This window comes from Geotrypetes seraphini, chromosome 8 (assembly GCF_902459505.1).
Source record: "Geotrypetes seraphini chromosome 8, aGeoSer1.1, whole genome shotgun sequence".
NCBI classification, from domain to species: domain Eukaryota; kingdom Metazoa; phylum Chordata; class Amphibia; order Gymnophiona; family Dermophiidae; genus Geotrypetes; species Geotrypetes seraphini.
Window position 1 is genome coordinate 43,160,064 of NC_047091.1, and position 60,948 is coordinate 43,221,011.

The 60,948-nt window shown below is 44.8% G+C and overlaps 1 protein-coding gene across 2 annotated transcripts; it reads right to left on the minus strand.

Annotated features, from left to right (window-relative positions):
- Positions 1-25,863: 25,863 nt before the first annotated feature.
- On the minus strand, positions 25,864-60,088 carry DACT3 (dishevelled binding antagonist of beta catenin 3). 2 transcript variants are annotated; one of them, XM_033956299.1, is made up of 4 exons: positions 59,645-60,088; positions 35,076-35,187; positions 33,613-33,771; positions 25,864-32,291 (listed from the first exon to the last, which is right to left on the minus strand). In XM_033956299.1, exons 2-4 carry the CDS (start codon positions 35,167-35,169, stop codon positions 30,427-30,429), a joined length of 2,118 nt encoding a protein of 705 aa, XP_033812190.1. In that variant the 5' UTR covers positions 35,170-35,187; positions 59,645-60,088; the 3' UTR covers positions 25,864-30,426. The 2 variants fall into 2 exon arrangements, with proteins under 2 accessions (XP_033812190.1, XP_033812189.1); XM_033956298.1 differs by lacking the exon at positions 59,645-60,088 and adding an exon at positions 59,170-59,490.
- Positions 60,089-60,948: the final 860 nt, after the last annotated feature.

Consider the following 60,948-nt stretch of genomic DNA (forward strand, 5'->3'; position numbering starts at 1 on the left):
GTTTATTAGATAATCCAGTGGCATTGTCATATGATACTGTGCTGTTTGGTATGGCAATGAGAGCAAAAAGTCAGATTTCTTCAAATAATAAATTATTACTTATAATGACTGGGGTTGCCATTCAACAAATTACTTATAATTGGAAGAATTGGAGTAGACTAAATTATAATTTTTGGTGGAATTCTCTATGTCATATATATAAAATGGAAAGATTTATTGCAATACAGAAAGGGTGTTTTAAGAAATTTCAAGATGTGTGGGAGCCATTAACAAAATATTGTACTGATTAGAGGACATTTTTTCCTTTGAATTTACAAGTTCAATTGTGAGGTGGGGAGGGAGGGTAATTTATTATTACAAATCGTACAAGGTATTTGATTATATGATAAGGAAGGGTGGGAGATAAGAGCATATCATTTGTACCATTGATGATTATTAAGTGATATATTTATTGTTAATTTGTTTGAATATATTGTCACACTTATTGTAAGTTTGAAAATGAATAAAGATTTAAATATCTAAGAATCAAACTTCGTGCTCTAGGTGAAAGTTTTTGAATATAAGGATACCAAGTTTTCATAAAAAGACAAGTTCGTCTGGGAGAACGACGAACCTCCCAAACTTCGAATAAAAGCACACGATGTAATTGGTTCTTCCAATACCAAAAACTAGGAGGTTCTATTTGCAACCAATATTGCATAATACATTTATGACCCACCATACATGCTGTCTGAAATAAAAGGCATCTTTCTTGACCAAATACCCCACAGGCTTTACCAAATAGCACCCCCCTTGGAGATCCCACCACAGGACTAATGATCCCAAATAAGATAGAATGGCAGACCAGAAAGACTTACTAAAAGGACATTGCCAAAAAGCATGAGATAAAGTATTGAGATCTTTATGACATTTAATACATTTTGGAGAATTTACCAATCCCAAAAAATAGGCCCTATGTATCAATCTATATGTATATTCCTTCCAAATCCATACCCGTAATTATTTTGGGTAAATGAAGAATTGCTTGACTAAAATCAATAAGTGATATCTGAATCCCTAAGATTCCACCACCATTTATGAGAGGCTCATATTTATGTATAGAACAGGTGCTGATAGATGCTTTCACTTTCAGTTTTGTTTGGACAAGCCACATGTTTCTTATTTCCCATCTGTTTTTAAAACTTGTGTAGGTTTCCTTCCATTTGTATAACAAGACAAAATTAGCACTTTAATGTGAAAGAAAAAAATCCTCTCTGCAAAACCCTCACAGAACAATTCTCACATTCTGCATGCATTAACTGGTCAGCATGCTCTCTGTATAGCATGGAATACTTAAATTACCTCATCAGTAGCTCCAGAAAAAGGAGGATGGATGGAGACATATAGGTTTTACTTCTACTGAAAGCAATGGAAGTACGGAGGACAGATAGAGGAGACATCTGAGCTTTACTTCTATTGAAACAAATGGAAGTAAACCCTGGATGTCTCAATCCGTCCTCCTTTTTCTGGAGTCATATTCATCAGCATACATTTTAATACAATTTGTGGCTATGTCTTCCCTGAAACTTAACACCTGAACTCAAGTCCTCTCTGAATTCCTCCACACATACAACCAGCATTCAACAGCTAAGCTAGCAATTGCTTTCTGCTTTGGCCTCCAAGTATTCCTTTTTACTCCCTGATCATCTTTCACAACAAGCCTTTTGTATTTGATGTAGTTGGGGAAAAAAATGTATTTTTTGCCTCTGTGGTAAGTTTCTTCTCAAATTCTCTGATCTGCTTCATTAATGGTTTTCACCTAGATTGGGGCAAGCGAGATGTCTTAAACCAGCCAAACGCTGAGTTTATTAGTCCATAAAACAGTTCAATGGAGAGAAAAGCATCTCTTCTATATGTGTCCCAACTAGGATCCCAGTTTCTGCAAAAAGCCTTCCTCAGGGACTAGTAAGATACTATCACCTGGGCAGCAGCTCGCATGCTCTCATCAAGTACTAAATCAAGGGGTGTGAAGACTTATGCAATCAAGTCTTTTTAGTTTCTTTTTTAATTACTGTTTGAATATTTCTATAATCTTTTACATTGAGTATGGTGTGCAGATCAGTGAAGTAAATTCCTATTTTAATGCAATCTGAATTGTATCTTTTAGACAGCAAAAGGTGAAAAATGTACAAGGCTGTGAAGACTTTTATAGGTACTGCATGTAGAAACCTTTCTCTCCCTTTATCTAGCTGCATCATGGACCCATGGACAGAGTTGCCCTCAACATTTGTGTTTTTAGACTAGGAAAGTATGTGCTTGCTCAGTCAGCTTCCTTCATCTCATGGTTCAGCTTCTTTCCTGCAGGTTTCAAATTCCATCCTGAAAAGGGTTTTCTTTCTCACATCTGGAAGGAATTATTCGGGGCTGCACTGATCCTATTGAATGTCAAATGAGTTTAGATCACTTTACCTATGCTAGTGCAGGGGCCAGGGATTCATAACCTAAGAAAAGAGGCCACTCCAAAACTGTGTCAGAGCAGGACTCCCTGTCGTTTTATTCACTCATTTCAGGAAACAAAACCCATTCCAATCATAGAACCAACTTCTGCATACAGAGACAATTCTATATCTCCAACATAGGCAACGCCCTCCCCCTCCCCCCCCCCCCCACACCAGACACCACAAAGCAGGACCACAGATCCACCAGACACACCAATCCTTCAACAGAGACAACTTCAAGCACACCCACAACTCTAATTCATCACCACTCCAACCCAAAAAATTGCATGCTAAGATATATCTCAACCCCAACAGCAGAGACATTACCCATAATCAGACAGCTGCATGCAGATTCACAGACATCACTCCTGCCACACAAAAAAAAACTCCATCCAGAAGCAAAACACCAGATCTATTTCAAGAGACAACTCCCAACTGAGCCTCACCTTCAGTCCCTCTTCCCAGTTCTTACGGGACCTCAGCAAGGCAATCACTACAATGGAAGGTAGGAAGGGAAAAGAAACATTGTCTGTACATTGCCCTGGATAAAGCTCATGATCTTGGGTTAAAGATGATGGTAATGACATCACAGAACCTTGATGAGAAGATAACATAAGGGCTCGTTTTACTAAGGCGTGCTAGCCGATTTAGCACACGCTAAATGCTAACGCGTCCATTATATTCTATGGACGCGTTAGCACTTAGCACGCGCTAAATCGGCAAGCGCGCCTTAGTAAAAGAGGGGGATAGTGAACTTGTACATGGACCCACTGCAGCAGCATGTAAACCACAAAAACTGATTAAAAGGTTAAAAGGAGAGTGAGAGAGACTGCAAACGAGTGGCGTACTTCTAATGTATGTGAGAAGGAGCGCAGATTGTGCAAGTGAGAGGGCTTACAAATAAGTGTGACACCAAACAGCAGCAACCCCCAGCCAGAAGTCGTCAGGATATCCAAAATAAATATGCATGAGAAAAATCTGTATGCACTAGAGGCCCAGCATATGCAAATTTATCTCATACATATTCATTATGGATGTTCTGAAAACCTAAATGGCTGTGGGGACCACAGGACTACCAGAGATCACACTTCTCCAGGAAAAAGCACTGGTAAAGTTCCATTATCTGCTTCAACACTGTGCCAAAAAGCTCGCATCACTGAACAAGGTGCATTGCCTGTGGTATGTGACAGCAGATAGGAAGCCCTTGGTTAAACACAGTTGCCTTTCCTATACCATATCACTGCACGGAGGAACCCCATTGCGGAGAATTAGCTGCATTACATCAGCTGTGTCACTACATCGGAGAACACTCACCACTGGGATAGAGCTTTCTTGCCTCAGTTATATCACTGTATCCAGGCAGGCTCATCATAGAAATACAGCTATATTAGTTAATTTATATAACGGCAACCAGAGATGCCCACCACTGAGACATAGGTTCATTATCTCAGCTATAGCACTGCATTCAGAAGTGCCCACCACTATAGGAAAGCTACATTACCTCAGCTGTATCACTGCATCCAGGAAAACCCATCACCGAAACGGGCGTAGCCAGACACCCAATTTTGAGTGGGTCTAGACCCAAGTTGGGTAAGCCAATCCGGTGGTATTGTAAAGGAGGGCAGTGGACGGTCTGCCCTGAGTGCCATCTTGGTGGGAGCACTGGCACCTCTCCTCCTCTCCTTTCCCCGCTCCTTCCCACTCCTCTCCCTGCCACGTGCATGCCTTCACTTACTCCCACCTTACCTGTAGCTCTACGCTAGCGCGAGCAGCAACTCCAACCTGCTGCTCACACCGGCGTCGACGCTCCTTTGGATGTCACTTCTGGGTCCCACGACTAGGAAATGACGGCAGAGGGAGAGCCTGCGCTGGTGCAGGCAACAAGATGGTGACACTGCTCACACTGGGGTGACTACAAGACCCTGAAGGGACCAGAGGGGGCTAAGCCCAGCACTACCACCCCCTCATGTGCCCCATGGTACATGGATGCTCCTCAGCCGGCCATCCAGCACAAAACTGGTACGATACAGGAGTAGAAAGGTTTTGGAGTCCATAAAAATTATTAGTAAAACTGAAGTGTTTTGAGGCAGATAGAGGCTTTTAAAATAAAATCGGGAAATCCAAAATGGCCACCACATCAGCATTTTGGCGCCATAAAATGGCATGGGAGAGTATGGCATAGTGGTTAGAGCTACAGCCTCAGTATCCTGTGGTTGTGGGTTCAAACTCTGTGCTGCTCCTTGTGACCTTAGGCAAGTCACTTAATCCTCTACTGCCCCAGGTAGATAGACTGTGAGCCTGCCAGAACAGACAGAGAAAATTTTTGAGTACCTGATTAGTAACCCGTTCCAAGCTCCTTTGGGAGGATGGGTTTAAAAAATTGAATAAATAAACTAAATAAAAGATTCAGAAAAGGGATTTTTGAAGGTGGGGAAGCCTAAAAATTCAGCTCTTAAACCACCCTCATCTCCCTTAGACTGTACTCACAGACCTGCCTGGTGCTATGCCTGCATCAGCTCACACTGCAGCTGGATGACAGAGATTTCTGCCTCAAACATGCATATAACATCCTCCAGCTGCTTTTCTCTTTGGGCTGCCTTTTAGACAGGCTCAGAGAGTTTGAAACCCTCAACCCCACTAGCTACTCATGCATCTTTGGAGGGGGGATGCAACTGACACACGCTAAAGTCCTCTGGACCAGTGTTTCTCAACTCAGTCATGGAGTACCCCCTTGCCAGTCAGGTTTTCAGGATATCCACAATGAATATGCATGAAATAAATTTACATATGATGGAGGCAGTGTATGCAAATTAAGTTTATGCATATTCATTGTGGATATCCTGAAAACCTGACTGGCAAGGAGGTACTCCAGGACTGAGTTGATAAACACTGCTCTGGACCAATGCAGGGCCACTCAACTTGTGTTTAAGCACCTGATAAATCAGGGACAAGCCAAGCTTCCAGAGGAACGCGCCCCAAGCTATCCTCAATCTTAGTGCAAGCCAGCTAGGTAGGTGTCTTGCAAAAGGGTTGCCCCCTCTCCCCCCTCCCCCCCCCAGCTACAGTCCTCTGAACCAGAACTGTCCAGGCAGAACTGTCCCAAAACTCCTGGGAACCTCTGAAGCATAGTGAAGCCATGAACTTTGGATTAAAATACGAAAATAATAAATACATTGCAGAGCAGAAGAAAAGACACCTTCTCAACTCGCTCTCAGATAGGAAAACTGAGGAAAAGGGGCACTGCCTACTGACACAAGGAGGCGGAGCTGAAAAGCTGTTGATGATTCCTTCTGCAAAATTCACAGGTAAAGGTGAATAACCACTGATCAAGACTCATGTTCCTTTTGCACTGGAAGTGCAGTTAATGTAGCTGGTTTTAAACAAAGGTTTAGAGAAGTTCCTGGAGGAAAAGTCCATAGTCTGCTATTAAGACAGAAGTGGGGGAAGCCACTGTTTGCACTGTGATCTGTAGGATGTAATGTTTCTACTATTTGGGTTTTTGCCAGGTACTTGTGACCTGGATTGGCCACTATGTAAACAGGATACAGGGCTAGATGGATCATTTGTCTGACCCAGTATGAATATTCTTATGTTCTAATGCCTTGGAAAATTCTCAAAGAGGCAGGGGTGGGGAAACAGAGGTTCTCATATAAGACTAAACAAGGTCTGGATGGATGGAAAGGAAATAGTTAATAACACACATGACTAGTAGTGGTCGGGAGCTGAAACAGATCTTAGAAGAGAGAGGGAACATTATCTGACTACTTTCAGCCATCTGGTTTTTATAAGTTCTTTCTGCGTGGAACATAAACAGATGAGTTCCTTTGCTTAATGCAACAGAGCCAGAATGGAGCCAAGGGCTGTGACAAGAAAAAGAAACCTAAAAAGGAGAGCGATGGAATGGGCATGTAAAGAATAGGGGTTTCCTATTAATAGTTGGAACCCATTTTATAATGAGTGGGCTTCTAGTTATTCCAATAATAGAACAATTAATTATGACTGAGAAAAAAAAAGAGGAATGAGGAATTTAAGCAGGAAGCAGCCGGGATAAGAAAGGCAGACAGCTCCATGTCCAAAGCAGAGGGTGAGCCTAGCCTAGCCTGGCTGTATCCCCAGTGTAAGCACAGAAATTTCGCAGGAGGAAAAAGAGATTGCAGTGGGATAAACCAGAATTGAGTCAAGTCAGCATTCACCTTTTGACCTGGAATTGCATAGCCACTTTAAACCAGAAAGGAGAGGCAGTAGTACAGGGCTGGCCAAACCTGCCCTGGGGACCCACAGCCAGTCAGGTTTTCAGAACAACTGTAATGAATATGCATGAGAAAATTTGCATAGACTGAATCTCCAGGCTCTGCAAATTGAGTCATACATATCCATTAGGACAGTAATTCCCAACCCTGTCCTGGAGGAACACCAGGCCAATCGGGTTTTCAGGCTAGCCCTAATGAATATGCATGAGAGAGATTTGCATATAATGGAAGTGACAGGCATGCAAATCTGCTCCGTGCAGGTTCATTAGGGCTAGCCTGAAAACCCGATTGGCCTGGTGGTCCTCCAGGGCAGGGTTGGGGACCACTGGTCTAGGGCAGGGGTAGGCAATTCCAGTCCTTGAAAGCTACAGGCAGGTCAGGTTTTCAGGATATCCACAATGAATACGTATGTATGAGATGGATTTGCAGGCACTGCCTCATTGAGTTGCAAATATATCTCATGCATATTTATTGTGGATATCCTGAAAACCTGGTCTGCCTGTGGCTCTCGAGGACTGGAATTGCCTACCCCTGGTCTAGGGTTACCATATGTCTAGGAAAACCTAGACATGTCCCCTTTAGAGGACTGTCTGGATGTCCAGAAGGATTTTTAAAATGGGGGAGTCAGTCCAGGTTAAGCCGGCTCTCCTGACTTCCCAACCTACCTCCTGCATCTGTCCTGCAACTTCCCTGCATTTACCAAACAAGGCAGACAGCACAGGGGAACTGTGTCACATGGCTAGCCATACTCATTATCATCCTTGGCATATAATGCAACCCTGACGCTAACTGTGACAATGATAGCTGGCTGGGTCAGTGCAACAAGTTCAAGTCTACCTCCCGCACAAACTACACACACCCTCAAATCAGTCTCAACCCCTAATCCAGGTCCTAACTCCCCCCCATGAGATAAAGTCCCAACACCCCCATCTAGACCCTAACCCCCTCAATCACATACCCAACTCCCATGATCCCCAACTCTCCCAGATTCAACAACCCTGCTCCTGTCAAAAGCCCCAAAACAAATAGCACCCTCCTTCCCCCAAATTTGGGGACAGAGAAACCCAGATGCATGGCCCTGCCTCGTACCCCCCCAGCCCCTCCCTTTTCCACCTCCAACCTTCCTCATTCCAGCTCCAGCTCCATCCCATTCCACCTCCAGCCCCGCCCCCAAAAGCAGCAACTCTTTTTTTCCGACCTCCGGCCATGTCTGGAGGATGTGATGTCATCTATGGGACCTTGGGGTAATAGTGTCCGAAGATCTAAAGGCGAAAAAACAGTGTGATAAGGCAGTGGCTGCTGCCAGAAGGATTCTGGGCTGTATAAAGAGAGGCGTAGTCAGTAGAAGGAAGAAGGTGTTGATGCCCCTGTACAGGTCATTGGTGAGGCCCCACTTGGAGTATTGTGTTCAGTTTTGGAGACCGTATCTGGCGAAAGACGTAAGAAGACTTGAGGCGGTCCAGAGGAGGGCGACGAAAATGATAGGAGGCTTGCGCCAGAAGACGTATGAGGAGAGACTGGAAGCCCTGAATATGTATACCCTAGAGGAAAGGAGAGACAGGGGAGATATGATTCAGACGTTCAAATACTTAAAGGGTATTAACGTAGAACAAAATCTTTTCCAGAGAAAGGAAAATGGTAAAACCAGAGGACATAATTTGAGGTTGAGGGGTGGTAGATTCAGGGGCAATGTTAGGAAATTCTACTTTACGGAGAGGGTGGTGGATGCCTGGAATGCGCTCCCGAGAGAGGTGGTGGAGAGTAAAACTGTGACTGAGTTCAAAGAAGCGTGGGATGAACACAGAAGATTTAGAATCAGAAAATAATATTAAAGATTGAACTAGGCCAGTTACTGGGCAGACTTGTACGGTCTGTGTCTGTGCATGGCCGTTTGGAGGAGGATGGGCAGGGGAGGACTTCAATGGCTGGGAGGGTGTAGATGGGCTGGAGTAAGTCTTAACAGAGATTTCGGCAGTTGGAACCCAAGCACAGTACCGGGTAAAGCTTTGGATTCTCGCCCAGAAATAGCTAAGAAGAAAAAAAAAAAATAATAATAATTTAAATTGAATCAGGTTGGGCAGACTGGATGGACCATTCGGGTCTTTATCTGCCGTCATCTACTATGTTACTATGTTACTATGCATGCTTGTTGAAGGCTCTTCAGATGCAGCCGGATCATGGGGCTTTCCAAAACCCAGGCAAACTGCCTGGATTTGGAAAGTCCGTCTGAAAACCTGGACAGTCCTCTAAAAACAGGACATGTCCTGGTTTTCCCAGATGTCTGGCAACCCTACTCAAACTCCCCAACACCACCCCCTATCCTTGGCTGCTGCATTGAATCTTAGGGCAGCTGGCAGTGGCAAAGAGAAGAGCCTGCCCTGGAAGCCGCATTTCTGCAGGTCCCGGCTACATGGGAATAGAAAGTCGCTGCAGAGAGGCAGCTTCTGGGGCAGGCCGGTAGCAGCAGGCTCTCCTTGCAGCTGCCAGAAGATTCAATGCAGCGGCCAGGGAGGAGGTAAGCAATGGAGTCGTGGAGTTTGGGGGAAGGGGGGGTGCTGTTCGGGGTTGGGACTTTTGAAGGGAGCAGGATTGTTGATTCTGGCCAATATTCAGAGCAATTTAAGTGGGCAGGAGAGACTCCAGACCCCAAAATCACAGAGAGCCATCCAACCATCAATTTTCAACAGCACTAATTCAACTAATGCCACTGAATATTGGCTGACTGCGCATGTTACAAATGGGCACTAGATAGGGTTACCAGATATCCGGATTTACTCGGACATTGACCTCTTTTTAGAGGACATGTCCAAGTGTCCAGACAGCTTTTCAAAACCCGGCAGTTTGTCCGAGTATTGAAAAACTTCCAACTCAGGACCATGTCAGGAGGGCATCGATGCATGTGCGGATGCAATGGGGTGGTCACACCCCTGCACATGTGCAAATGCCCTCCTGACATGGCTCTGAGCAAAACAGGGGGTGGGGCTGGAGGGGTGAGGCTGGGGCAGAACGGGACGTGATATTGGTGGACTGGGGCGGGGCTAGGTAGAATTGAGCATGCCTGGGGGTGGGGCCATGGGTCCAGATTTTGCAGAAGTAAAATCTGGTAACCCTAGACCTGCATAATAGTTTTTATTTTCAAAGACTCTGATTTCCCTTCCAGCCCCCCCCCATAAGCCCCCCCCCCTTCCTTCACCCTCCCCCAAATCTTGTGAGACACAACTCTCTTCATTCCCCTGAACCAGACAGAATACTCGCTCAGGCCTACCTGATATCTCTGGTGGTCCAAGTGAGGACCTTCACTCCTGCCCTCTTGTAGAAAATGTTTGCTATGACTTCATGCCCCCATTTTGTCCACTAGGGATATCATATAGGCCCGGAAAAGGGGTTGGGGGCCATTCTGGAGGGAAGGGGGATTGGGTCTTGCATGGGCTGGCAGGATGTGGAAGGAAGGAGAGGCTTTTTCAGGGGATGGGAGGGGGGTCTCAGAAAGGAAAAAAATGGTTATCATATCATCCAGGGCCCTTTCAATTAGGTCCAGATTTTCATTACCAGTGCCTAGACATGGCCTAGCACTGAATATCCAAGGCTAATCAAACTGGCAGAGTTCAGCATTTAAAAAACATAAGAAATGCCATATTGGGACAGATCAAAGATTCATCAAGTCCAATATTCAGTTTCCAACAGTGGCCAGGCCAGGTCAGAAGTACTGGCAAGATTCTAAAGGTAATATACATTTTTTAAATAAATAAAATGCTGACCAGTGATGGCAGAATATGAACTGGATGGTGTTTATTTTTCACTTCTTTCATTTTATAAGCACCTTCCAGAGCATTTTCAAAATTCTCAGTTGAATATCCCCCCGACCCCCAATAAATAAATAAACCAGAATAGGATGTCCAAGTTTTACAATGTGTATGCTTAGGTGTATCCTAGGGAGAGGGAATTTTAAGATTTGAAGTCAGGCGAGGAAAACAGCACTTGTGCTTGTAGTAAGGGTATCATTTGTACACTGGAAACCAAAATGAAAATCTGCACTTAAATGTGAAACAATAGTCCACAGAAAGTAGAAATATCAAAAAATCAAACATTCAATGGAAGGAAAAAACCTCAGAACCCTGTCTATAGAAACATAGAAACATAGAAAATGACAGCCCATCTAGTCTGCCCACGCTAATGGCTCACCCCCTAATTACCTCCATGCCAATCCCATCTTTTCTTAAAATCTGGCACACTGCTGGCCTCAATTACATGTTGTGGAAGATTATTCCAGCGGTCAACCACTCTTTCGGTGAAGAAATATTTTCTGGTGTCGCCATGAAAATTCCCACCCCTGATTTTCAACGGATGTTCTCTTGTTGCCGTGGGTCCTTTAAGGAAAAAGAGATCCTCTTCCACCTCGATACAGCCTGTGACATATTTGAACGTCTTGATCATGTCTCCCCTCTCTCTGCGTTCCTCGAGTGAGTACAGCTGCAACTTACCCAGTCGTTCCTCATACGGGAAATCCTTGAGTCCTGAGACCATCCTGGTGGCCATTTGCTGAACCGACTCAACTCTCCGCACATTTTTTTGATAATGCGGCCTCCAGAATTGTACACAGTATTCTAGATGGGGTCTCACCATGGATCTGTAAAACAGCATTATGACCTCGGGCTTACGGCTGACGAAACTTCAACGGATACAGCCCATGATTTGTCTAGCCCTGGATGAAGCTTTCTCCACTTGATTGGCAGTCTTCATGTCTTCGCTAATAATCACCCCCAAGTCACGTTCTGCTACAGTCCTTGCTAGGATCTCACCATTTAGGGTATAAGTCCTGCATGGATTTTTGCCGCCAAGGTGCATGACCTTGCATTTTTTGGCACTGAAACTTAGTTGCCAAGTCTTTGACCAATGCTCCAGCAGGAGTAGGTCCTGCTTCATAGAAACATAGAAATAGACGGCAGATAAGGGCCACGGCCCATCTAGTCTGCCCACCCCAATGACCCTCCCCTACCTTTCTCTGTGAATAGATCCCATGTGACTATCCCATTTGGCCTTAAAATCAGGCATGCTGCTGGCCTCAATCACCTGAAGTGGAAGACTATTCCAGCGATCAACCACCCTTTCAGTGAAAAAGAATTTCCTGGTGTCCCCGTGCAGTTTCCCGCCCCTGATTTTCCACGGATGCCCCCTTGTTGCCGCGGGACCCTTGAAAAAGAAAATATCTTCTTCCACCTCGATGCGGCCCGTGAGATACTTGAATGTCTCGATCATGTCACCCCTCTCTCTGCATTCCTCGAGTGAGTACAGCTGCAACTTATCCAGCCGTTCCTCGTACGGGAGATCCTTGAGTCCCGAGACCATCCGGGTGGCCATTCTCTGGACCGACTCCAGTCTCAGCACATCCTTACGGTAATGCGGCCTCCAGAATTGCACACAGTATTCCAGGTGGGGCCTCACCATTTTTCTATACAATGGCATAATGACTTCAGGCTTACGGCTGACGAAACTCCTGCGTATGCAACCTATGATTTGCCTTGCCTTAGATGAAGCATGCTCCACTTGATTGGCAGTCTTCATGTTCTCACTGACGATCACCCCTAAGTTTTGTTCTGCTTCAGTTCTTGTTAGGATCTCGCCATTAAGGGTGTAAGTCTTGCATGGATTTTGGCTGCCCAGGTGCATGACTTTGCATTTTTTGGCATTGAAGCTGAGTTGCCAGGACCTAGATCAGCGCTCCAGTAGGAGTAGGTCGTGCATCATGTTGTCGGACATTGAATTTATGTCTGTTGTAGCATTGAGCTTTTGTCGGGCACTGAGCTTTCAACTGTTGTGCGGTTGCCTACTATGTTGCATAGTTTGGCATCATCGGCTAATAATGTAATTTTACCTCAAAGCCCCTCAGCCAAGTCTCTTATGAAGATGTTAAATAGGATCGGGCCCATGACCGAGCCCTGCGGCACTCCGCTGATCACCTCCGTCATATCGGAGAGGGTACCGTTTATCACTACCCTCTGAAGTCTACCTCTAAGCCAGTCCCTAACCCATGCGGTTAATGTTTCACCCAGTCCCATCGAACCCATCTTGCTCAATAACCTGCGGTGTGGGACGCTATCAAATGCTTTGCTGAAGTCCAAGTACACAACGTCCAAGGACTCCCCTATATCCAGCTTTCTTGTTACCCAGTCAAAGAAGCTGATCAGATTTGATTGGCAGGACCTTCCCTTCATAAAACCATGTTGATGGGGATCTCGTAGATTCTCCTCGTTCAGGATCATATCCAATTGGCGTTTGATTAGTGTTTCCATAAGTTTATTCACTATCGATGTGAGACTCACCGGTCTATTATTTTCAGCCTCCGTCCTGCATACCTTTTTGTGGAGTGGAATGACGTTAGCCATTTTCCAATCCAACGGAACTCTTCCTCTACTTAGGGAAAGATTGAAGAGCGTGGATAACAGTTCCGCCAGGACGTCACTCAACTCCCTGAGCACCCTGGGGTGTAGTTTGTCCGGTCCCATAGCTTTGTTCACCTTGAGTCTTGATAGCTCCTTGTAGACACTGCTGGCGGCAGACTTTTGCACACAGACTTGAGAAGGTAAATACTTCATTTGTACATTCCCAGAGATTTCCCTTTGGAAGATTAGGTACAAGAATGGCATCTAAATGTGCCCGTGTACCTTGCAACTGAAAGGATTGTGTAACCCATGTATAAAATGTCATGCCAATAAAATGTACTATTCTGAATAGAGAAAAAGAGATCATCTATGACTTTTTTTTTATTCTCAACCAGGCATGCACGCCCTTCTGATGCATTCATTTGGGAAGTAGGACCAGTGGAGAGATAGAGATTAACGTATACCAGTGTTTCATTATTAAGAAATGGAACCTGTGTAAAGTACCAGATTCAACTCTGGTCACTTTGCTGGGCAGGCTGGATGGACTATGCAGGTCTTTTTCTGCCAACATTTAGTAAGTCAGCACTTTGACATCCTGATAGACAGGACGTCCAAGTGGCGATAATCAAACCAACTTTCTGGACGTGTAGCGGGACTTCTTATGCCTCTGAATGCCACTGTGCGCCCAGAGCTGAAAGGGGCGTAACTGGAGGAGTGATCAGGGCAGTATTTGGGCAGGTTGTGGGCTGACTTAGACATCCTGCAGGGATAATTTAATATTTTACTAGACATCTTGGACGAAACAGATGTTGTGAGTTAGACAATGTGAAAACAGTTATCATGTCACTTCTGACATGGCAGAGAGAAGGCCTTGCCAGGGCTGGTAACGAGCAGTCCCTTCTGACCAGCTGCCACAGCTGCTTCGGGTGGGGAGGCCAGACATGTGCAGCGGGAGGGAGAGCAGACATGGGGGGATGTGGACCAGAAGTGTGGGGAGGTGGGGGTCCAGCAAGGTGGAGAGCAGAGGAGGGGAGATGGATGGAAGGGCAGGAGAGTGGAGATGTAGGGATGCTGGACCCAGAAGTGGTGGTGGTGGGGAGAGAAAGTGACCCAGACCAGAAAGGAGGGTAGGGAGGAACAGATGCTGGACCTACAAGAAGGGGTGGGGGATAATAGAAAGAGGAGAAGAGTGAAATGGGAAGGGAAACTAGTTATCCAGCATCTACCAATTCCCATGGGTACTGGATAACTGAGAGTTTACTGTAGTATGTTTGGGGAAGTTTTGGAGGTTATGATGATATGTACTTCTGGCACCCTTTATGAGAAGTTCACAGCAGTGTACTGTAAGGTCTCCTACTGGTCTCTTGGTATGTCTATATGGCCAGTCCATTACAATGCTGACCCCCCCCCTCACATGTCCACATGGTCTGGATTAGGATGTTTTGAACTTGGACAGTTTTGTGGTCAAAAATTACAAACAAAGTTGGACATCCTAAGCTTGGACGTCCTGACAGCCAAGACATTTGAGAGGCGATTAAAAAAAAAGTGGATGTTTTGCAGTGCTGCCAATTTCAAAAATGGCCATTTCTCCACTTCCAACTGTGGACATCTTGTGGGAAGCATCCAAAGTCAGACTTAGACATTCTATCAAAAATGCCCCTCCTTTTAGTTCTGCTTATCAGATATCCAAGGGGAACATATTCAAGGACTTGATGCCCTTTTCACAGGTAAGAATCAAGTTTCAAGTTTATTAGGATTTTATATACCGCCTATCTAAGCGGTTTTTTACAATCAGGTACTCAAGCATTTTCCCTCTCTGTCAAGGTGGGCTCACAATCTATCTAACATACCTGGGGCTATGGAGGATTAAGTGACTTGCCCAGGGTCACAAGGAGCAGTTCAGGGTTTGAACCCCCAACCCCAGGGTGCTGAGGCTGTAGCTCCAACCACTGTGCCACACACTCCTCCTTTCTTCACACACTCCTCAGTCATTTCCAGCTAAGTATATTTTTAGCTGGAAGCAAGTACGTATGTTCGGCTGCAAGGTGCTTATGAATGCTCAGAAGAAAGACATTTCAGGGGTGGAGGCTGCTCGAAGGTGTAGTATGAATCATTTAAATTAAAAAAATGTACATATGTGACAGGAAAATCAATAACACGCAGACTTTACACCACATTTAATAACATGTAAGTGTGTACACATGCTTGTAGACAAATGAGCCAATTTTCAAATGTGAAGTATAGGTTACCTGGTGCTTTAAAATCCACAGCATTGAAACAGACTGTAAAGCAGACAGTGTTTTGCCAGTTAGGTGTCCCACAAATTCAATATTGATGCTTCCTAGAACTTTGTGATGACACATCAAAATGCAGGGAGATGCTTATTTCAAAGCTTTTAATATTTTGGGAAAGCACATTTTTGCAGCAGTTTCCTAATGTCCACTATAAAAATATGTTCTTTTGGTAGCTTTTTTGAACTTGCAGGCTGCTGCAGGATGAGATATCAGTCAAAGAAAATACAACCCCTAAAATGTAAGGGGTATAATGTAACCCCAGTAAACTTCTGGAACCGGCATGCTAAAAATGTTATTATGTAAGGCTATTGGAAGAAACAAGGAGGGAATCGAACACGAGGAAGATAAATGACTAGAGAGACAGAAAGGGAGCTAGAAAGAGTTAAGAGAGAATAGAGACACAGAAAGGGAAAGGAAGACAGAACCAGAGAGAAAAGAAAGGGATAAAGAGAATACAGACAGAGGGAAAGGAAACTAGAAAGGGTGGAGAGAATAAAGACCGAAAAGAAGTTAGAAAGAGCTAGAGAGAATAGAGAGGGAAAGGGAAATAAAATTGGTAGAGAGAATAGTGACAGAGAGGGAAAGAAAAAGAGAAATATACACTTATACATAAAGATACATAGTTCTGTACATAAACAGATGAATTTCTCCTTAACAAATATGTACCAAATGAACAAGGCAAAATGGTTTCTGTTTCACTAATTTAGAAACAACTATAACCAGGACCATACCCAAAGCCAGATAGGGATGGTTTATGATGTGCAATGAAAGGAAATGTCTCAGAAATACTGTTGAAACTGAGATCTGGAGAGTTATGTACTTCCATTCTTCCTAAATGTTTTTTGGCCACATCACTTTTGGTACGAGGCAGGGGATGCTGTAGGAATTCCACATTGTTTTAGACTTAAGCAAGCATGTTTGCAGATGATGGAAGGTCCCCATGGATGGGAGTTTGGTACTGGGAAGTCGCCATCAAGTCTACCATTTTTTGTCAGCAAATGACTTGATCTTTCCAAAACTAGATCATTCAAGTAAAAGAAAACTGAATGACCTATGAAGTCCTGGACACAGTATTTATTAGGGAAGACTGAGATTAGTCATTAGGAGGAACTTTGTAGTTTGTACCTGTAAGGGTGGCTAAGTGCTGGAATGAGTTACGGGTGGGGGGGGGGGGGAATCTTCATCAGCAGAATTTCCTAAGGACTTGTCAATCACCCAGTAGTTTGCATACAGAAAACTTTGCCCAGAGCCACGAAGATGGCCTAGAAGCACTCTGCAAAGTTCCTTCTTACCCTATTAGTCTTTAATCCAAAATGCTTCTTGAGTGCATAGCACAAATATATTGCACTAGTCTTTAAGTCCTTTACATTAACGGGTGCTAGAATAGATGTGTTTGTCTGTCTTTCTTTCTTTCTTTCTCTCTCTCCTTGACCACTTTCTGTCTGTCTGTCATTCTTTCTGTCTCGCTCTCTCCTTGGCCGCTATCTTTCTTTCTTTCTGTCTGTCTGTTTCCTTGACTGTCCACTACCCCCCTTCCACCAACCCTTGCCTGCTCATCCTGTCCAGCAGTAGCCCTTCTCTCTTCCTTTTACCTCCCCCGTGTCCAGCAGCACCCCTTCCCTGCTCCACCTGTCCAGCAGTAGCCATTCTCCCTTCCTTTTACCTACCCCGTGTCCAACAGCACCCCTTCCCTGTTCCCCATGTTCTTCAGTAGCCCTCCTCTCTTCCTTTTACCTCCCCCGTGTCCAGCAGCACCCCTTCCCTGCTCCACCTGTCCAGCAGTAGCTCATCTCCCTTCCTTTTCAACTCCCCTGTCCAGCAGCACCCCTTCCCTGTTCCCCCTGTCCAGCAGCAGCACTTCTCCCTTCCTTTTACCTCCCCCCTGTCCAGCAGCAACCTTCCTGCTCCCCCAGTGCAGCAGTAGCTTTGTAGTAATTTTTTTCCTTACCTGCTCCCCCCTGTCCAGCATCTGCTAGACTGTGCAGCCTCGAGCCTTTTGCTAGGTCGGCCCGACTCACAATATTGAAGTAAATGTTCTGTGGCTGCTTGAGGAGACCATGGCTATTGCTGCTGCTGGTCCGGGAGTGAGAAGAAGAGGTATCCCAACAGCAGCAGCAGCAGCGGCAGGAAGTTAGCCGGTGTTGGAGATGGAAGAAGAGGCATCACGGCAGCCTGGAGGAAGGTGAGGACAGCGCCGCACGCACTGCAAACTGCCACAGGCCGCACGCGCTGCACTCTGTAGTACCGTATTCTGCCTGTCTCTGCCATGGAGCCACTGATCACGGAGGCAGGGATCACAGCGTGTCAACTGCTCATGTGCGATAAGGGTTTTATTATTAGATTACAGAGCGAGAAACCCAGTAGGGAAGGGGTAAAACGCGGACCTGACGGACCTCGCGGATCTAAAAATCTGAGGTCCGTGCCGCTTGTAGTTAGTTTATGGCTCTGACAGACCTAGGTGACAATTTAGCGCTGACGGATACGTCTCAGCATAGGGAGGGAAAAGTATTACGATCCATCAGCGCTAAAATGTCACCGAGGTCTGTCAGAGCCAGAGACTAGTGCTGGAGCGGCTCTAAAACGAATCCTTTAAACTGGTTTCCTGCAGCCCCAGTAAATTAAAAAAATCTGAGGTCCACAGCTCTGACAGACCTCGATGACATTGTGATTTTTGTCTGTAATTCTAGGACTTCACAAGGAGCTGTACAGGGGGCCAGGGCAATGAAACGGCTTCAAATGGTTATTCCAAGGTGAAAATTCTGTTCTGTTAAAAGCGAATGTCAATCCAAAATATGTAGAGACCAGCGCAATGACTTTTTGTTGTGCAGGGGTAAAATTGTGGAACTCACTTGTAGGGCAGATATGGAAATGTACTGATAGAGGTACATTTAGGAAATTACTTAAAACAGAACTGTTTCTTCTAATTGTAGATTTTCTGAGGATCTAATTATTGTTGTTTGTCTTTTAATTTGTTTTAAATTTATGTATGTAATATCTTGTAAACCATCTAGGTTTAAGACGGTATAGAAATGTTTAAAATAAAATATACATTTTAAAAAATAAATAAGACACTTCCAGCAGTCCTTCTCAAAGGGTACACAGAACTAGGTTACAACACCATAAAAACATGACTGCTGGCAAGAACTCATAAAAAATACAAATTCACATTTGATGGTGAAATACAAAGCTTTCCCAGTTATGGGCTGGGGAAAGAGAAATGCTGATGTTGCAGTCTTGTTTTAATGTTTGCATTTAAGGAGAGGAAGTGAGCTTCGTTAACTGCAGGTGACAATTACTCATGTTCCCGCCCACACTACCCCTCACCCACCCACTCTATTGCCTGCTTTTCTTAGATACCATAAGCTTCGGAAGGGCAGCGTTCGGATCCTTATGATCGGAATCGACACACTCATCATATTTCACCTACGCCAACACAACCAGTTCCTTTCTCGATTTCTTATGACTCCACTATAAAGAAGTGGACTCGTTAGCAAACGCTTGACTTTTTAATGAGCCTTGGGGGGGGGGGGAATCTAATTGCATGTTAAATTGATATACTGTAGAGTGGCATTTTTGAAAGGATGTACAAAATGGAATTGAGATGCCCGGATCAGGATCTCTCAGTTCTGCTGGGATCCGCCAACATACAGCATGTTCCAAAAACATGGAACATGGAACAGGAGCATCCATTTTAGAAAGCAAAAAACGTGCACATAAAAGTGTATGTTATGGAAGAACAACAGAAGAGTTGATGTTGACCATTATATTTATTTAATTTGTTTTCTATCTTGTCCTCCCCAAAGAGCTCAGAACAGGTTGCAGGTTAACATACATAATATACAGTTAATAGGTTATTGTGAGGTCCTTTTACTAAGGCGCACTAGCTAACGCGTCCATTATATTCTACGGACGTGTTAGCGTGCCCTAAAATGGCTATTGCGTCTTAGTAAAAAGACCCCTATTTGCCTTAGTTATAGTGCAAGGATTTTTATTTTTAGAAACATAAATTTTTATCTTTCCTGAAGCCATCGCAGACCCCAGTATCCTTTGCCAGTTCCGCTTTCGGAGTGGGGGGGCAAAATCCACTGGGGCCTAGATTCTCAAAAATTCACGTTAATAACCACCTGGCCATTATTGCAGCCATTATAGTAGCAATTTTTAAAAAGCGAGTCATTCTCCAAAAAACGCTCACAATGAAGCTGGTGGAGAGTAGCGAAGATTCGCTAAATTTGCACGTGCCCATCGCTGGTGATAGAGATGAGCACATGCGCAGAATAAACGCAACCTCCCTCCCTCCCCCAACAGTCGCTCCCGCCGCCAAGCAATACCCCCCACCCCCAGCAGCAGGAGAGATGATCACTCATTCCTGCCACCAAACACACATCCCCAACACCCAGTCAGCAGTAGGAGAGATGCCCACTCTCTCCTGCCACTAATCAACCCCCCCCTCCCCAGCAGTGGGAGAGATGCCCACTTTCTCCTGCCACCAAGCAACACCCACCCAACACTCCCTCAGCAGCGGGAGAGATGCCCAATCTCTCCCACTGCTAAGCAACACCCCCCTGAGCAGCGGGAGAGATACCCACTCTCTCCCGCCTCCTAGCAACACCCCTTCAGCAGCAGGACATGCTCATTCTTTCCCGCCACCTAGCAACACCCCTTCAGCAGTGGAAGAGATGTCCACTCTCTCCCGCCACCTAGCAACACACCCGCAACACCCCTTCAGCAGAGGGGGAGATGCCCACTCTCTTCCACTGCCATGCTTCTGACGACCCCCCCCCCCTTACTTAGATGGCTGGCTGGAGGGATGCCTACTCCCTCTGGCCAGCAGGTTCGGCTCTTCAAAATGGCAGGCTTTCCTCTCCCTGGTGCATCCTGGAATGCACCAGGGAGGGGCCTGAGGCTATGACTGGCCCAGGTTCTTTAAGGCTCCTCCTATGGTTGGGGCCTTAGGCTCTTCCTCGGTGCATCTGGGGGGGGGGGGCTATGGTTCTGATTGGCTCAGACTCATAAGGCCCCACCCTTAGGAGGGGCTTTAAACAACCTAGGCCAATCAGAACCTCAGACCCCTCCCTGGTGCATCCCAAGATGCACCAGGGAGGGGAAGGCCTGCCATTTTGAAGAGGCGGGCCTGCTGGCCGGAGGGAGCAGGCATCCCTCTGGCCAGCCATCTAAGTAAGGGGGAAAGAGCACGGGTCGCAGAAGCAAGGGGAGATTGTGTGGCGGTTGGAGAGAGTGGGCATCTCTCCCTCTGCTGAAGAGGTATTGCGGTGTGTTGCTAGGCGACAGGAGTGAGCATCTCTCCCGCTGCCAAACAGGTGTTGTGGATGTGTTCCTAGGTGGCAGGAGAGATGCCCACTTTGAGGGGTGTTGAGGGGTGTTGGTTGGCAGCGGGAGGGGCGATGCAACATCAGCTTTTAACGAGCGCACATAAAATGTCTTTTCTCCCACAAAAACTACTATAATTCATGACATGGCTATAATACATACATGCACTCAAGAAGCGTGCTTTTACCACCCCCCTCCCCCCCCAAAAAAAAGACTATAATTTATATGAATCATGTAATTTTTATTGTGTTTCATTAGCCACACTCAATACATATGCCATGTGATGCACTTCACAGTGCTGGCATTGTACCAGAACCCCTGGACCAGAAACTAATTTTTTGTCACCAAAAGCCGATGCTGCACTTGGAGAATGACTCAATGATGTTTAAGAATTCACCAGAGTACTCATTTCAATACTAAAGAGCCCATTTGCATGGCAGTGTCGGAGACTGCTAGAAAGCTCACTAAAAACGGCGATAAGCTGTTTTGATAATCCACCGCTAAAATGCATGGAGGCTAAACTGGCTGGATACCAATTTAGCGACTGAATAAAGGCAATCTTAAATTTTGAGAATTTGGCCTTGGGAGATTAAGGGGGCAACCTCTAGTGGCATGCTGCTCAATAGGAGCACTTTTCTGAAATCTAGACAACCCGGGTAGCAGGGTAAATCCTCACATCAATCTTTGTGGACACAGAAATGCCATCCCCTGCTGTAATAGGAAAAACATGTTTATTTTTTAGGCCCTTCCCAGTCTCACCGAGATCAAGATGCAATTTTATAGCTTGTGAAATCAAAGATTCAAACATTTATACAATATAAAGGTCTATGTGCTGCTTTCTGCACATCTTATAACTCAAATAGTGCTTTTAAAATAAGCAACTTAAAGTGTGAATTAATGTATGTTAAGTCAATTACTGCATATTAAAAACTTTTAATGCATTTTAATTAATGTGTAAAATAAACTGTAAAAATATCTGAAAATCAGGTTAAAACCCCATACAAACCAAATTTTTTGCAGACTCTATCCCTACAGAAATTTAAGCCCCATTCTTCCTCCTCTTTACATCCTGCCCAGTCCACTCCTCTCCCCCGTATTCTCCTGCACTAATATGACTTTCATCTCTGCCCCTGACCATTCACCCTGAGACACACAGGACCACATTACACACCTCTGGAACCCTGGGCAAACTTTTGTGGATAGCTCCCGCCCCCAGACCAGCTGCCTAGCCTATCTCTCTACCAGCCAAGTCGCTTCTAGGGGGGAGGGAGGAAAGGCACCATAAAGTTGAAGAACCATTAGAAGTTTGCACTGCTGATGGCACTGCCAGTTCCGCCCCTTCTAATAAACCAACAGAGCTATCAACAGTGCAGTCTGATAGCAGCTCTGCACTTTTACGCTGCTTTTTCTTACGAAGTGGGAGGGGTAGAGAGATGCTGGACTGGAATGGGCCTGCACTCAGGGCTGTTTTTACTTATGGGCCCCCTGTTAAGCTGGGCCTGGGGCAACTGCAGCCCTTTTGTTCTATTTCCTCTCTACTAATGATGCCATGGTGACCAGTCATTTGTCACTGGATGAAAGGAAAGGAAGAGAGAGAAGTAGCCGGCCTAACATCTTAATTACAGTTCTGGATCTATGTTTGGCCCTACATGCCAGTTTGCCAAATAGGATGTAAGCTTCACAGAAGAGTTATAAAGCAAAACATGCTATATGGTATAACAGAACCAATCTATCTTGCAAACCTAACATGGTCCATGTTTCGGCATTATAAAAAAAGCCTGCCTCAGGGGTACAGATAGATGGTGCTTAAAAGCTTCAAAATAACCATCTGATAATACTAAAGAGCTACGTATGGATACTCGAGTCTCTGAGGTAGGAAAAGTTTAAAATATCATTTTGCACAAAGCTACAGATCATCTATACCCGAGGCAGGCTTTTAATAAAACTGAAACATGAACCATGTCGGGTTTGCAAGACAAACCGGTTCTGTTATACCATCCTATGGCAATATAACATGTTTTGCTTTATATTTATTTGTATTAAATAAACTCTTCTTTATCTCAGGTTGATGTGCACAAGTCCCTTCCCCACTTTTTCTCTATATTTATCATGGGGTTTCTTTCCTTGTATTTTTGGAGTAGCTTCAGAGAAGAGACATCATTCACTTCTCCCATCACTGCACACTACTATATAAATGTTTAATAACAGCAGAAAGGATCATTTCTGCCTTAAGGTTCTTTGTAAAGTTAAAACGCAGCATTGTAAGTATGCTATCCTAACCAGCAGTACAGAACTCAGCTGTGAGTAAATTGGGGGTCAAAGGTCCCACAGCTGATCTTCTTACATTTCTTCTCTTTCCTGCTGCTTCAGATCCAGGCAATGGTGTCGTGCTTTCCTCCTTGCACCTATACTGAAGAAACTGCCAAGATCAATACTCTCACCCACAGGAGCCAACTTCAAGATTATTAGGGGTGCTAAACCAAATGGAAATTATCTCACCCTGGAGACAGTCAAGGAGGTTATTGAATATTATGAGTGCTCAAGCACCCACAGAGCTGGCTCTTATACTACTCCCCTTTACTGTTTTTTTTCTAGTGTCCATGGCTGACACCCCAGTACATTCCCATAGCATTCACATCAACTCCTCTTCTCCTATCAGCAACAAAAGCACTCTTGCCCAGCTCGGCCATGACAAAACACAGAAAAGAGGGGGGGGGAGTGTTTATTTACAAAGGGCAATATAGAAATTACAGACCAGAAAAACGCCTTTTGTAGAGTACATGATATGTACAACTGCGGGGGAACTCCAATGCCACACACGCAGTCAGTGATACAAATTTGGAAAATAAATACATTCAAAAACCATACTGTAAATGGGTTATCAAGAGGTCTGGGCTCAATCTCTTTCTGCAATTACAAATCCACCCCTTCCCCTCCCCCAAACGCCAACTGCTTGCAAGGGAAACATGAAGGCCACTTCTAAACAGGTGGCAGGCATCTATTGTCACCTATCTGTGCTATTCTGGGAACAGGCACAGAGCAGCAGACTGTATTTTGTGTAGGGGGAAAGGCATCCTCTGGTTACTGTGGTAACAATACTGTCCACAGAGCAAAATGTGTCACATCTTAGTATTTTGGATTGTACGAGGGTCATTTCATAAATAATGCACACTATTATTTAAATTTACATGTTTTTGGCTGTTTTTTTTTTCAAGTATTTCTTTACAATCCTTCAATATAGTCTCCCTGCTTTGCAATGACAGAGTCCCAGCGTCCAGGAAGCTTCATTATTCCATCCAAGACACTGTTTTAGTTCAGTTGCCGAATGGCTTGGGTACCGGTGGAAGAAAGCTCTTCCAGAGATGCAAAATGATGTCCACGCATAGGTTGTTTCAACTTTGGAAAAAGGTCAAAGTCTGGTGGACTCATATCTGGACTGCAGGGAGCATGAGGTAACACCTCCCAGCCGTATTCACATAGCTTTTCAATGATGACATTCCCTATGTGCGGGTGAACATTGTCATGAAGAATGAATCGCCCAGCCAAGAACAACTCATGTCGGGATTTGTGCATTTTCTGCACATTTTTTGCAAAAAAATTATGATAATACGCTGCTGTGACACTTCTTCCACATGGAACTTTGTCTGTGATGATGATGCCTTCATGATCATAAGCAAAAATCATCATTTGTTTGTCTTTTGATTGAGCTCATCAAAATTTTTTTGGTTGTGGAGAAGATGGAGCTCTCCACTCGTCATTTAAAAACTATGCAAATATGGCTGGGAGGTATTACCTCATGCTCCCTACAGTCCAGACATGAGTCCACCAGACTTTGACCTTTTTCCAAAGTTGAAACAACCTATGCGTGGACATCATTTTGCATCTCTGGAAGAGCTTTCTTCCACCGGTACCCAAGCCATTCGGCAACTGAACTAAAACAGTGTCTTGGATGGAATAATGAAGCTTCCCGGATGTTGGGACTCCGTCACTGCAAAGCAGGGAGACTATATTGAAGGACTGTAAAGAAATACTTGGGAAAAAAACCCAAACATGTAATTTAAAAAAGTGTGCATTATTTATGAAATGACTCTCGTACTAAAGCTGTGCTGTAATGCAGATGTGTATCAGCACTGCAGGTCCTAGGGGCTGTGGAAAGCACAGGTAATGTAGGTACATCTTGGTGCTGCAATACTGCCCGGAGAGCGCAACTCCGCGTAACAGTCTTTCAGTGCTGTGATCCGGTGCAGGAAATGGATTGAAGTCCTGTTGCCAAGAAGGGGTGGTGCTGGGATGCAATGCAGTTCATGAAGTCAGTCTCTCAGCGCTGTGATACTGCTGCACAGGAAACATAGGCACATCTCAGCACTGGCCTCAGCCGGCAATTTGCAGCCAAATTCCATGACCAGATTCCAGTTTTGCTTTAACATAATTCTGTGGTAGCATTCCCACGTCCACCTGAGAACAGTTTTCATGGAAGCAAAGTTCTCTCTCTAAGCTCTGGTAACACTGTTGCAAGAAACTTGGACCAGATTCCAACCAAGTCCTGGGCTAACCAGTGCCTCTACTGCCTGGCCCATTTCACACCATTAATAGCAGGAATATCTCTAACCCATTGACACTGCTTCTAAGTGGATGTAGATGCAACATGGATTCCTTTAAGGTAGTGTCTCTCAAACTGTTTTAGCTCCGGCACACTAAACGGAGCAAATGCTTTTCACGGCACATTATAATTGAAATTATAAAATTGCAAAACCAACAAAAAATTAAATTTGAGAGTTATTTATCCAAAGGTCTTTCAGCTATGTATGGGTAACTTTAACAACATTGAAACTCAAGTAGATAGACTAGAATTGCTAATCAATGCAATGGATGTGCTTGTTTATGAGTGCAAATTAACTCAAAATGCGGCTCAACAGTCGACAAGCGAACACGCATTTCATCATCCACCATCTGCAGTCATTCTCTTTTTTTTCCAATTTATTTTCTGTCGCAGCTGAAAATCTAAGTTTGCTTGTTGCTCAAGTTAGAGTAACTGCAAATTAAACTAAAATTACTTGCCATTAGTTTTCAAGGAGCAATCACGTCAAGGAAATGATGCTTGTCTGGGCGGTTGTATCCTTACACACACAGGCACTCATAACATTGGTTGACAGACTCTTGCATACGCGACGTACATGTCATCTATTCTTGTGTATACTTATGAAGGGAATTTTTTTAATATAGTAAAATTCTAGAATCGCTCATGGCACACCTGGAATCTTTTGGGGGCATACCATTGTGCCTGTTTGAGGGACACTGCTTTAAGGGCTATCTCTGATAACCTTGTCAAGGTACATGTTGACCTCAATGTTCACTAAGGAATGCAGGTGAAAATATTTATGACCTATATATACTACCATTAAGGAAAAGGTGCATGGAGGATTCACAACTTGCACTCAGGAGCATTCTGAGCTGGAATCATGTCCTAGAGTGATCTCATTCCCACCTACCACACCTCAACCACCATAGGGGAGACAAAAGATGGGGAGCAATTTTTTCAGCCCTATCTTCCTTATACCGTGTGTTGTTAAACTGCTCACATCCTATGGTCAGCCCTGCCTGCACTCCTCTGCCATTACCAGACTTGCTGTGCAACTGCTGTATCACTTCCTTGCAGCTGATGAGCCACAATTGGGGGTTGGGGGAGGGGGTGGGAGGGGGGACACAGAAAACCAGAGGCCAGCTACACTTAGAGTAGGCTAGTGGTTAAAGCACCAGGATAAAATTGTGAATGCCTGGTTCATATCCTGCTGTGGTCTTGGGTAACTTTACCTCAGGTACAAACTTAGGGCCCCTTTTACAAAGCTGCGGTAGTGATTCTCCCACGGTAAATGCACCGAAGCCCATAGTAACTGAATGGGCCTCAGTGGCATTAGCCACGGAAGAATCACTACCGTGACATTGTTAAAGGAGATCTTAGATTTTAAGCTCTCTGGGACAGGAAAAAACTCAACAAGCCCCTGAATGTTAATCGCCTTGAACTATTACACAAAAAGTGTTATGACACTCACTCTATTTTAATTTAATAAAACATTTATAATTCTGCCTTTTGCTGCTACTCTCCCACTAGTTGTCTTTTCACTGAGATCATCCCTAAGCTGATCCAGTCCTTGCATACAAGGACTTATTCTGATTTCCCTAAGAAAAGCAGGGCTACGTTTCCAATCATGCAACTTGGCAAGACCAGAAATGGATTACTCTGTTCAGACTGATCTGGGAATACTACAGAACTTATTCCCCATATAAGCGCCATCACAAGGGATAGGCAAACTGGATAACTTCTGGGGCACCAAGGCTGGGGTTGCTGAGAAATGTAGTGCCCCTCTACCACTGGTGCCTCTCACCTCTTGTGCGGTTTGGAGATCAGCTGCTATGCTTGATGGATAAGGAGCACTGTGCAATTTAAACACCAGTCAGAGAAGCATGCAGCTTGTGCCTGGAATCAGAGTAATGGGCCATGGCAAGAGGAGATGCTTGAAGGTCTGCAGGAAGGCGAAGAGGGTAGAAGCTCTAAGGGCCATCAGCAACCAGCTCTGGCACAGCTGTATCAGGGAAGTGATTGAGGGGGGGGGGGAAACAACCGCACTCAGGAGTCAGGACACTGTCTGACCCATCCCCTTTCCCCTCCCCACTCATCCTTCATACTTGACAGCAATTAATCCATTATGCTTTGAATAGGAATTGTGCTTTGTTTTGCCTTTAAATTTTTCCTTATTTATTTATTCCATCACAACGGCTTGAAATACCTCCAATCACACTGAAGTGTTGCAGAAAGAGGAACAGAAGTTACAATGTTGGCACGTGAAAAAAGAGGGAGCATTGAAGAGAGTGGTAGCAAGGAGAAAGAAGAGACTGAGATAGACAGGAGTGAAGACTGGTTCTAGGATGTAAGAAGTTGAGGATTATCTGAAAGTTAGATGGAATAGCCAGGTTTTGACTTGTTTTTTTTAATTTGGGGAAAGAGATCTCAGGGGGAGGGAATTCCAGACTAAGAGGCCAAGGTATCAGAAATCTGATGTCTCGAGATATTGAGATGAAGATGTAAAGGCAGTGGAAGCACTAGAAGAAAGTTGTGAGGAGGGAAGAGTACGAGTTGGAATGTATGGGGTAAGGGTTGGAAGCTGGAGGACTGAGGTGTTAGACCTTTGAAAATCAAAGTAAGAAGAATTTTAATTTTGAGGTAGCTCATATGAAAAAGGCAATTTTCAAAGCAGTTTAATCCACATAAAATTGGCTCTCTGAAGAAACATTCACCCTGCAATTAGGCAAAAAATAGCATACTTTGTAACAATGCATATAGTTTGACCTACATTGGAGGGGAGAAGGGACAGACATTACAACGCTTGTGCATTTTTATTTTCAAAAGGTATATCCATTTTTTTAAATTGAAGAAAAAAGTATGCACGAAAAAGAGGTGGAGTTGTGTGCAGATGCCTTTCCCCAGTGAAAGTACACGGGTACATTATGGCTATGCAGGTAGTGTGAAATATAACCCCCGGCCTAAGTGATTGAAAGAGGAAGAGAAATAAATGTCTGGTTTAAGGCACTGTGGCCAGAACCCAGCTCAGCTGGTAAGATGGCTTCCTTTCTCGATAAGAAGGAATTCTGTGGCCTGCATGTTCAAATGCGAAAATCCTCACAAAAATCATACCAGGAGAGCTCCAAAAAACTATAAAGAAGAGAGATGGTAGAACTAGGGTAACCAGATGTCTGGAAAAACCCAGAGATATCCTCTTTTTAAGAGGACTGTCTGGGTTCCTGGACGGAATTTCCAAAACTCGGCAGTTCGTCCGGGTTTTGGAAAGCCACGAGCTCCGGCCGTGTCTGGAGAGCCTTCAATAAGCATGCGCGAATGACATCGCACGCACCTACGCATGCTGGAGGCCCTCCAGACATGGCCAGAGGTCATTAAAAAATAGATGCTGCTTTAGGGAGTGGGGCTGGAGGCAGAACAGGGCGGAGCTGGAGACAGAATGGGTGGGGCTGGAGGCAGAATGGGTGGGGCTGGAGGCAGAATGCTTTATAATATTTGTTTGTATTATATAAACTCTTCTTTATCTCAGGTTGATGTGCACAAGTTCATTCCCCACTTTCTCTCTATAATATATTTACCATGGAGGGGATTTCCTTGTTATTTTTGGAGTAGCTTCACAGAAGAGGCATCATTCTCTTCTCCCATCACTTTACAGTTCTATATAAATGTTTAATAACTGCAGAAAGGATCATTTCTGCCTTAAGGTTTTTTTGTAAAGTTAAAACATGGCATTGTAAGTATGCTAGCCTAACCAGCAGTTATTTCTTCAAATATGGAAACTCTAAGTAGAACCCACTGGTGGCAGTTGCTCTTCACCACCTCCTGAGCATTTCCAATCCAGACATAAATGTGAAAAGAGGAACTCCAGCCCTGATGGCAGTTCTGCATTGCCCATTTCAACAGAACTGTCTATAAATGAGCCTTGGACACTGTGGAATAGGTACCAACTGCATGTGAACCATGCTATCAAGAACTATCTCAGAGGGAGAACTTGGATTTTGGGAGCGACAGTCTTAGTAACTCTGTAGCTGGGGTCTCTACTTGGTTCCAGCTAATCTCATTGCTGATGAAGTGAGAGCTCTGGCAAAGCCTATTCTCAGCAAATTCAACTGCTGCAGCCTTTCTAGTTACCTGGCCCAGTAGTGATCAGAAAATGGGACACTTCTGACAGCAGGACATAAACATCCTGACTTGGGAGTGGAAAGCAGTGCGAGGGAGGCTGGGATAGAAGATCAGAGGGCCTCTTTGAAGAAGGTCAAAAAGTCAAAACAGAAAGACAAAGGGGAGGCAAGATATGGAAGGCCGAGGCTACAACTGTTACAAGGTGTGGAATGGGGGAGTAGCCTAGTGGTTAGAAAAAGGGTTGTGAAAGAAGGCAGTCAGGGTCCAAACCCCATTTCTACCACTGATATTCTACAAGGCCTTGGGCAAGTCACCTCACACTTCAGTGCCTCAGGTACATACAACTTAGATCATGAGCCTACTTGGGTAGGGAAATAATTTAGGCACCAGTGCTGTTAAATCCCTGGCTCAGAGGGCCATTGAAAATAGAAGATCTCAAGGAAGGAGGGGCCAAAGCTGGGTTAATGGCTCAACATTAGGAAATCCCCCACTCTCTTAAAGCTGCACAGTGGCCTTCTGAGATGCCTCTTTTCCAAGGGCAGCCAATCCAACTTCAGAGCACTTATCCAGAACTGGCTGGCGTCTCTTCATATAACAGCAAACAGGAGAGATAAACTGCCAAGCACCAAAGTACCTAGCAATGAAAAGAGTGGTTCCACAGCAGCACTAGCAGTATGGGGTGGCGATGGAACAGAATCTGCACATCCATTTACTGCTGCACACTACAGTTAAGATTGTGCATTACACATATATCTAGACATGGAAAACAAGCAGAATGCAATTCACAAATAAATAGATAATGGCAAATACCTGACACTGCTTAAAATGTTGCTGGTTTTTTTTTGTTTTGTTTTTTTAACTTCCATGCCTTCAGAAATGCACACATGGAATGGCATGTTGCACATATGTGGCATGCATGCACTAAAGCTCTGCAAGGACACGACAGTCTTTTTCATGGCCTTGGGAAGGGAATGGATGGGAGCTGGCAAGATTTAGATTCCATCACACAGTGGTCATCACTTTTAGGGAGCCTGTGCGGAAGCGCATAATCTTCTTCTTCAAGGCATGGGAAGCTTTGATCTTGACAAAGACTTTGGGCTGACCACTACTGTTGCCAGGGCCAGTGGAGGACACCACCTGTGGAGACAACTGCTGGGGCCACACCAAGCCCCCACTCTCATCTGTGTCACTGGAACAGGTGCTAAAGGCCGGGGACTCGCCCTCGCTTAAGCTTGACCCACTCTCACCATAGCAAGGTGCAGCATAGCCACCCAGGTCTTCTTCTGGCTCACACACAGGGGCAGGCCTTGCCACACTGCAGTCAGCTGAGAATTCTGAGTCACTCTCAGCGTAGCCATACAGGAGGTTCCGTGGGCTAGAGGAGACTGGGACTTGCGTGAGCCCCTTGACTACCTTCTTGCTCCTCTTGGACATCCTGTAGGGGTCGCTGGGGCTTGCCTCATCCTGACATATCTCTGCTGTGGATCGCCACTTTCGGTAGCCAGCAGCATTCTGGCGGCGTTGCCGTGATGGCTTGCTCTGTGCCACCTCCTCTCGGTCCACAGTGTGGTATTTGGTGACAGTCCTATCCAAGGCTGCATGCTTGTTTAACAAGCTGTTCTCAGACTGTGAACGGATTGTTTTCTTTCCCCGAGGAGAACCCTTCTTCCCCCCACGTTTGCCCCCTTCCCCATCCTCCTCGGTGAAGCGGCACTTTTTGGGAGCCGCTGTTAGTGCCACCCCACCCCGTTGCCGCTCTCTCGCAACAGCCTGGCAGTGTTCAGGGGACAGCTCCACACTCCGGCCTTTGCAGAGAGGAGGGGGTTTCTTCCTTGCATTTCGGTGGGCTGCCTGCAGCCGAGGAGTCACCTGGGCTGGGATATACTGGGCATTCACCATCTCGCACACCCCTTCCTCTTCCTCCATTGCTGTCAGTGGAGGCCGTTTTTCACACGGCTCATACCCAGACCGTTCCTCATAAGCAGGAGGGTGCATATTGGGTCCCCCAGGGCTATGTCGGATGAAAGGCTGGGGGAGACTGTTACTAGTGTCATTCAAGGGTGTTTCAAAGCTGTGACCATCTGAGAGAGAGCAGGAAGCTGGTGGTTGGTAGCGGTCCACAGACGTTGCTCTCAGGTGGGCTGCATTGGCATGAAATTTGGGGGGCTTCTTCAGTGACAGGTGAGGAGGACTGAAGACTTCTGAAGCTTGAGAAGTCACAGGGCTTTTGTTAGCTGAAACCCCATCTGCCCCAGCATCCCAGGAAGCCCAGATCTGGCTTGGCATTCCAGCACTATTCTCATAAACCCCCGGTGACGGAATGTCATTTCTCTCTCCTTGAGATGGGTATTTTCGTTCACAAAGAGCCCCCCGCAAGTCCAAGGACCGCTTGCACTGGCTGTTCTGCCGGGCAAGACCCCTGCTTGGTTCTGGGTTAAGGCTGGTCCGAGGGGGCTTGCTGGATCGTGGAGGCTGACCACGACGATGAATCAACTGCATCATGTAGTTCTCTAACCGGCGGCAGTGGGAGGGGTCAGGGAAGAACTGAAAATCAGACGGGCAAGTCCCATAAGTGTCCATGTCATCTGTGGCTACTCCCACGGAATCATCATGATAAGAAGCAAGAGAGATATTTTTGTGGCCCCCACCCATACCTCGCAGCTGCGAGGAGCATGTCAGTGGGTTTTGCAGGGTTACGGCATGAAGTGGGCTGGGGTAGAAGGGTTCCCGGGAGCCACGAGCCTGGTAGTGGGGTTGAGTGTCAGATGCATAGTCCTGGGAGCTGGTATAGGGGGCAGAAAAAGACCTTGGCACCATGATGCGGGCAGTGCCGCTATTCCCATCCTTCTCACCGTGGCCCAAGTCTCCTGCAGGAAAAAAAAAAAAGGTTTTGAAAATTCGGGAGAAGCGTCCATGCCTCTCAGTCTATTGCCTCCTCTCTACATCCCTCTGGACTTCCCTTTTTCCAGCCTCTCCTTTACTTGCTTGCATCCTTCTCTCCTATCTTCAGCAAAAGAGAATGATGCAATTCTGCACTGTTGTAACAGTGTTATAGAGCAGTGTTTCCCAAGTCAGTCCTGGAGTACCCCCTCGCCAGTCAGGTTTTCAGGATATCCACAATGAATACGAATGAAAGATTTGCATACAATGAAGTTAGTGTATGCAGATCAATCACATGCACATTCATTATGGATATTCTGAAAACTTGACTAGCAAGGGGATACTGCTTTTAACCCCCAACTCCAACCCACCTGTAAAGTGCCCATTAGAGAATGACATGGGGTCAAATTTGTCCCTGTCTCCGCAGGATCTCAATTTCCCCATCTAGTCCCTGTGAGTTTTGTCCCTGTCCCATTTCTATATGCTCTGCCTTACTCGCACAAGCCTCGAACACTTATAATTTTAAAGTGTTTGTGGCTTGTGCAGATGAGGACAGAGTTTGCAGGAGTGGGACAGGGCCAGGAAAAGAACTCGCCAGAATGGGATGGGAAAATGAGTTCCCGTGGGGACAGGGAAAAAATTTGTCCCCATGTCATTCTCTAGTACCCATGTCTATTTGTCACTCCCTCTGTAATTCCCTACTCCAACTGTCCTGCTTGTCTGTCTGACTAGATTGTAAGCTCTGTCTAGATTGTAAGGACTGTCTGGCAGTGATAAAGAAATAATCAATAGTAGGTACTTCAGGACTGATTTGAGAAACATTGTTATAGAGCAAGGGTGGGCAACTCTGGTCCTCTAGGGCCGGAATCCAGTCGGGTTTTCAGGATTTCCCCAATGAATATACATTGAAAGCAGTGCATGCAAATAGATCTCATGCATATTCATTGGGGAAATCCTGAAAACCCAACTGGATTCCAGCCCTCGAGGACCAGAATTGCCCACCCCTATTATAGAGTTTCAGGAAGCGAAGTCAGGACAATGTGTCCTATCCTGCCTTTTTTTCCCCATCACTCTCAGCCAAATGTACTCCTTTGCTATGTCAGACCTATCTTCCTCTTCTCCTCACATTCAAAATGATCTTCCGTCTTTTTCAGTCTTTCTTCTTCCATCATCTCCCTCTGTTTCTTGTCTTTTCTTGCCCCCCTTTCTCTTCCCCCCTCAAAACATATTACTGTGCATCTCTCACTGTTTCTCAGCTCACCATTCCTGGTCACTCTGATATCAACAGTCAGGAGAATAACTGTATACCTGCTGACTTGGGTCTCTCATTTGCAAAATGTATGCGGGCCTCGGGATTACCAATCCGTGAGTAGGAGCCTGCAACAGATGGGAAACTGGAAAAACACTCTCCAAAAACAGAGGCTGGTGATTCTGAAGGAAGTGCAGGTGAGGCGCCTTCATAGAAACCTAGGAAGAGGAAGCAAGAAGATAAGGGTGCCATCTGTCAGGGGACAGAGCAGTTGACACTGCCCTCTGAGGGCATACCATATATGAGAATTTTGCCCAGTATATCTAGAAAGAGGTGATGGGGCCTTCGTGGAATATGGCATTCTCCACAAGGACAAAGATCACAGAGATGTACCACATGAAAAAGAAATTGTCCAATCCTCACCACCCATCTACCCATAAGCCTCTGCTTGTACCAATCCTGTCTAGATATCCCCCCTGCCCTTTACAACACCACTGAGGCTTGTTAGTAATTTTGGTGGAGACTTGGTTATGTTACGTGGGAACAAAAAACAGAGGAGATGCCAGCAAAATCCAGAAAGCAGCTGGGACTGAATGTGCCAGAGACTTCATCAAGAAGATTCTTTTCTCTCTAGGCTCCTGTCTGCCTGTCTATACCCCTCTCTACTCCTCCCTCCTCCCAATCTGAAGTGTATTGTAATATTTTCTTGTCTCTGTAAGAAGTATTGTTTCATATGTTGTATTTGTCTCTCTCTCGTCGTTCTCAGGCTCCCGGTACAGTGAAGAAAGAGTCTCCATCACCCCCATTCTCAAGCCTGTCGGTCAAATCCCTGCAGGACCCCAACAGACAGAGGAGGGCAGGGGAAAAGAAAAGGTCAGGGCGGGTCAAGGGCCAACCTCTGACCTTCAACACAAAGTGTGGGAAATGAAAGTCTGTGATAGTCTCTTTCTGCTTTGGTTTCAGGCCTGCAGCCTGGAATCAGAGGAAACAGAAAGAAAACAATAACATTAGATTATTTAAAAGTATGATACCCCCGCCCCCTTTTCCTCTTTCTTACTTTATATGTCTTATTCTGTGTTTGAGAACATTTGTTCTGGGAGTTAGATCCCTTCTATAGCCTGGGGGTCAGAGGGCAGAGGCTCTTTGGAAGAGCACCCCCCACCCCCAACCGAATAAAAAAAATTTGCAATTTTAGGGTTACTTTCTTCTTCTAAGGCAGCCATGATTTTGATGCTGTATGCCCTCAGCAATGGAGAGCTGCTACTCTGAAGAGGTGGACTGAGTGAAGAGGTTTTCTAGTTTAAAATCAGGGGTCTCTCTCCAATAAAAAGAGAAAGTGCACATTTCATTACAAAAAAATTAAAGTGAAGAAATGTTAGGGAATGAGACCTATGAATAGGAATGAAAAGAGAACACTAAAGCCGAGTACGAGGCAGGTTGACACTCAGACGTGTGACTGCTGCTGCTCCAATTACAAAGAGGATCTTGGGCTGGGGGTGGGGGTGTCTCTGGTCACATTAACCTGAGCTCTGCCAGCTGTCCGTCTCTACCATCTCTCCACAGCTGTTCTCTGCATCCAGACGCAAGTCCTCCACCCGTTGCACCAGCTCCCACATCCGCTCCGTTTGGACATCCTGCAGGCAGGCACAAGAGAAAGACTGGGTCATGGTTCTCACCGGTGCTTCACTGTCTTTACATAGAGAAATTATATTAGTCCCTCTTTCTCTCCATTCCTCTCTATCTCCACAAATATGTCAGATCTCACAGTTTATTTAAATCACCTCCATCTACCTCAGCTACAGCATCAATAGATCACCACTGGTATCACTGGCAGAACTTGGCACCAAGAATCAAAGACAGCAAGTAACTTTCCCCTAGTACATGGAAAGTGGAGGGGCAGACGACTGAAGCAGCAAGGACACAGGCTCTGATGCTCAAAGCTTACCGTGCCAGTAACATTTGATTTAGACCAACTGTAGCCAATTTAGCTGGCAAGTTAATTCAGCCCCCACACAGAGGGATTCTGCATGATTTTTACCGTTTACAGTAGCAACCACCAATAATCCTATGCAAATGCATTATAATGAACTCATTAGTATTAAAATGAGCATTCAATGTAATGCACAGAAAGGACTAACCTTTTAAAAATCTATGCATGTATGAGATATGCGGCCATGTGCGTGTATTGTATGCATGTGTATCCAGAGCCTAACAGATGCATCTAAAATCATTGTGGACCCCCCCTCTCTAAAAAAAAAAATACAAACTACTGCCCTAGCAAGAGGCTTCAACTTCTGTAAAGGTTTTCTTTTTGGCTTTGTGCAGTGGTGTAGCAAGGGCAGGAGGCATCTCCCACTCGTGCTCCTTCCATGCTGCCCCTCACCTTCCCTGCTCCCCCCCTCCATACCTCTTTAAATCTTCTTCAGCGTGAGCATCGGCGTTGGCCTTCCCTCCAACGATTTCAGAAAGGAGCCAGGCTGGCGCAATCAGCAGGCTGGAGAAGTTGCTTGTGGCACTGAGGATTTAAAGAGGTACCGGAGGGGGCAAACATGGTGGGGGGATGCGGAGAGGTGTCAGCGCCCCCACCAAGACGGTGCCCAGGGCAGTCTACACCCCCCATTACTATGCCACTGACCTTGTGTATTGCTTCTGCCTTGTTCAGAAACCCAATGACCACAGCCGTACACTTTACTGGGGGTTCTAGGTCAGTAACCACCCGGACAATTTCAACTGGACAGTTCCCATCCACCAGTTCCCACCTGGAAAAATACTACCTAGGTCAATTCCAACCAGATAATTCCCACCTACTCATAATGGACAATTCACCTCCATGACTAGACATATACCCAATGAAAACAACCCTTACCCTAACCCTCAGGATCTCCCCGTAACTCTCAGAGCTGCACATATTCAGGGTCTCACCTAATACTCGGGGGCTGCACATACTCAGGGTCTCCTCCTAACCGTCGGGGGATGAACATACTCAGGGTCTCCCCCTAACCCTAACAGTTGGGGGCTGCACATACTCAGGATCTCCCCCTAGCCCTCGGGGGCAGCACATACTCAGGGTCTCCCCCTAACCCTAACCGTCGGGGGCTGCACATACTTGGGATCTCCCCCTAACCCTTGGGGGCTGCACATACTCAGGATTTCTCCCTAACCCTAACACTTAGGGCTGCACTCAGCGCAATCACATCCAGAGCAGTACATGGTTGAGGGGAGAGATTGTCCCAGGGAGGGGGACTGTTCAAGTGGGAATTGGCCTAGATGGGAATTGTTCAAGTGGGAATTGGCGGGCAGGAGCTGTTCAGGTGGCTACTGACCTGATACACTTCTGGGCTTGCGCACAAGAGCTGTGCCTATTGCTCAGCTCTTATGCACACGCACCAGATACATTCCTCCCCTTTTTACCACCAATGCTCAACACTAACAATGTGCATATAATTTGCTTGCTGTCAGAGCATTGATCAGTACTTGGGAATCACTGTAAAAGCCAGTGTTTTCCCATGGATTACCTGAGTTTTGTGCTTCTGACCTCCGATCAGGAGTAAGTGGATGCAAGTGCATGTCCCCCCAGTTAACAGCAATGAAGACGAAGATATGATAGAGGCGTTTAAATACATAAACGGCATAAATGCACATGAGGCAAATCTCTTTCAATGGAAAGGAAACTCTGGAACAAGGGGCATAGGATGAAGGTGAAAGGGGATGGACTCGAAAGTAACCTCAGAAAATATGTTTTTTCATGGAAAGGGTGGTGAATGCATGGAATGGCCTCCTGGTGTATTGAAAAGTGTATCTGAATTCAAGAAAGTTTGGTTTCTCCAAGATAGAGGAAAAGATAGTTGACGACTGGATAGGCCATATGGTCTTTATCTGCCTTCATACTTTCTAGGTTTGAAATGCGGTAATGGTCTCTTCTTCCTGTAGGTCATGTCACTAGTCTCTATGAATACACAAAGACCTACAGTTCATGCCCCTGTTTAACTGCACACCTGCATTGCAAGTATACAAAGAATTTATACACCCCCACCACCACCACCACCACCTCCACAAACACATATGTGAGCAAGGCATCCTATTGATCACAATAGGAAATATCCCCGTCCCCAGCCTCACAGAACACTATTCTCCAGTCAAATCGGAGTATTACAGACAATGTTCCAGATACACACCATGGCAATCACAAGAGTGGGGGAGGGTCACTTCCAATCCAGGGCACCACTTAGGGGCAGGAAGCAAAAGGCTATCTGAACCTCACACCTAGATCTGAATAGGGGATGAGGGAAGGCAGGAAGCAAATGGACACCAGGGTCACCGCCGGCTATCCTCAATCAATGTAAAATGTGTCTGGATATCAAAAAATGTGAGGATAGAGATGGGTGGAATGATTCCCATTTATCACAGCCCCCAGGGGAACTAGTGGAGGAGGGGGCCTCTTGGCATGTGCCAAGGACTGCCTGTCTGTGGCAGCAGCACAGCTCAATGCATCTTCAACACTCTACTCTGATCCACACACACTGGCATGCCACACTCAGACATAGGATGACATACGCACTCGAGAATGACACGGGGACAATTTTTTCCCCATCCCCACGAAAACTAATTTTCCCATCCTGTCCCCCCCCCCTGCAAGTTCTTTTCCTGTCCCTGACCCATTCCTGCAAGCTCCGTCCTCATCTGCACAAGCCTCAAACACTTTAAAATCATAAGTGTTCGAGGCTTGTGCAGTTAAGGCAGAGCTTACAGGAATGGGACAGGGACAGCGACAAAATTTGTGGGGACGGGACGGGGAAAAATTTGTCCCCATGTCATTCTCTACACACACTCATGGGCCAAACAAAGAGAAGACCCATATTCACAGATGGACAGGTATGTAGTGGAAGTGAGGATGAGGGCAGAGGGAAAACAAGTCCTGGAGGGTGGCGGTGGGGAAAAGAATGGTTGCATACTCTGGAGCTTCCTAAAACAAGGTTAATTTAAATTATTTTCCAATAACTACAAACAGATAGAAACCTCCTTTCTCTTTTCTTCTCTCCCCCCTTCTACGGCTTTCTTGTGCATCTGTCTCTTATCTGCCACACTGTACCCATCCCTCCTTCTCTTCTACTTTATTCCCTGTTCTCCCCTCCTTTACAAGCTCTCCTCTTGTGTCCCCTCTCCCTTCTTCTCTACCTCTTTTGCACCCCTCTCCTCTCTTTCACCTCTCTTTTTCTGTCCCTCTCTTGCCTTCCCCACCTCAGTGCATCTCTTTTCCAGGGCTCAGTTACAAGACAAAAAAAAATCTAAGTCTTTGTGGAAATTATCCCTGTATTTATGGGAATCAAACAAGAAACAAGACATTTAAGAAAAAAATAACAAAGTCCTTTTCACCCACTGGATTATTGTCTGACTACATATTTTGTGGCAGTAAAGTGCTTCCATATGGTGGGTTGCTGACACTCTACTCGCCTACTCCCCTCCCCTGCTTCAATTTGGGCCAGCAGTTTCCTCCAGCTTCTACACGCTTACATCTCAGTCAAAACCAGCTTGTGCTGGGCTATTGCACCATGAGCCCCCATTTTTAATTCTTCCCTAGTCACAAAGCAGAGAAACAACAATCATACCCCTCCCCCCACAAGAGTGCCCTGGAATTAGATGGTTGGTATCACTGAACAGTGGACTTGGACGCCATCTCTGAGTTAGGGAGCAGAAGCTAGGCTCAGGCATCAGACCTGGTTCTCCCTAAATGCCAGTAGGCAGCACTGGATCACTGGACTGAGCCAGGCCCTCCCTCTTTCTCTCTGTCTGTCTCTCTCTGCCTAACCTTCCCTATCCCTCTCAGTCATCCTGCATGGTTCATATACCTCTGTCAGACCCAGGTTCCAGCAGTCATAGGTCAGGAATGCAATGAACCCAGAGTGACATCCTTAACTGTTCCCTTCTGTTATATACACAGGCATATCTGTACACAAGCTTGCCTCACAAATACAGCTGCTTTTCCAGACAACAGGCTTCCAATCCAATATGCAGAATTATGGAAGACCCTCATAGTTTCAAGTTTAATAAAATTTGATAAAATCGCTTATCTGGGTTTACTAAGCAAATAACAATCCAATAATGGTACAGTTAAACATGAGACAGACATTTATTAATAACAGAGGGACATAACGAACTGGTACAATAGGTCAATAAAGAGAGAAATACAATATTTATAAAGAAAGAAAATTAAGGTAAGTACAAAAGGAGTAAGGGGAGAAAAAGAGAGAAAAGAGAAATTAAAAGAAATAAAAAAAAAGTCAGTTAAAAGGAGCTAATGAAATTTTAGAAGTTGTAGGCATCCTTAAAAAGAAAACATTTAAGGTTACTTTTAAAATGATCTATATTCTTATCTTCCCTCAGATATAATGGGAGACCAATGCTCAAAAGCCCAGGCACTAAAGCCCACAATGTGAACAGAAAAATAGCACAGAAAAAATAGCTAACCAATGCTCAAAGCAAGATTTTATGCATGGTAATTCATGCTATTGAGCCAAAAGCAAGAGGAGGAATGTGCCTGGTACATACACACAAAAGTTTTACAGTAAAGCGCGGCTCTTGTGCACATGCCAAGACAAAACCAGAAAAGTACAAGCACACATCAGCGCTGTTCTGCTGCGCTTTTAAATATGATCTCTTCAAAAACTGTTTGCACTCAGTGTTTGAAAGGCTCATATTTAAGCACAGAAAAGAAGGCGCCAATGCGTGCTTGCACGTCTGGTTTTGTTTAGCCTCGCACACGTTTGTTTCTCACTATCAGTGCATAGAAGCTGTGTAGGCTTCCTTCCACTTCCAAAAGATGACAAATTCGCTGGTTTAAAGTGAGAAATTGATAAGAAATCCCTCTGCGCTGCTCCTGAGCTGGCAGTAAGTTTTCTGTGTAATAGACCATCATTTACTTTAGGAAAAGGAATGAGTCTTGATGTGTACCCCCTTTCTGTGGTTACGACCAAAGCAGTTTACATATTATATGCAGGTACAGTACTAATATACTTATTTTATACCTGCATATAAGTGATTTGACCAGAGCCACAAGCAGTTACAGTGGGAATCGAACCCAGTTCCCCAAGTTCTCAGGCCACTGCACTAACCAGGAAGCTACTCCAACCAACCTCATTTGCGTCAATTTAAATGCATTTCAACATAACCTTAGGAGAGCTCCAAAAAAGCTGTAAAGAAGGATAGTGGGGGAAAAAAGAAATGGGGGGATAGAACAATAAAAACCATCACACCAGTCTGAGCTACAGCCCCCTCACCATGCCCTCCATTTCCAGACAGGAACTGCTGCTAAAATCCAATGGATTTGGGAAATATGGAAAGGCAGGGCAGAGGAATGCAGATGAAAGGGAAGTGGTTTCTCTGTGAAATAATTCAGACCTCATGGAATTATTACTGCTATTACTACTTATCCTTTCTTTAGTGCTACTAGACGTACACCTTGCTGTCAGTCCCTACCTGACAAAAGTTTGCAATCTAACCTACATCAGCATATTTATAACCTACCTTTTCCATAAAAAAAGCCCAAGGTGACTTACAATAAAGAGACCAGCAGACTTATATAAACAACAAAATATAGTTCAATTAATTATATTTCTCATAAATTCTAGTATGAATGAATCAAAGGGAAAGGGATTGGGACTTGTATACAATACTAAGAAACTAAGAAGTGCCTCTGCTGGGTCAGACCAGAGGTCCATCGTGCCCAGCAGTCTGCTCACGCGGCGGCCCAACAGGTCCAGGAACTGTGTAGTAGTCCTCTATGCCCTTTTCCTTCAGGAAATTGTCCAATCCCTTCTTGAACCCTATTACCGTACTCTGTCCTATCACGCCCTCTGGAAGCTCATTCCAGGTGTCCACCCCCACGAATTTTGAAAAAACACAAATGCAGTTTTTCACCTGTCAAAAGGCAGGGGAGGGAGGCAGGAGAGGGCAGCTGGAGTGCCGGCGGGTGAAGAAAATCACTCGCGGTCTGCTTCGACTGCCTCTTCCTGTAGTAAAGTCGGGCTACACCAATCAGGAGCTGCTTTGACATGCAGACTGTGAATAAGTCGGAGCAGAACGAGGAATAAGAAGGCTAACTTTATATGGAAATTGCCTGAAAAGAAAACGAAGTCTCTATGACTCGCTTATATCTAATTTCCCTTAGAGGAGGAAAACGTGAAGGACCATTTTTAAAAAAAACATCTAAATCCAATTTGGACATTTCTCACAAAACATCCATAATTGGGAGCAGAGAAATAACCACTTTCGAATATGGCACCACTAGACATGCAAAAAAGAAATTTTTCAAAAATCATCTGGACGTCTAGGTCACTAAGACGTTTAGGCAGTCAGAATGTCCAACTTTATACCTCATTTTCAACCACAGAAACATCCAACTTTGAAACGTCCAAATGCCCTTATGGCTGCAGGTGGCACCTATATGGCAGTAAAGTAGGGTTTTGATAGATTTTGGTGACCTCACACTTTGTACCATAAATGTAGTGATTAGAGTAGCTTATAGGCTTGGCTCCTCCTCTCTTTGGCTCAGTAGCCCACCAAGAGATGCTCTAGTAGGCTTTCCCATACTACATGCCACTGTTCTAGAGACAGGTAAGTACTGTTTCATTCTGAATTTTGGAGGGTGGGAATGTGTTAGTGACCACTGGGGGGGGAGGGTCATTACTTTATCCCTGCAGTGGTTATCTGGTCAGATTGGGCTCCTTTTGGGCACTTAGATGCTTGTAAAACAGGTCTAGACTGAAATGACTATGTTCCATCCAAGACATTTTTGGAAAGGTTCAATTATAGCCGTAAGATGTCCAAATCTAAGCCCGCCAAAAGTCCACCTGGAACCCACCCATAGTCAGCCTCTAACACACCCCTTTACTGCTTAGACATTCTGGGGGGAGCACATCCTGCAACACATCTAACTTTTATGTTTCGATTTATTGGCACTTGGACATTTTAGTGAGAAAAATGTCCAAGTGCCAATTTATTTGGGGGGGGGGGGGGGTTGTTTTTTTTTTTAATATTTTGGAGTTTTGAAAACGCCCCTAAAAGTAATTTTCAGTCCCCAAGGAAAGATCTCCTAGACCTATAGGCTCAAAAAGATGGCAATCAAGATAGGTAGTCAGGAGCCTGATCTGGCAAAATTTAAACCCATACAAGCAGCTATGAATGTAATTCTTGCTTACGCAGGTAATCAATGGAGACTGAGAAACAAACAGAAGAAATAACGGAATTATGCTTATTATGGGAATGATTAAAACATGAATAATGAAGAGGTTAATAAGGGGTTAACAATTAAGTGAAGCCCCACAAAGATGGACTTGCAGCTTTTATTTGAATAGGGCGAGAGATGGAGGTTGACATACTGACTCAGGTCTTTTCCAGGCGTAACACGCAACAAGATGGAAGGAATAGAGTCTAGAATTGGCAGTGGAGAAGAGCACAGACAAGATTCTCTGTGCCAAACAGTGATTTTTAGCTGTTAACAAAAACTGGAACAACCTAGAGTAAACTCTACCCACCCCCATTTCTGTACTCCAGCATCCAAAAGGTCATGTGCTGCTCCTTGACTACACAACTGAGAGGTCCAACAAAAGAAAGATGGCAGGACAAGGTCACCATCTCACCTTTGGATCTTTGAAGGAAATAAATCACCCAATATTAGAGATGTTCCTAGGAATAAAAAGAATTGTTTTCTCTGTATTCACACTCTAGCCTTCCCTTTCCCCTGCTCCTGGGAACCTCCCTCTAAGCAAGGAGAGTGAGAGAACTGCCTTTTCTCACTTCCTTAGACCTACTCTCGCACTTCTCCTTGGGGCCCATCTTGGCTCTGAGGGCCCATTCTCTATCCTTTTAGGAGCCTTTGTTGGTCTGGGGTCCTCCATGTCTGTTTCCAAAGCCCTCTGACTCTGAGAACTTGTTCTTCCTTCCTACTGGGAACCTCTTTTGGTCTGAGGAGCCTGCCTACCTTTTCCTTCTGAAAATCCATTGGCTCTATAGACTCCCCCTCTCTTCTCCTAGGAGATCCTGTTTCTCCAATAGGCCATGCCACTGTTTGGGTCCTTAGATCCCTTGTTTGAACAATACTTCTGAAACCTCCTCCCTTCACACTAATACTTTTCCTGAAAAATATTGCACAGATTAATGCAGATGAACTTTTTTTAACAGCGTTGTTTCAAGGACCCAGAGGTCTCAGAACTATCTATGAAACTCCAAAACTCAGGCAGTTTGCACAAGGCATCTTAAAAAAGGAATATCCATCCCAGTTGTAAATGCATCCACTCTATTAGAAGGCCTGAGAGAGATTTTATTTTAAACCAGCTAGATACCCGTTGATGGTCGGTATATTAAAAATTAATAAAACTTGACTTGAAACTTGATTGAACGGGGATAATCTAGGGTTACTATCACAAAAACGTATAAAATGCAGAGAATATTTAATTAAAATAGGCACTTTTCTCAGTGCAGACTGAGTCTATCCTAACAGCTGGCCCTAATAGACAGAATCCTAGGTGGTAAGGGGTAATTTGACTTGTCCACAGTTACACACTGCTGGAAGGAAGCTCATATTGTTGGCATCCTAGCAGGCACTGGCAAGGGTCTCACCAGGAGGAAGTCTGCATCCAGTATAGAGACTGCTTGTGGAAAACATGAAAAAATCTCCTAAAAAAGTGAAATTTCTACCCTGCTTGAACTCAAAGAAAACAGAGTTGAAAAATCTATTTTTAAAAAATGCACTGAAAACAACCCCCCCCCCCCACACACACACACACACACACAAGCTAACCAGAATACACAGGCCAAGAAGATAGCACAGGCGAGAAAGATGGCAAGTGACCCACCCCTGCCAGGAATCTTACACCAGCAAGCATGAGTTTGCTTTCCAGAGCCAGCCTCTGGTGAGAGAGCCAACAGACCCATATTTTGCTCCCCTCTCTATTGTTCTGTTGTGACAGGCTCAGTCCCTATAGAAATAAAAAAAAGATAGAGAGGAGGGCACATCTGTGTTCAGGTCTGAGACCTCAGGCGTCAGTATCTGATGATGCGGCAACCTGAGAACAAAGACAAGGGGGGGGGGAGAGGCAAGACTGGCCTATTATACACCATACGACACAACAAACGACACTTATCAACCTCCAGGAACAGCACTGATACCACTGAATCCTGGGTCATATTGTAGAGCTTCCAGGGAGATCTCTCTCCATCAAACCAAGAATCCAATACAGGTACAAGATCCATTATCCCAAATTCTAAAAACAACAAAGCTCTTAAAACTGAATTTTATTTATTTATTTATTTATTTATTTTTGTAACATTGTTGCATTACTAATTTGTACTAAAAAGCTTACTTTTAGCATCAAAAGTGAAACCTGGCCCCAAAGTTACTTTAAAGAATGCGCTGATAGCAGTTCAGTTTTTTCATCTTACTTCACACTGGTGTACCTCTGAGGTGTTGCCAGCCGCTGCAGCGATTCATTTTCGTCGCCTGCTGCAGTCCCGCATGCTTCTCTCTGACACGCCCAATCAGGAAGGAAAGATATCAGCATGGCAGGAGGCAGCAGAGAGACGCTTGTTGGGCGGCAGACGACAAACATAAATTGCTATAGCCACTGGCGACACATCATTCCAAAACCCCAAAAATTCTAAAATCCAAAATGTCTCTGGGCCCAAGTATTTTGGATAAAAGATCTTGTACCTGTACTCCCCAGCAAAGATAGGGGTAAGAAATCTAACATGTCCCTACAAGGGCTGATTTCAGCCTAGGTACTTATGTCTTTGAACCCTGTGCTTTACTGTGTTTGGAGGCATCTGGATGGATTTAATGGAAAAAGCTTCAATTTACCAAATGATAGTGCACGGCCCTGGTAGCTCCTTAAAGAAGCACAAACTAACCAAAGGAACCAACTTTGTCAAAATGATCACAGGTGCTAAAAATTAGCAAAAATTACCAGTACTTCTTCCCTTCCTGTACTTCATGAAGGTATCTGCTCAATACTGCAGATACTTAAAAAACTTCTGCTCCCCCACAGAGCTGGAACCTCTCTGAAATACACAGTATGGCTGCCAGACTTTCTCAGATTTTCTTCCCCACACATGGTTTCAACCCTAACTACCCCATTCAAATTAGGGCGGGGCTGCTTGAGATGGCTCTTCAACATCACTGGATTTCTACAGTCACACAAAATTAAGAGCAAGAAACCAAAGGCTCCCATGTTCAAATTGTGCCAAAATAAATGCTGGGAGTTGGGTCGAGGCTAACATCTTGAAAAAAACACTTCTCGATATTTCAACCCTTTCTACACAAAATGATCAACAAAAGTCTCTCTATAGGCCTTATGCTCAACTGATGAAAATCAGCCATAGTATTTCCAAGGATCAAATAATCTAACATCTCCAAAGAAGAAATCAGCAACTACCAACCCATTGCTAATCTACCATATCTGGCCAAATTAACTGAAAAACTTTCCAATTTCGTTGAAAAAAACCAATGCTCTCCACCCTTACCAGAAAAGATTTCAAGCACATCACTCCACTGAACTTTCATTAATCAGTTTAGTTACAAACATCCACTATTTCCAAGACCACCGCAAGTCAGTCCTCCTGATATCCCTTGATCTGACATCCGCTTTTGATACCATTGATCATATCTTACTACTCAAAAGATTACAATCCATAGGTATCACAGGGACCTCAATGCAATGGTTCACATCTTACTTCCAGAATCGTAATTACAAAGTTCAGATTAATAATACTACTTCCTCAACAATAACTCAAACCTATGGAGTAGAGAATGACATGCGGAAAAAATTTGTCCTCATCTCCGCCCTGTCCCCGTGAGCTCAGTCCCCAAGAGCTCGGTTCCCATCCCCGCAAACTATCTGATCCCATCCATACAAGCCTTGAATAGTTTTATACTGAACTTATTTTCTTAAAGTATAAACAGAAACAATATTCTGTACAATTGTCATTTTATAAATCAAAGTTCTGGCTGCTGAACTAGAGAAAGAGATGTTCAGCTAGCAGGACTTTGTTTATAAATTTTTATCAACACAACTAATAAACTACTTTATCCTAAAGCCAAAAAAAAAAAAAGAAATATAATTTTTTTTTTCTACCTTTGTTGTCTGGTTTCTACTTTCCTCATCTTCTCCTCATTCAATTCCTTCCATCCACTGTCTGTCTTCCCTCTGCCTCTTCCATTTGCTCTGTTACTGTGCCTCTCCCCCCTCCCCCCTTCATTGATCTGGCATCTATCTTCTTCCCTACGCTCCCCCCATAGCCTGGCATCTCTGTCTTCTACCCTTCAGCGTCTTCTCCCCACTCTCTCTTGCTCATTCCCTTTAGCATCTTCTCCCCACTCTCTGTTCCCCATTTCCTTTCCAGCATCTTCTCCCCACTCTCTGTTCCCCATTTCCCTTCAGTGTCTGTTCCTTTCCACCCCCATTCCACCCCCTCCCTCTCTCCGCCTCCCTCGCACAGTCTGTGCATCTCCCTCTCCTTCCCCTTACCTTCGTGGCACGTTTTAATTTAATTTGTTCAAGCAACTCGAACCTGAAGTTGCGTGCATCTGTTGAAGCTTCTCCTCTAACAGAACCAGAAATTACGTCAGAGGAGAAGCTTCTGCAGACGCATGCAACTTCAGGCTCGGGATGCTTGAACAAATTAAATTAAAAAGGGAAGGGAGGGAGATAGATGTGGCAGCGATCAGTAGGTAGGAAGGAGGGAGGGAGATAGATGCAGTGGCGATCGGGAGGGAGGGCTGCATGCAATCGGTGATGACGCGCACGTTCCCTTCTTTAACTGCGGATACAAGGCCATTCACCGCTCCAAGAGGCAGTGGATGGCCTTGTCCCCGTACCTGCGGTGAGCACTTTCTTTTTCCTCACAGTTTTGGCGGGTTACCCGCAGCTACCAGTGGCTAGCCGCGGGTAACAGCCACCATGTCATTCTCTACTATGAAGTTTCACAAGGTTCCATTCTCTCTCTCCTCCTTTTCAATATCTTCATGAGTCCTCTTCTCACTCTGACACAATCTATAGGCTTTACTATCTTTGCATACACCCCCTGAATTCTACCATACCAGAAGAAATAGAAGAAATCAATAATAAACTAAAGATCAGCTCTTGGCTTCGACAAAACAAGCTTTTCTCTGAACATCTCTAAATCCAAGGGCATATTCTTCTCTACTTTTCAAAAGTAATTCTGAACCATCCAATTACATAGTAACATAGTAACATAGTAGATGACGGCAGATAAAGACCCGAATGGTCCATCCAGTCTGCCCAACCTGATTCAATTTAAATTTTTTTTTTTTTAATTTTTCTTCTTAGCTATTTCTGGGCAAGAATCCAAAGCTTTACTCGGTACTGTGCTTGGGTTCCAACTGCCAAAATCTCTGTTAAGACTTACTCCAGCCCATCTACACCCTCCCAGCCATTGAAGCCCTCCCCTGCCCATCCTCCACCAAACGGCCATACACAGACACAGACCGTGCAAGTCTGCCCAATTAATATTGATTCATGTCCTATCCTACTTGACAATAAAATCAAACTCCTAGGAGTTGTTACTGACGACAATCTCAACTTTCATCATCAAATCAGCAGTCAGTCAGAAATGTTTTTGCAAACTAAGGCTCATCCACTCCATCATTTCTCTATTAGACCCCCCCCTCCATCAACATTCTGATTCATTCCTTTATTATCCCCAATTTCGACTTCGGCAATGCCTTGTATCAAGGTATTACACAAAAGGAAATTCGTCAACTTCAACTATTACAAAACACAACAATCAAACTAATTTATAAAGCTAATAAATTTGACCATGACCCCCCTCTTGTTCAAAGTCCACTGGCTACCCGTACTTCATCACATCACTTATAAAATACTTCTGTTAATGCCGCCAGTGCTGTGAAGCACTTCTCAACATCGGGCAGGCAGTCCCGCAGCTTACTGCTCCAGCCAGCTGAGAGGGTCCTTCTGGGATCTTTAAATCGACACTCAGCCGCAGAACGCGGCCCGCGGTCACAAGCTGAAGGGGCATGGCCAAAGGGGCTAGCCCCTTTTGAGCCCCTTCAAGCCCAAGAGGACAGGGAGCAGGGAGTATCGAAATTTACCAATATGGGCAAGAGGAAGGCTTTGATGACTGGTTCGATGGATCGCCACCTTATGGCTCCTGTGTTGTCGCAAGTGAAAGAGCAGGTAAACTCTTAATGCTTCTCTGTCCTCTGGGGAACCTAAACCACCTCCTCAACCACCATATTCTCCAGGGTTAGAAGAGTTCCACCCAGTGTTGGAGGGAACATCTTCTTCCTCACAAACATCTTTACCTCCTGGACTAGAGAACTCAGCACAATCCTTGGAGGGACCTAAAGAGCTGACCCCAGTGCAGATGGTCATAGGGCAAGGCTCTGAAGTTCTCCCTAAAAATAAAGAGATCACTCTAAATGATGTATGGCTAAGTATTAACAGAACAGAGTCATCATTACAAAAAACTGTTTTGAAATTATGTCAGTTTTCCTTAGATGTAACAGTGAAAATTAATGAACACGATGTTAAACAGGGTGAAACAGTAAAAAAGTTAGAAAAAATGGATCAAGTTGTTAATACTTTACAAGTTACTGCTGTTTCCAATATTAAAGATGGTATGTTGACTCATGCTAAGTTAGAAAAACTAGAGAATTCTATAAGGGCTAAAAACCTCTGTTTATTAAATTTTCCTGTAACACATTATTTGTCTTCCTTAGAACTATAGAAAATGTACTTGAGGGATATATTACAATATACTAAAGTGGATACTCTTGAATTAGATAACCTCTATTACATTCCAAGAGTGTCTAAAGAAATACTTGAAGAGGGTGAAATGGATAAACTTGTTTCACCTGACAATTTGAATGTATCACAGTTCCTTGAATCCTCTAAGGGCATAATTGATAAACGAGCAACTTTAATAGTGGTCTTCAAAACAGAGTTGGAAAAACAGGCTATTCTGAAATTATATTTCTTGAAAAAACAAGACCTATTTTGTGGCCAACGTGTGACAATTTTTCCAGATGCCTCTAGGCATACACAGTTTAAAAGGAAGCAATTCCTCCAGCTAAAACCTAAGGTGGTGGCAACTGGAGCTACCTTCTTTCTGAAATTCCCAAGCAAGTGCTTAGTCTTGTATGGAAGTGATAAATACCATACATATTTTTTGAACCAGTCCAGATAGAAGACTTTATTAAAGGAAAGCTTAATTTCTATCATTAATAACTTTATATATATTGGAGGAGGGTGTATGATTTATATAGATTGGCCAATTACTGCCTGCGATGTTAAAAGATTGATGGATTTAAGTTTCTAATTGATACTGGTGACCATTATAATGTGGACTATATCATTGTTGATTAATTTCCTTTATATGTTAAGTTGTATTTTATATACAGAATTTAATGGATATTTGTGAATATTTGTTATTGTAATGAATAATCAAATAAAGAATTAAAGAAAAAAAATTACTTCTGTTAACATTTAAAACCAAGCAGTCCAATTCTCCTGCATTTATCGATAAACTCCTCATCCCACATGCCCCCACCCAGAATCTGCGTTCCACTACTCAAAATCTACTTTTTGTCCCCTCTATTCGCAAATTATTTCTTGACTCTACCCGCAAAACCATTTTCTCAGTCATAGCCCCCCCCTTCAGATCTAAGACAAGAAACTTCTCTTGAAAAATTCAAATCTAAATAAAAAATATTTCTTTTTTAAGATGCCTACTCATTTTGATATGCTTTATTCAATACGAGTCCTAATAGCTTCTATGCAGGTGGCAGTACTGAATTGAAACACTTCTTTTCTAAAACCCTCCCTTTTTTTTCTAAACCCCTCCCTCTCTTCCCTCCCTTTTATGATTTTATTTCTTATTGTACTTATATTCTCACCTTTTCCCACTTCTCCCTTTTGTGCCAGTAAGTCAATTTGTTTTGTTGCCCGTCCACTTTTTATTTTTAAGTTTTTATTTCATTTCAACAGTATTTTGATAAATGTAAACCGTTTAGGTATGTTTTTGATAAATGGTATATCAAAGATTAAATAAACTTGAAACTTGAAACAGTGACAATGTTGTATGCAATCATGTGGAGTCCATGGGCCAGGTCAGGCAGGGCTGGGAATGCAGCAGTGGTTCATAGCCCATGTAGGACGTGGGAATAGGGTTAGCATAGGGCTCCAGAAAAAGGAGGATGGATTGAGTCATCTGAGTTTTACTTCCATTGTGGAAGTAAAACCCGGATGTCTCGATCTGTTTTCCTTACTTCCATTGAAAGTAATGGAAGTAAAACCCAGATATCTCAATCCATCCTCCTTTTTCTGGAGCCATATGGTAACCCTAGTTGTGGGGAACACAGACACCTAGTGGAGAAGGTAGGGACTTAGGGCCCATTATTGCAGAACTCTAGAAGAAGCTCTTCTGCATGGCTCCTGATCAGAGAGTATCACCCTACTGACTGGGATAGGCTAGCTGGAAGAAGATACATACTGAAGGAAGAAATTGCTAGGTAGTTGCAAATGAAGATTCATGGAACCATAGCCCAGTAGACACTGGTACCAATTGAGCTGGAGGCTCAAAGGAGCAAAAGGAAATCATCAAGCTCCTCTACCACCAAAAAAGAAAAAGAATTAAGAAATTAATATTGTCTCAAACAGCAGGAAAGGGAGTAGAACTGGTCTTAAAAGAATTAAAGTTGAAGATGGCAAGGACTGAAATGACCTTTCAGTGGAGGAAGGCACTAGAACAGAGTCTAGGAATGCTTGAAACAGATGTAGTTGATAAAACCTTGGGAAGTTATGAGAGAGAGAGAGAGAGAGAGAGAGAGAGAAAAGCTGATGTCAGATTGTAAACATCTATTCAAAGAGGATAAACCTCACTGGTAAAATTGAATGGGCCAACATGTACTGTCCTTTCCTATTTTATTATTTATGGTAGGTAGGAGAACAAGCAATGTTGCAGCAGAAATTGTAATTCCTGGCTGAAGAGCTGAGGAAAAGAAGAGACATTTGGAAATCTCAAACAAAAGGTATTAAGACAGTACTATAGGGGAAAGGGGGTGTAGCCTAGTGGTTAGAGCTGCTGCCTTAGCACTCTGAGGTTGCGAGCTCAATCCCAGTCTGCTCCTTAACTTGTCATTGCCCCAGGTACAGTTAGATTGTGAGCCTGCCAGGACAGATAGGGAAAAATATTCAATTACTATATAAATCCTATATAAATTAAATAAGTTATAAGAACATAAGAAAATAAGAATTGCCGCTGCTGGGTCAGATCAATGGTCCATCCTGCCCAGCAGTCTGCTCACGCGGCAGACCCAAGGTCAAGACCAGTTCTCCAAATGAGTCCAGCCTCACTACCATATGTTCCAGTTTAGCAGGAACTTGTCCAACTTTGTCTTGAATCCCTGGAGGGTGTTTTCCCCTATAACAGACTCCGGAAGAGCGTTACAGTTTTCTACCACTCTCTGGGTAAAGAAGAACTTCCTTACGTTTGTATGGAATCTATCTCCTTTCAACTTTAGAGAGTGCCCTCTCATTCTCCCTACCTTGGAGAGAGTGAACAGTCTGTCTTTCTCTACTAAGTCTATTCCCTTCAGTATTTTGAATGTTTCGATCATGTCCCCAGAATCCTTGCTGAACAGATCATATTCTGTTGACAAAAGATGAAACTAGATAGGGGGGCGGGAGTAGGAAAAAGCTGCTTTATCTCCCCCTTTAAATCAAAGAAAAGGTGAAACACACAACATGCATGTATCTCACCAGACAACTTGGTATAGAGCATAGAAAAGAGGGGGATCTCTTCCGAGGATAGGCATAGAAGACAGAATGCTGGAAAGTTCCAAGTACAAATGCTAATAGTGTGGGTCATAAAATTCCACACTTGGAAGCCCTAATGCCAACATAGATCTAAGTATTGTGCTATGCCAGAAACATGGTTCAGTGAATCTCATGGCAAAAGCAGGAAGAGTGAAGGAAAAGAAAAGAATTTTGAATTTAGCTTATCCTTTTCAGTAGAAGTTCAAAGCAAGTTACACTCAGGTATAATAGGTATTTCTCAGTCTCCAGAGGGCTTACCATTTAAATCTGTAGCTGAGGCAATGGAGAATTAAGTGATGCCCAGTGGCATACCTAGCATATGTGACACCAGGGGCCCATCATATTTTGGCACCCCCCCCCCATCTGTACGAAAAACCTGATTTTTAGTAACAAGCCACACGTCACACATGAATACCTAGGAAAAGGCAGCATCTTACATATTCAGTGAGTAGTACAACATCAATACACCCACTGTAAAACTAAACAAGCCAGACTAGTACGGATCAATCCTACACTGTCAATCCTAACAGAAAACCATGTCTTTCGAACACACAGAACACAGAAAATACCTTCGCCTAATATGGAATATGTCATCACAAACTAACCCCTCCACCTTTTACAAAACTGTAGTGTGGATTTTAGCCACGGTGGTAACAGCTCTGACGCTCATAGAATTCTGAGTATCAGAGCTGCTACCACCATGGCTGGTGCTAAAAAATGCTCCACAGTTTTGTAAAAGGGGGGATAAAATAGAAATACATAGACAAAGGTTAAATTGAACCAGCAAGAAGCTGGACTCTGCATACAATGCAACACCACAGAAACAGTGACACGTCTCCTAAAGCAATAAATAAATAGAAAATTTTTATTCTACCTTTGTCTTCTCTGGTTTCTGCTTTCCTCATCTTCTTGTTACTCTCTTCCTTCCATCCACTGTCTGCCATCTCTCTGCTCCTATATGGCATCTTCTCTCCTTCTATGCCCCTTCCAAAAACTGTATGCCTCCCCCTTCCATCTCACCTTTCATCCCCATTGGTCTGGCATCTCTCTCCTCTCCCACACCTCTCTTCTGCAATCCCTTTCTTTCCTCATTTTCCTTTTCAATTTATTTTCTGCATCCATCTAGATTACGTTCTTACTACCCTCTCATCAATTTCCTTTTTTACTGTGTACCTACAGCTCGCCACCTCTTTCCCTCACCCCCTCCAGTATTTTCCTAACTCAATCCTTTTCCCCCATCATGTGCCCTCCTTTTATTTATCCCCTCTACCATCTTCTGCCCTCTTCTCTCTCTCCCTTCTCTCCACTTCCATCATCTGCCCCTTCTCTCTCTTTCCCCCCTCCTTACGTCATCTGCCCTCTTCTCTCTCCCCACTTCCATCATCTGCCCCTTCTCCCCACTTCCATCATCTGCCCCTTCTCTCTCTTTCTCCCACTTCCATAATCTGCCCTCTTCTCTCTCCTCCTTCTCTCCACTTCCATAATCTACCCCTTCTCTCTCTTTCCCCCCTCCTTCCGTCATCTGCCCTCTTCTCTCTCCCCACTTCCATCATCTGCCCCTTCTCCCCACTTCCATCATCTGCCCCTTCTCTCTCTTTCCCCCACTTCCATCATCTGCCATCTTCTCTCTCCCCCTTCTCTCCACTTCCATCATCTGCCCCTTCTCTCTCTTTCCCCCACTTCCATCATCTGCCCTCTTCTCTCTCCCCACTTCCATCATCTGCCCCTTCTCTCCACTTCCATCATCTGCCTCTTCTCTCTCTTTCCCCCACTTCCCTCATCTGTCTCCTTCTCTCAGTCTCTCCATCCACCACAGGCCGATCTTTCTCCCTCACCTTTCTGATTTTGGCAACAAGATCAGCAAGGCCCCCCCCTCCGCGACGGCACTCAAGTTCAGCCTCCTTCTCCCAGCATTAGCAGAACTTCAGATCGGCAACAGGTGCTCAGTCAAAAGCTTCCCCTGACTGAACTGCCTGAGCGGAAACAGGAAGCTAAGTCAGGGGAAGCTTTTGACTGAGCACCTGTTGCCGATCAGAAGTTCTGCTGATGCTGGGAGAAGGAGGTCGAACTTGAGTGCTGTCGCGGAGCAGGGGGGCGCCGATGCCACTGAGTGCCGTCGCAGCCCAGGAATTTTCCGAACCTGTCCGGCTGTGCACTCCCCCTAAGGCTGCACTCGGGGCGGACCCCCCCCTCCCCCCCTTGGTACGCCACTGGATTTGCCCAAGATCACAGGGAGCTGGAGTGGGATTTGAACCCTGCCTTCTCTGGTTCTCAGCTCACGGATGTGTTGTGTCACTTCCAGTGTCGTAATAAGGAGGGGCAGTCTACCCCTTGCGCCATCTTGGTGGGAGCACCGGCATTCGTTCTCCTCTCCGACCCTCCCATGCCTTCCCGACTCCCCCCCCCCTTGCTGTGCACGTCTGCCCCTTCCCTTTCCTCATATCGCTTTAATATTCCTGGTGTAAACAGCATCATGAACTTGCTGCTGCATTGGTGTCAGCTCTCTCTGACATTACTTCCAGGTCCCGCACCTAGGAAGTGACATCAGAGGGAGAGCCGACATAATATGGGGCAGCAAGTTCATGATACTGCTCAGGCAGGGAAAATTGAAGAGGTACAGGGGAAGGGAAGGGGGGAGAGGGAGGTCAGGAAGCAGCAGGGGAGGGGGTAGAGAAGAGGATGGGGGAGAGGCGCCACTCACCCTCGCTAGACCACTGGTCACTTTCATCCTCATGAAGTGAGGAAAAGGGTGATAATCTACTGGCCAAGGACTGGGGTGTCCTATATGTAGAATTAGGAGACCGATTCAGCTCACCTTTCATGGGGCTCTCCTCAAACAAATGATAGTGGAACACAAAGGCAGAGGGTGAAACAGAAAGACCTTATAATGGTTAGAGAGGTGGTCACTTCAAATCCAGTGGTTTTCAACCCAGTCCTCAGAGGGACACATCTAGACAGTCAAGGTTTTAGGATACCCATAATGAATATGCATGAAGTAGATTTGCCTACAACTGAGGCAGTGCATGCAAATTTCTCATGCAGATTTATTGTGGGTATCCTGAAATCCCGATTGGCTGGGGGGTTCCGAGTACTACGTTGAGAAACCCTGCTGCTCTTTTTTTTATTATCAATCATCTTTATTGCACAGAAGAACAACACAGTCTGAAAAACAAATCAAGCCAAGCAAGAACATAACAATAATCTGTGGAGCATAAAAGAACAATTTGAAATTTTTTTACCCCAACCCCCGAGAAACCCTGCTTTAATATGAATCAAAACAGAGGAATTATACAGAAGTAAAAGCTGTGTTCTTTTAGGACAACTAACTAACGGGTGAGTATGAGAACCCTGCCCCGCACTCATATGGCATTTCTTCCTCTCTTCCCCCCACAAGGTGACAAAGGGTCTCTTATCTCCACTCCCCCAACCTCTTAAGTCCTTTAGTTTTTCACTAGTAGTGAGCAGAGACCCCTGATCATCTGAGAGGGGAGGAGAGAGAGATGCTGGGATTCTTCAGCTAACAGGGCTTAGGGATTCCTGCTAGCCACATCACAGCTGTGGTGCTGCTTGGTGGCCCTGTGCCTATTCATACTCACCTGTGACTACACCATTATTATTAATGTCATTTAAATTGGAGGAGCATTTTAGGAAGCAAGTTCTTGTGAAGCAAAGAATGGTAGGTTAAAGTAAATGGAGCTCTGGGAAGGACCACAAATCTGAATGTTAGAAAAATGAATAAACATACAAGGGAAAAGGTGACTGCTCTGGTTATCCAAAGATGAGGTTGAAAAAGTAATGGCTAAAGAATCATCTATGAAAAAAGAACACAGAGAATAATATCTGGAAAAGCTGATAGCAGCAGGGAAGGAGGTCAGGAGAGCTAATATTCAAATGGAAGAAAAAAAAAGCTAAAGCTGGTACAGCAAGGATGCAATACATTTTCACAGCGGTAAATGTTAAACAAAATAAAACTCTATTAAGCAATACCTTTTTCTCCCTTTTCTGGAAGCTATCATTCCTTTTCTCAGGTTCAAACAGAAAAGAAATGATCACAAAATAAACTAAGGGCCTCTTCTATTAAACTGTACTAGCAGTTTCTAGCGCGGGGAGCCTTGCTGAATGGCCTGCACTTCTGCTGACACTCATAGAGTTCTTATGAGCGTCGGGAGCAGCACGGGCCATTCAGTGCAGTTCTCTGCACTAAAAACTGCTAGTACAGTTTAATAGAAGAGGCCATAAGTGAGCCAGATAAAAATACTAACATATTTTTCTACTCTATTTAACTTTGATTTCTATGAAAATCACTTTCCATATACAACAACTATAGTACTTTATCCAATGTTTTTTGAGACATGTCAGTTTAAGGAGGAAAGGGCAAACAAAGGATTAAGATTGAGAAGAAAACGAGAAATGTGGAGGGGAGACACAAAAAAATAGAAAAGCTACACAAAACCCCCTATTCAGAAATCATTGGAGAAGGATAGAAGCAATCACATTTATGAAAATAAAAAATCTGTATGGAACTAGCAGAAAAGAAAGTGGACAAAGCTCTAGGGCTCGGTGGCTTACATAGTAGGATGATATGGGAGTTCTGAGGGGTTCTATAGCATCTGCTGAATATCTGTTGAATAAATCTTTGGAGACGGGAGCAATTCTAAGGTACTAGAGAATGATGGAAATTGCCCTTTGTCAAAAAGGTTATAATACAAAGGAGACTAAATTACAGACCCGATGATCGCATCTTGAAGTTAAGAAAATTGATGACGATTCTTCTGAAGGAAAGAACAATGAAGCATCTTGTGGGCTGCAGAATTTGAGGTCCTATGACTTTACCAGAGACTGATTCACACAAAACTGATCAATTTCTTGACTGGATGACCAAAGTAGATGATCAATGGCAAAAGCTGAATGTTATGTACTTGGATTAAATGAAGTTTTTGATACTGCCCCACACTGAAAACTCATTAATAAACTAAGCAGCCTTGGGATGGGTCCCAGCTTGAAGGACTGGGATACAAATCGGTTACGCAATAAACATCAGAAAGTAATGAAAAATGGAATTCACTCAGAGATAGGTGAAGAAGCCAACCTCTGCCTACAGACCTCCTCAACCTTGTCCAGATTGTGCTGAGGCAGTCAGATGATATACCATACACTTTCTTTTATACCGCAAGTTCCGACAGTTTCAACATGGATTCAAAGCAGTTTACAATAAGATTTCTAATCAGTGATCATGAACAATGAGATATAGATTGAAGAGGTAGAATTACATTATTTTACATTACATTAGTGATTTCTATTCCGCCATTACCTTGCGGTTCAAGGCGGATTACATCCAAACTAAAACAAGAATTACATTTCAACTTTGAAGTAATTAATTAAACGATGAGATAAAATTTTAAGGGAGAATGTCTTTGCATTTTGATATATATTCAGCAGCACTATCCAGTTAGCTGTGCTAACCAGATAATCACTTAATATTCACACAAAGGATGGTGGATGCAAGGAAAGGTCTCTCAGTGGAAATTGTGAAGAAAAACCAGTACTGAACAAAAACACATAAGATCCCTAGAAGCAAAAAAATGTGAGGTAAGGCAGAAACCAACTAGGGACCTGTGACATTGAACCAGGCATGATATGGGGTGAACTAAATAGATTTTATAGTCATCTTACATGATATTCAATGCTTTTCTGAAGCACATGTGAGTGGGTGAACAGTGTAAAGTGGGAGAGGAGGAAGTGAGAGATATATTTGCCATAAATCACTTTGCCAAATACACAAGAATAGAAAGGTGAAATTTTGAGGGAAACAAAAGCAGACTATAGCTTATCTGCTCAGGAGGTCAAAGGTCTCCTCCACCCATGCACATACCTGAATATAATTCAAAGCTGGATCTTAATGGAATAAGGAACTTGATATATCAGCAATAAAACTGCAAGTGTTGTGGGGAATGCTGGAGCCTCCCCCAATCAAAGTTCAGGGGAGAAGGTGTCTCTGCTGCCCATCAACACCCTTGCAATGGTTTGGGATTTGGAGAGGGAGGTTAAAGAGGGAATATGTTTTCTTTTCTCTCTCCCTCTCTGTTGGGGAAGAGGGCATGCTCCTATGATTGTGTTGTAGAGTGTTTGTGTATTGCAGCCCACTCCCTATGGCTCTTAAAGGACAACAATAACACTCAGAGCAGTTTGAAATAGGGGGGTGGGCAATATGTCTGCTGGTCAGTGATTATTGATGGAAGGTCCCTAGGGCAAGTAGAAAAGGATGCAGGATCTGATCATAGGGGTTGAAGGTCATCTAGGGAGGGAAGGAAGAAAGTAGGGTCGAGCTCCAGGGAGAAGGAGGAAAGAAAATGCTTAACAGGAGAGGGGGGTTGGAAGGATACACAATTTTTGCAATTGGTACGAGACTTATTGGAGGTGAGGAGAAATGCAGGTTCTTGGGTGTGGTGGTGATAGTGGTAGGGCGAGAGAGAAGATGAAGGGTGTAGAAGAAAAGAGGGGGGGGCAATACAGGGTCCTGGATATTACCAGTGGATGGGGGTTAAGAATGTAGATGGCCAAAGAAGGGGAAATAGGGCGTGATTAGAGAGAGAATACAGGGATTCTGAGTGAAGAGGAAATGGATATGATGTCCCTGTGGATCGGTGATAGAAGGGGAATGGGGGCTTTAAAAGAAACAGTGATGCAGTGTCCCCCGGCTGCGCGATCTCACACCGATGCAATGCTGACCCAGTGACAGACGCCCCCTCCTTTCTCCCCAACACTCACCGGCTGCTCCGTTCCCTCCAGTGGGGACTCTGCTCCTGCATCCCCAAGGCGCAGCGCGCGCCGTACCCGCAGCTCCTGGCGCTCCCGCAGCAGCTGCAGCTCACAGATCCCGGCCAGGCTACCCTGCAGCCAGCCCCGCAACCTCCCATGCTCCCCGGGCCCCGGCCCAGGCGGCGGAGGGCTCACGGAAAAGGCGCGCATCATTTCTGCCACTGCCCGCCTGACCCGCTCTCCCGGCCGGGCTGCTGCCAAGCCTCAGCAGCACGCTGTCACCGCCTCATCTGCATGGCCACGCCCTCCCCCAAGCCATCCCATCTCCTCTGCATAGCTAACTCGGCCCTCAGCAAACCGTCTCCGCCTCTCATCCTTAGCCGCGCCCACCCTGAACGCTCTTACGTATTATCTGACAGTTATAACAGGCTCGCCTGCACAGCCACGCTCCTCTGAACATGACGTCACCGTCTCATCTACATACCCAAGCTCATTTACCAACTGCTAGTACACCCTCTTCTTCTTGGTAGACAGGCACGTCCCCCTCGTCTCTTCCGGAGGATTACATCACAATATCTCATTCAATCGCTGGATGTCATTGGCTCGATTTGGTGTAAAATCCGTCCGGGTGGAAGAGAGGAGGCGCGAGAGGGGCTTTTTATTGAGTCTGCCCACCCTTGCCGGTCTCGCGAAAGCTGCTCTTGGATACATGTGCTATAAATAATCACGGCATTTGACAGGGGATCGGATCAAGAGGTTTAGGTATACCAGGTTCGAGCTGTGGCGCTTCCTTCTTAGTGGAATGCCTTATCTTACGTTACCAGTTCCGTCTCCTTTTCCCGCCCCTGCCTGCAGTGATGAGTTTCGGACTTTGGTACCCGCGAGCACTGGTGGTGCCAGGTTCTCCTCACCCCTTCCCTAGGAAGACTGGAGATGGCTCCGGATTGGTAGTCCATGGTAGTTTTGTTTTGCAGCTTCAGCTGTGCTATAAAGGCTGCGGAGGCGTGGGTGGGTCTATAGACTGCAGGGCTGCAGCTCCAAATATGCAGAACGTGTTATGAAATTGGGCTGCTGCGGCCTAGCTTCATGAGAATATTTCGTCTCCAGCATTTTGAGTGAGAGGAGGATTTAGCTTTGGCCGTTTCCGTTGAAAGGCAAGATGAGTTTCATACAGCTAGGGAAAATATTTCCCTGCTCTTCATGGTCACAAGGAGCTTCAGGGTAGCCATTAGGCGCTGGGTTTTGCGTCCACTCTGTTTTGTTACCTTAATGCCTGATACCGTTACAATATATGGAAATCAAAAGAGCAAAGCCAGGAAAAGAAGGGCAGGGGTTAGTGTAGCCTGACTGCTGCTTTGGAGTATCACACCTAGTGGTCCAGGTCCCCTTCTGGTCAGGACACTTGTGACAGGGTGCCTCCGCTTGAGAGCCAAGCCTGTCAAGGAGCAGCAGACAAAATAAACAAAAAAAAGAACAGAAGAGCTCAGTGATTTCAGGCTGTCTGCAGTGCTGCACTTCTGATCTGCTTGTGGATGAGCATGGGTCAGAGAAAAGAAGAGACTGCCTCAGTGTTTGGCACCCTGTGGATCCTGGCTGTCAGGCCTGATGACAGAGAAACAGGCACTACAGTCTGATCATGTGGCTGTTGCAGAGTCAGGACAGCTGGTGATGGCTGTAAGTTCTGTGTTCTGTAGGATAGAGGTAGAGCCATGGTGGTGTAGGCAGCACCAGAGGTTAAGAGAATGTCCCAGAGAGCAGCACAGTACTGAGCAAGTGGCAGTTTTGCGA

Coding starts and splice junctions, on each gene's coding strand:
- DACT3 (XM_033956298.1), bottom strand. CDS start 59,373: ATGATGCGCGCCTTTTCCGTGAGCCCTCCGCCGCCTGGGCCGGGGCCC. Junction 35,188..59,169: donor TGGAGGGAACGGAGCAGCCG/GTGAGTGTTGGG, acceptor GCCTGCCTGCAG/GATGTCCAAACGGAGCGGAT. Junction 33,772..35,075: donor GGACAGCTGGCAGAGCTCAG/GTTAATGTGACC, acceptor TCCTCTTCCTAG/GTTTCTATGAAGGCGCCTCA.